Below are 72089 nucleotides of genomic sequence, written 5' to 3' on the forward strand. Positions count from 1 at the left end.
AGACCACCAGTTTCAAGAAAAAGGGTAAAGGGAAGAAGAAGGGGAACTTCAAGAAGAACAGCAAGCAAGTTGCTGCTCAAGAGAAGAAACCCAAATCTGGACCTAAGCCTGAGACTGAGTGCTTCTACTGCAATCAGACTGGACACTGGAAGCGGAACTGCCCCAAGTATTTGGCGGATAAGAAGGATGGCAAAGTGAACAAAGGTATATGTGATATACATGTTATTGATGTGTGCCTTACTAATGCTCGCAGTAGCACCTGGGTATTTGATACTGGTTCTGTTGCTAATATTTGCAACTCGAAATAGGGACTACGGATTAAGCGAAGATTGGCTAAGGATGAGGTGACGATGCGCGTGGGAAATGGTTCCAAAGTCGATGTGATCGCGGTCAGCACGCTACCTCTACATCTACCATCGGGATTAGTTTTAGACCTAAATAATTGTTATTTGGTGCTTGCGTTAAGCATGAACATTATATCTGGATCTTGCTTGATGCGAGACGGTTATTCATTTAAATATGAGAATAATGGTTGTTCTATTTATATGAGTAATATCTTTTATGGTCACACACCCTTGAAGAGTGGTCTATTTTTATTGAATCTCGATAGTAGTGATACACATATTCATAACGTTGAAGCCAAAAGAAGCAGAGTTGATAATGATAGTGCAACTTATTTGTGGCGCCGCCGTTTAGGTCATATCGGTGTAAAGCGCATGAAGAAACTCCATACTGATGGACTTCTGGAATCACTTGATTATGAATCACTTGGTACTTGTGAACCGTGACTCATGGGCAAGATGACTAAAAAGCTGTTCTCCGGAACTATGGAGCGAGCAACTGATTTATGGGAAATCATACATACTGATGTATGTGGTCCAATGAATATTGAAGCTCGCGGCGGGTATCGTTATTTTCTCACCTTCACATATGATTTGAGCAGATATGGGTATATCTACTTGATGAAACACAAGTCTGAAACATTTGAAAAGTTCAAAGAATTTCAGAGTGAAGTGGAAAATCATCGTAACAAGAAAATAAAATTTCTACGATCTGATCCTGGAGGAGAATATTTGAGTTACGAGTTTGGTTTACATTTGAAACAATGCAGAATAGTTTCGCAACTCACGCCACCCGGAACACCACAACAAAATGGTGTGTCCGAACATCGTAATTATACTTTACAAGATATGGTGTGATCTATGATGTCTCTTACTGATTTACCGCTATCATTTTGGGGTTATGCTTTAGAGACGGTCGCATTCACGTTAAATAGGGCATCATCAAAATCCGTTGAGACAACGCCTTATGAATTGTGGTTTGGCAAGAAACCAAAGTTGTCATTTCTTAAAGTTTGGGGTTGTGATGCTTATGTGAAGAAACTTCAACCAGATAAGCTCGAACCCAAATCGGAGAAATGTATCTTCATAGGATACCCAAAAGAGACTATTGGGTACACCTTCTATCACAGATCTGAGGGCAAGATTTTTGTTGCTAAATTCGGATCCTTTCTAGAGAAGGAGTTTCTCTCGAAAGAAGTGAGTGGGAGGAAAGTAGAACTTGATGAGGTAAATGTACCTGCTCCCTTGTTGGAAAGTAGTTTATCACAAGAACCGGTTCCTGTGACAACTACAACAATCAGTGAGGAAGCGATATTGATCATGAAACTTCAGATCAAGTTACTACTGAACCTCGTAGGTCTACCAAAGTAAGATCCGCACCAGAGTGGTACGGTAATCCTATTCTGGAAGTCATGTTACTTGACCATGGCGAACCTACAAACTATGAGAAAGCGATGATGAGCCCAGATTCCGCAAAATGGCTTGAAGCCATGAAATCTGAGATGGGATCCATGTATGAGAACAAAGTATGGACTTTGGTTGACTTGCCCGATGATCGGCAAGCCATCGAGAATAAATGGATCTTCAAGAAGAAGACTGACGCTGATGGTAATGTAACTGTCTACAAAGCTCGACTTGTTATGAAAGGTTTTCGACAAGTTCAAGTGTCACACCCTAGCTAGTCATGCATTAGAGTGTTGCATCATGTTTACTCTTTCATCAGAAACTTGAAATGGGGATCTGTGAAACCCTCAGAACCATTTTGAAAATGACCCAAATAAAAATTTCTCCAAAAGGGTCCAAGAAAATGCTCATGTTGCTCTCTGAAAATATTGGACAGAGATAAAAATCAAACCAATATTTTTAGTGGCTCATGGACATTTATTTTGGGCATTTGGAATTAATGCATAAATATTTACATTGGAAATATATTAATTATATATATTAATATATGCCCAAATATTATGCCAATTATAAAAGAGCTCTGGAATAATATAAATAGCTCCTGCAAAAATTGGCATAAGTTAAATAAATGATTTAATATATTATTTAAATCAAAACAAATGTCAGAAATTAAAAAACAGAAAAATATATAACAGGAGGAGCTTACCTGGGCTCCTCCACTGTGCGGCCCAGCCAGCTGGCCGGCCCAGCCAGCAGCCGGCCCAGCCCACCACTGCAGCCCTCCGTCGTCTTCCTCCCCTCGCCCCGAAGCTGCTGCGTGCTCGCGCGCGCACGGCCGCGCGGCCACCTCCTGCTTGCCGACGAGCTCCTGGCCGCATGGACGACTCCCGCAGGCCGTCCCGATCCCCCCCTGCTCTCTCTCACTCTCTCCCGACTCTTCCCTCCTCTCCCTCGCTCTCTCTCTCACACGGCCGAACACCACCGTCGCCGCCGTTCGCCACAGCAGTCGTCTCCGGCCACCTCTCGCTCCCCCGACTAGCTCAGAAGCTCCGCCACGACCCCCTCTTCCTCCCCCACCGCTCCACAGCTCCCCGGAAGCCCTGCATCGCCGCCACGTCGCCGTTCCCCCCCTTCGGGCTCCGATCATCGTCGCCGTCGAATTCGTCGTCTCCGGCGCGTCCCCGAGCCCGCTTCGACGCCCACTGCAACCGCGGTGAGCCCCCGGATCGTTTCCCCCTTCTCCCCTGGTCTCTTTCGACCTCTAGGCCCTAGCCCCACCCTGGCTGAGAGCTCCACGCCGCCGGCGATGTCGCCGTCGTGGCCACGGTCGCCGTAGCGCCCAACCGAGCACACCATCGTGCTCCACACCTCACCAGGAGCACGTAGCACGCACCAACACCTCTTCTAACGCCCTGCAACGCCGATTCCGACCGCACCCGAACTCCGGCCGCCGCAGCCGAGCTCGCCGCCGTCAACTCCGGCCACCCCGAGCCCAACCACCACCACCAATAGTCGCGGCTCAACCTCAGCAACACGTAGATGCCTTCCGCCGTCCATTTGGTTGCCGGAATGGCAAAAAGCACTTTCACCGCCGTCTCGGACCTCGCCGGCGTCATGTCGCCGGTGGGGTTTGACTTGTCCGACCTGGGGTTTGACCTCCCAGGGTCACTGACGCGTGGGCCCTGTCGGCCAGGTGGTTAGATTAGCGCTAAACTACTGTTAGTCAACCCCCCCTGACACTGACAGTGGGCCCCAGCGCCACTAATCCCTAATTAGGATTAATTTAATCCTGTTTAACCCCCCCTGTCACTGACGTGTGGGCCCCACACGTCAGGTTTGACCTCAGCCAGCCGCAGTTGACCACTGACGTCATGCTGACGTCATGCTGGCGCAATAATTATATTTCTGGATTTAATTTAAATCAGGAAATTCCAGAATATTATTTAAACTTCAAAAATTCATAACTTTTATTCTGTAACTCCAAATTGGACAAATTATATATGAAAAATGATCAGAAAAATCCAATCTACCCATCTGTACTATTTTCATGCATGATCAAACAAGTTAAATTGATGTTTTAAGCAGAACAAGGAAAAGCACTTTTAAAAGGCCATGTTTGAATTTGAAATTTGAATCTTTGATTCAAATTTGTTCAAACCCTTCTGGTTTTAGTTGCATTAGCCCAATACACTCATTTTGCCATGTCTCATGCATGCATCATATTGTTGCATACTGTTTGGTAATGTTTGTGTATCGGTGCTCTCTGCGGCAGGTTCTGTCTCCGAGGAATACCGTGATTACCCTAACGAAGAACCGTATCAGTGCATTGAACCATCAGGCAAGCAACCAACCATTTGATCATATCGATACAATCCCATGTTCTCGCTCCTGCTCTCCTTTACTGCATTAAGACAACGCGTTTCAAACTGCTGTGTGCTACGGTATTTGAACCCATTTCCTCTGCATGACCTGTCATTGCCACAGTAACTAGATGAAACCCACTAGCATGTGTAGGAGTTGATTGAGCCATATGTATGTGTTGTTCCTACCTTGCTATGCCTGCTATGCTTAGAGTCGTGTCAGGTCTGGTTCATCTGGGTGATGGGCTAGAGTGAAATGTTTATGTCGGTAATGAGAGTGGTGTGGTGAACACGATTTGGTAAAGGTATCAATGAGAGGCCATGTAGGAGTACATGGTGGGTTGTTTCATTGAAGCCGACCTTAAGCACTGAGATCTGTATGTGTGATTTAAGAATCAGCTACTACCATGCATTGGGCCCGAAACCAATGGACCCTCTCGGCTTCTTATTCACCCTAGTTCTCCGTCCAGGAGTTGCAAGTAGTTTCTGGTGTTTGTAGCCTACTAGAGGCCGTGGACAGCGCTGACCGTAGGGGTGGGCTGTGATGCGGTAGGTACGTGGCACGGTGTACCGAATACCCGTTAGGTATCTCGGGAACCCTGTTCACATCGTTCGGGGCCGTATGGGAAACCTCGGCCGGACTCCCTGCGGATGGAACCTGGATAGGCGATAAACCTGGACTAGAGACTTAGGTGTTTAGGTAGGTCGTGGTCTACACCCACGTCGGCTTTCGCTTGAAGTCTGCCGAGCACATGTCGTGTGCAGACGCTAAGTGGTGGAAACATGTATGAAGAAGTACACCCCTGCAGGGTTATCATGATCTATTCGAATAGCTGCGTCCGCGGTAAAGGACTACTTGGTTGCCTATACAGTTCATAGACAAGTAAATGGAAACTACTAAAAGCCTCAAGATAAGTGTGAGTGCCGAGGATGGCTCTTCCGTAGGAAGACGGAGGTGGATCCTCGGTAGTGTATTGAAGTGGTGAGTAGTGGACTCGTGTGCGCAAAACCATTTCAAGTTGGAGTATCGTAGGATAGCCTAGCCAAGAGTCAAAGCTGGCTTGCTGCAATAACTCCACCAACCCTTCTTGATACTATGCATGTATGTAGAATCTGATGTAAGTCTTGCTGAGTACCTTTGTACTCATGTTGCTATAATCTACATTTTTACAGAAGACGCTGCAACCCCTTCTGATGGGTTCTATGTAGACGTTGACATCAACGAGTAGGCTAAAGACCCAGGTGGTGACCCTGAGCTTGTGATGGACCACGTAGTATAGCTAGGCTTTCCAAGCCTCTTTTATTTTATTAGTTGTCTGTACTCAGACAAGTTACTTCCGCTGCTGGTTTGTATGACTGTATGACTTGTATGTGGGGTCGTGAGACCCGTACCTTTGTGTATGTTATGTATGGCTCACTGAGCCTTAAATAAAGTACTTGTGTCATAGAGTCATGTTGTGATGCTTCGTTGTATTTGCACATATCGAGCATATTGTGTGTATGATTGAAATGCTTGGTATGTGTGGGATCTGACTATCTAGTTGTTTATCTTTGGTAGCCTCTCTTACCGGGAAATGTCTCCTAGTGTTACCGCTGAGTCATGGTAGCTTGCTACTGCTCTGGAACACTTAGGCTGGCCGGCATGTGTCCTTCTTCGTTCCTGTGTCTGTCCCTTCGGGGAAATGTCACGCTTTGAGTACCGGAGTCCTGTTAGCCCGCTACAGCCCGGTTTACCGGAGTCCTGCTAGCCCAGTGCTACAGCCCGGACCCACTTGCTGATGACCGACACGTTCGAAGCTGGGTCATGGATGCCTGTCCCTGTAAGTCTGTGCCACTTTGGGTTTACGACTAGTCATGTCAGCCCGGGCTCTTTATCATATGGATGCTAGCGACACTATCATATACGTGAGCCAAAAGGCGCAAACGGTTCCGGGAAAAGGTAAGACGACACCCGTGGGGATACCGTGCGTGAGGCCGCAAAGTGATATGAGGTGTTACCAGCTAGATCGATGTGACATCGAGTCGGGGTCCTGACAGCGTTGGCATCAGAGCCGGACTGCCTGTAGGTTCTCCAAGCCAAACTGGTCGATGTTGAGTCTAGAAATTCTTTAGTTATATGTAGGGGAATTGTTTGTGGGTTGGAACGTAAGGCTCTTTTTACTCCTTATACCTTATGACTTTCTGATCTGAGTCAGTCCATTCTTCCACCGGGGGTTAAGGAATTAGGATCTGTTCTCTCTATCAGGATCACGAGTTACTAATCAGTAGTACCTTATAAGTTTGGTGGTTACAAGCCTAGTTCAGATCTACTACCACATTATGTTGCCAGAATGGTTTCAGAACTTTGATATGATGATGTTGAGTGTGTACGAAATCCTTTGTCAAATGTCTCAAAATCCTTTTTGAGCATTTACAGCTGTTATGCTGCCGAAATTTTGCTAGAAATTCTAATGCCTTTGCATTATGATTGTGCTTTCAGATGGCCACTCGCGACCTCAATCAAGTGGTTCGCCTGACTCGATGCCTAGATGTACCCGGCCATACTGCCAAGTTGGTCAGGGTAATGACTGAGGCTGGATACCGCTGGTATCCTGAGTACACGGTCGAAGAGCAATTCCGAGACTTTAATCAAAGCCAGTATCTCTGCACTGTCAGGATATTTCCATCTTATCCTGGATCCACCGAGCCTCTTCACTGCTCTTATGGACTCGGGGTTACCATTGAGATGGCTGTGCAGGACGCCGCCTACTCTATGATGACCATTATGCAGGTCAGATCTGGTTTATTTCGGGACTCTGACTTCCGGTATATGCCAGGATCACTTCCGGGAGCACAAGGGTATCTCCAGGCTATCTATGCTGACCCCACTCAGGAGGATTCACGGACTCGCACCACTGCTGAGATGCTCGAGGATAAGGACCGTGAAAATCGGGCCTTAAGGTTAGAGCTCTTCAATACCCGTGCTGATCACTGGGCTACTTTGACTCGGTTCGCACCGGCGATGCAAGCTGGATGTTCAGATATGCGCGATCTCTATCCTGTGAGATCTGCTCTGCCAGACGTGATGGTTTGGCGTGATGTAGGAGGCATCACCCCACCTCGCGGTCCCCGCAGGCCACCGTTTGTCGGTCCACGACCTCATCCTAGCCCCTATGGTCCACAAGCTCCGCGAGACCGTCTGTTTCCGGATGATCATGTTGAACTTCCAGGCTATGGAGGTGACTTTTACGAGGACTACTACGGATCGGTCTGAGTTACTGGTAGTATCACTAGTTTGCACTAGCTGTGTCGTCTATCGTCCTGCGTGACTCGTGGGATATGACCTAGTTGTACTCTTTCCAGAGATGTAGAAAAATAATGTATAGGAGCTTGGAATGTCTCCGATGAGATGTAATCCTCTTTTCACCGTAATAGTACTTTGTTTGGTCTTGTACTAAACCCTGTATGGTGTGTATGACGATGGAATAAAGAAGCAGTTTCTGTATCTACCATGTCATACGGATGATCATCTTGCATTTCGAGTCATTCCTTGCATTTTTATCCTATGTCGGAATTTTATCATCCTGACTAAATCATTGTCTTGTTTACCTAGGATGGTCAACACGCGCGCTAACCCTGCTTCTCAAGAGCAGGCCGAAGGCAGTGAAGCCAGGAATGACAATCTGCCTCATCCTCCTTCACTAGCAGAGGTTATGATGGAAGCTGAGAGAAACAAGCGGGAGACAAACCGTTTGTTGGAGCGTATTGAACAGAATACAGCACACCATCAGAGGGCTAACGTGGTGTCACTCAGTGATTTTATCAAATTGCATCCACCCACGTTCCACCACTCCGTCGAGCCTCTCGACGCTGATGATTGGCTTCGCAGTATCTCTCACAAGCTGCGTTCCGCGCTAGTAGCTGAGGTTGACAAGGTCACCTTTGCTGCATATCATCTTGAAGGCCCCGCCAGTCTATGGTGGGAGAATTATGGAGCTATGCGCCCAGCGGGCCATGTTACTACTTGGGCTGAGTTCAGCGAGGCTTTCCATGAACATCACATTCCGGAGGGTCTCATGGACCGTAAACGTGAAGAATTTTGCAGTTTCACCCAAGGCCGACTTTCTGTGGATGCCTATAGCAGGGAGTTTGGTAATCTCGCACGATATGCAACTGAGGAAGTGTCTACTGACGCCAAGAAGCAAGCAAGGTTCCGTAAGGGCCTTAGTCCTGAGCTTCGCCGCGACCTCCGTCTGCATGAGTGCACATCTTTTTCGAAACTTGTCAACAAAGCCATCAGTGCTGAAACTGGTCAGACTGACTATGACGCAACACGCAAGCATGGACGTGATATGGGTTCCTCATCCGGTGCTGGTCCTCAGAAGCGCCGCGTGTGGGTACCCAACACCGCCCTGCCACCCAGGTTCACACCGAGGCCATCTTTCCAGGCGCCTCGCCCCGTTCAACAGTCTGCACCGGCCAAGCCCTATGGAGGTCCAACCAATAATGCTCCTCCACGTACCAGTTCCGTGACTTGTTTCAAGTGTGGGGAATCTGGTCACTATATGCGTGAATGCCCCCAGACCAACCCCAGTCAATCTGCTAAAGCTGTTGGCCGTGGCAAGCCGACAGGGAAAGTGTTTCATGCTAAACCGGTCACCGCTTCACGTGGCCATGTCAACTGTATCTCTGCCGAAGAAGCTCAAGAGGATCCCAACGTCGTTCTCGGTACGCTTCTTGTTAATTGCCACCCGGCATCTGTTCTTTTCGATACAGGAGCCTCTCATTCTTTTATATCTGAAAATTATGCTCGCTTGCATAACATCGCATTCGGTGATATGCCAACCTCTATGGTAATCCAAACTCCGGGATCCAAATGGCAAACTTCTAGGGTAAGGCATGGAAACGAAATCCAAGTCGACAGACTTGTTTTCCTCGCATCTTTGATAGCCCTTAAATCTTCAGATATTAATATCATTCTGGGTATGGACTGGATGTCAGCTCATCATGCCCAAATTGATTGCTTCTCTGGGACTGTTCAACTCACCCATCCTTCGGGGAAGATAGTCAATATCTTGACCCGAATAGCCAAGCGACAATTATATTCTCTTAACGCCATCCCTTTGCCAGACCTTGAGGACGTTCCGGTAGTCCGTGACTTCCCGGATGTCTTTCCAGAGGAATTGCCAGGTGTTCCACCTGACAGGGATGTTGAGTTCGTAATAGACCTCATTCCAGGAACCGTTCCGATTGCTAGAAGACCCTATAAGATGGCACCCCTAGAACTAGCCGAGCTTAAGAAACAACTCGATGAATCCTTGAAAAAGGGTTTCATCCGCCCTAGTTCATCTCCGTGGGCTTGCCCCGTCCTATTCGTCAAGAAGAAGGATGGTACGGACCGGATGGTTGTAGATTATCGACCTGTCAATTTGGTCACAATCAAGAACAAATATCCGCTTCCCAGGATCAATGACCTGTACGATCAGCTCGCTGGATCCTCAGTCTTCTCCAAGATGGATTCGAGGTTGGGCTACCATCAAATCAAAATCAGAAACGGGGACATTCCTAAGACGGCCTTTGTTACTCGTTATGGCCAATACGAGTACACCGTCATGTCCTTCGGTTTAACCAACGCTCCAGCCACCTTTTCTCGGTTAATGAACTCAATCTTCATGGAGTATTTGGATAAATTCGTCGTGGTTTACCTCGATGATATACTCATCTACTCCAAGAACGAGGAAGAACATGCCGAACATCTAAGGCTAGTGTTGCAGAAACTTCGAGAGCATCGCCTTTATGCCAAATTTTCTAAATGTGAATTCTGGTTGTCAGAAGTAACCTATCTGGGTCATGTAATATCTGGTAAAGGTATTGCTGTTAACCCCGAGCGAGTTCAAGCCGTCCTTAACTGGACTCCACCCGAATCGGTCAAGCAAATTCGGAGTTTTCTAGGCTTAGCAAGCTATTGTCGTCGCTTTGTCGAGAACTTCTCCAAAGTTGCCAAACCTCTAACCGAACTCCTCAAGAAAGATAAGAAGTTCGAATGGACTCCACAATGTGAGCACAGCTTTCAGGAACTGAAAAGACGCCTGACTTCTGCTCCCGTACTGGTACCGCCAGACTTCTCCAAGGACTTTGTTATCTACTGCGACGCCTCGCGACAAGGACTAGGTTGCATTCTCATGCAAGATCGACACGTAATTGCCTACGCTTCACGGCAATTGCACCCACATGAGGAGAATTATCCTACTCATGATCTAGAGCTTGCAGCCGTAGTCTATGCACTTAAGACCTGGCGACATTACCTCCTCGGTAATCGTTGCGAAATATTCACTGATCACCAAAGTTTGAAGTATATTTTCACCCAACCGGATTTGAATCTCAGGCAGAGACGTTGGGTTGAATTGATCACCGACTTCGACTTAGGAATAACCTACACCCCAGGGAAAGCCAACGTCATGGCTGATGCGCTAAGTCGTAAATCTTATTGCAACAATCTGATGTTACAACAAAGTCAACCGCTTCTCCATGAGGAATTTCGGAAGCTTAACCTTCACATTGTTCCTCAAGGTTTTATCTCCACCTTGGTGGCAAAACCTACCCTTACGGATCAAATTATCAAAGCACAGAAGGTAGATCCGGGAATCTCCCGCATCAAGAGAAACATCCAGAAAGGAATTGCGAATTGCTTCCCCATTAATGATCAAGGGGTCGTATACTTCGGGAATCGACTAGTGGTTCCCAAAGTGCGAAACCTGAGGCGATTGATCCTTAAGGAAGCTCATGAATCTCCTCTCACCATTCATCCCGGTAGTACTAAAATGTATCAAGACCTACGCCAGAGGTTCTGGTGGACTAGGATGAAGAGAGAAATTGCTCAGTATATTGCAAATTGCGACGTCTGTCGTCGTGTAAAAGCAGAGCATCAACGGCCTGCTGGCACCCTTCAACCCTTAGCTATTCCTGAATGGAAATGGGATAAAATTGGTATGGATTTCATTACCGGTTTTCCCAGGACCAAGAGAGGGAATAATGCTATTTTCGTCGTGGTCGATCGTCTTTCCAAAGTAGCCCATTTCCTACCTGTTCGAGAGAGTATAACCGCTAGTCAACTGGCAGACTTATACATCTCCCGAATAGTGTCCCTCCATGGTGTTCCTTTGGAAATTAACTCGGATCGAGGAAGTCTTTTCACCTCTCGATTTTGGGAAAGTTTCCAAAATGCTATGGGAACCCGTCTCTCCTTTAGCACCGCTTTCCACCCTCAGTCGAGCGGTCAAGTGGAACGCGTCAACCAAATTCTAGAAGACATGCTTCGAGCCTCCGTTATCTCGTTCGGAATGGACTGGGAGAAGTGCCTTCCATTTGCCGAATTCTCTTACAACAACAGCTATCAATCTAGCTTGGGTAAAGCCCCTTTTGAAGTTCTCTATGGACGACGGTGTCGAACACCCCTTAACTGGTCAGAGACCGGGGAAAGACAATTCTTTGGCCCGGATATGATTCAGGAAGCAGAAGAGCAAGTTCGTATCGTTCGTGAAAAGTTGAAAACAGCCCAATCTCGTCAAAAGAGTCAATATGACCGAAAACATAAGGCTATGACTTTCGAGGTTGACGAGAAGGCTTATCTTCGGGTCACCCCTCTGAAGGGAACCCATCGTTTTGGTATCAAAGGCAAATTGGCTCCTCGTTACATTGGACCTTTTCGCATCCTTGCCAAACAAGGAGAAGTTGCCTACCAGTTGGAACTACCTCCGCACCTCTCCAGAGTTCACGATGTCTTCCACGTTTCTCAACTCAGGCGTTGCTTCTCGGATCCTATCCGTGAAGTGGACCACGAAACGCTTGATCTTCAAGATGATCTTACATATCGAGAGTACCCCATTTGTATCCTTGATCAAGCCGAACGTACCACCCGGCGTCATAATATCAAATTTCTCAAAGTTCAATGGTCGCACCATTCTGAGGATGAAGCAACCTGGGAAAGGGAGGATCGTCTTCGACTCGAGTATCCCGCCTTCTTCCCGGAGGAACCCAAATCTCGGGACGAGATTCTTTTGAGTGGGGGTGAGTTGTCACACCCTAGCTAGTCATGCATTAGAGTGTTGCATCATGTTTACTCTTTCATCAGAAACTTGAAATGGGGATCTGTGAAACCCTCAGAACCATTTTGAAAATGACCCAAATAAAAATTTCTCCAAAAGGGTCCAAGAAAATGCTCATGTTGCTCTCTGAAAATATTGGACAGAGATAAAAATCAAACCAATATTTTTAGTGGCTCATGGACATTTATTTTGGGCATTTGGAATTAATGCATAAATATTTACATTGGAAATATATTAATTATATATATTAATATATGCCCAAATATTATGCCAATTATAAAAGAGCTCTGGAATAATATAAATAGCTCCTGCAAAAATTGGCATAAGTTAAATAAATGATTTAATATATTATTTAAATCAAAACAAATGTCAGAAATTAAAAAACAGAAAAATATATAACAGGAGGAGCTTACCTGGGCTCCTCCACTGTGCGGCCCAGCCAGCTGGCCGGCCCAGCCAGCAGCCGGCCCAGCCCACCACTGCAGCCCTCCGTCGTCTTCCTCCCCTCGCCCCGAAGCTGCTGCGTGCTCGCGCGCGCACGGCCGCGCGGCCACCTCCTGCTTGCCGACGAGCTCCTGGCCGCGTGGACGACTCCCGCAGGCCGTCCCGATCCCCCCCTGCTCTCTCTCACTCTCTCCCGACTCCTCCCTCCTCTCCCTCGCTCTCTCTCTCACGCGGTCGAGCACCACCGTCGCCGCCGCTCGCCATAGCAGCCATCTCCGACCACCCCTCGCTCCCCCGACTAGCTCAGGAGCTCCGCCTCGACTCCCTCTTCCTCCCCACCGCTCCACAGCTCCCCGGAAGCCCTGCATCGCCGCCACGTCGCCGTTCCCCTCTTCGGGCTCCGATCATCGTCGCCGTCGAATTCGTCGTCTCCAGCGCGTCCCCGAGCCCGCTAACCACCTCTGCAGCCCCGCGGTGAGCCCCCGGATCGTTTCCCCCTTCTCCCCTGGTCTCTTTCGACCTCTAGGCCCTAGCCCCACCTTGGCCGAGAGCTCCACGCCGCCGGCGATGTCGCCGTCGTGGCCACGGTCACCGTAGCACCCAACCGAGCCCACCATCGTGCTCCACACCTCACTAGGAGCACGTAGCGCGCACTAACGCCTCCCCAAGCCCCCTGCAACGTCGATTCCGACCGCACCCGAACTCCGGCAGCCGCAGCCGAGCTCGCCGCCGTCAACTCCGGCCACCCCGAGCCCAACCACCACCACCAATAGTCGCGGCTCAACCTCAGCAACACGTAGATGCCTTCCGCCGTCCATTTGGTTGCCGGAATGGCAAAAAGCACTTTCGCCGCCGTCTCGGGCCTCGCCGGCGTCATGTCGCCGGTGGGGTTTGACCTGTCCGACCTGAGGTTTGACCTCCCAGGGTCACTGACGCGTGGGCCCTGTCGGCCAGGTGGTTAGATTAGCGCTAAACTACTGTTAGTCAACCCCCCCTGACACTGACAGTGGGCCCCAGCGCCACTAATCCCTAATTAGGATTAATTTAATCCTGTTTAACCCCCCCTGTCACTGACGTGTGGGCCCCACACGTCAGGTTTGACCTCAGCCAGCCGCAGTTGACCACTGACGTCATGCTGACGTCATGCTGGCGCAATAATTATATTTCTGGATTTAATTTAAATCAGGAAATTCCAGAATATTATTTAAACTTCAAAAATTCATAACTTTTATTCTGTAACTCCAAATTGGACAAATTATATATGAAAAATGATCAGAAAAATCCAATCTACCCATCTGTACTATTTTCATGCATGATCAAACAAGTTAAATTGATGTTTTAAGCAGAACAAGGAAAAGCACTTTTAAAAGGCCATGTTTGAATTTGAAATTTGAATCTTTGATTCAAATTTGTTCAAACCCTTCTGGTTTTAGTTGCATTAGCCCAATACACTCATTTTGCCATGTCTCATGCATGCATCATATTGTTGCATACTGTTTGGTAATGTTTGTGTATCGGTGCTCTCTGCGGCAGGTTCTGTCTCCGAGGAATACCGTGATTACCCTAACGAAGAACCGTATCAGTGCATCGAACCATCAGGCAAGCAACCAACCATTTGATCATATCGATACAATCCCATGTTCTCGCTCCTGCTCTCCTTTACTGCATTAAGACAACGCGTTTCAAACTGCTGTGTGCTACGGTAGTTGAACCCATTTCCTCTGCATGACCTGTCATTGCCATAGTAACTAGATGAAACCCACTAGCATGTGTAGGAGTTGATTGAGCCATATGTATGTGTTGTTCCTACCTTGCTATGCCTGCTATGCTTAGAGTCGTGTCAGGTCTGGTTCATCTGGGTGATGGGCTAGAGTGAAATGTTTATGTCGGTAATGAGAGTGGTGTGGTGAACACGATTTGGTAAAGGTATCGATGAGAGGCCATGTAGGAGTACATGGTGGGTTGTTTCATTGAAGCCGACCTTAAGCACTGAGATCTGTATGTGTGATTTAAGAATCAGCTACTACCATGCATTGGGCCCGAAACCAATGGACCCTCTCGGCTTCTTATTCACCCTAGTTCTCCGTCCAGGAGTTGCAAGTAGTTTCTGGTGTTTGTAGCCTACTGGAGGCCGTGGACAGCGCTGACCGTAGGGGTGGGCTGTGATGCGGTAGGTACGTGGCACGATGTACCGAATACCCGTTAGGTATCTCGGGAACCCTGTTCAAATCGTTCGGGGCCGTATGGGAAACCTCGGCCGGACTCCCTGCGGATGGAACCTGAATAGGCGATAAACCTGGACTGGAGGCTTAGGTGATTAGGTAGGTCGTGGCCGACACCCACGTTGGGCTTCCGCTTGAAGGTTGCCGAGTACATGTCGTGTAAACGACGGTAAGTGGTGAGAGCGTGTATGAAGAAGTACACCCCTGCAGGGTTAACATGATCTATTCGAATAGCCGCGTCCGCGGTAAAGGACTACTTGGTTGCCTATACAGTTCATAGACAAGTAAATGGAAACTGTTAAAAGCCTCAAGATAAGTGTGAGTGCCGAGGATGGCTCTTCCGTAGGAAGACGGAGGTGGATCCTCGGTAGTGTATTGAATTGGTGAGTAGTGGACTCGTGTGCGCAAAACCATTTCAAGTTGGAGTCTCGTAGGATAGTCTAGCCAAGAGTCAAAGCTGGCTTGCTGCAATAACTCCACCAACCCTTCTTGATACTATGCATGTATGTAGGATCTGATGTAAGTCTTGCTGAGTACCTTTGTACTCATGTTGCTATAATCTACATTTTTATAGAAGACGCTGCAACCCCTTCTGATGGGTTCTATGTAGACGTTGACATCAACGAGTAGGCTAAAGACCCAGGTGGTGACCCTGAGCTTGTGATGGACCACGTAGCATAGCTAGGCTTTCCAAGCCTCTTTTATTTTATTAGTTGTCTGTACTCAGACAAGTTACTTCCGCTGCTGGTTTGTATGACTGTATGACTTGTATGTGGGGTCGTGAGACCCGTACCTTTGTGTATGTTATGTATGGCTCACTGAGCCTTAAATAAAGTACTTGTGTCATAGAGTCATGTTGTGATGCTTCGTTGTATTTGCACATATCGAGCATATTGTGTGTATGATTGAAATGCTTGGTATGTGTGGGATCTGACTATCTAGTTGTTTATCTTTGGTAGCCTCTCTTACCGGGAAATGTCTCCTAGTGTTACCGCTGAGCCATGGTAGCTTGCTACTGCTCTGGAACACTTAGGCTGGCCGGCATGTGTCCTTCTTCGTTCCTGTGTCTGTCCCTTCGGGGAAATGTCACGCTTTGAGTACCGGAGTCCTGTTAGCCCGCTACAGCCCGGTTTACCAGAGTCCTGCTAGCCCAGTGCTACAGCCCGGACCCACTTGCTGATGACCGACACGTTCGAAGCTGGGTCATGGATGCCTGTCCCTGTAAGTCTGTGCCACTTTGGGTTTACGACTAGTCATGTCAGCCCGGGCTCTTTATCATATGGATGCTAGCGACACTATCATATACGTGAGCCAAAAGGCGCAAACGGTTCCGGGAAAAGGTAAGACGACACCCGTGGGGATACCGTGCGTGAGGCCGCAAAGTGATATGAGGTGTTACCAGCTAGATCGATGTGACATCGAGTCGGGGTCCTGACATCAAGGGGTTGTGATGTTGACCAAACCTCGATGGCGAGATCTGATCCGTTGTTGCGGCCCGACCTTTCACGACACTCCACCTTCAGCAGTAGTAGCCTCTCGCCCGCGCACGCGATGTACGCGAAGTAGAGGGATTGAACCTTACGGTCCAGCACGAGAAAACCAATCTCAACGACGGTACTCACGCACAAAACAATTTCCACGAAGAGAAATCGCAACACAGAGGTTTTCTAAAGCTTCCTCCAAAACATAGGGATTTTTAGACAGTTCCCCCAAAACTCGATACGGGTATTTACCCTAACAACACATCGTGTCTATTATAAAAATATATCCTCCCGTACATTGGCCATAGCCTGCCCTTTTTATAAGCAACCCACGAATAACAAAACCGACCTAACAACTCCAGATTGAAACGAACTCTCTCTCCTATTCAAACTAATCAAAGATTTAACTAATAAAGTATCCGGCGGCCTTGATCACCTAGTACCGTATAACAAACTTGGACTCCTTATTTTGGTTGGCACGACTTCTCCTGGGGAAGGTGGACCCCACCCGCATCCTCTCAAGCTTAGCATGTCTCTAATTCTGCTTGTACACCTCATGTAATTGATACACTTTAACTTGCGTGGGAGTGGAATAAACAGAAAGATATCCCTTCTTTTTATCTTGTTGACCGATGCAAACAAATCAAATCTTACATAATTCCTTCCATTAGCATAGGTAACCTTTTCTTCCAAGGAATTAATGCATGTTGGTATTTCCTTGCCAAACCGAGCCTTGTCAATATTGCATGTATATCTCCTGCCTTGAGTTAGTAATTTACCTCGCATGCAATTATCCCCCTTCAATACAGACACGTCCAGGGACTTCTTTTTCTTCTCGATGGCGTAAAGATCAAATGAAGCAACGTCTTGTTTTCTTGTAACAGAAAATAGTTTCTTTAACCCACTCCCATGCGGTACTATTTTGCGATCATCCACAACACTAACATTAGTCGTGGCCATATCATCCTCTCCTCCTTGAAACAAAACCGTCCTCGGTTTCGAATCAGTCTCTTCAATAATATTTTCATTTGCAGACTGAGGGGCGACCAAAAAAAATTCAGGAGCTTCAACCTTCTCCATTACTTCTGATGCAGCTTGAGCAATATCCCGCTTCTTACGATCAGCCATATACTTCTCCGATGTGTATGAATCAAGTGGTACATATTGTCCTCCACGAACAAAAGAAAATTCTCCAGCCAAATGATATGTCAATTGTCTTTTATCTGTCCATGGTTTTCCTAGCAGTACCGTACATGTATGCATGTGCACAGGAAGCACATCACACATGACTAGATCCTCATATCCACATAGAATGAACCGTACCTCGATGGGATGCATGATCTTGACAAACTTGTCCTTCCACCAAAGATCATATGGTTCTGGGTGTTCAAACAACGGCAGGTTCAAAGCATCAACCATAGTCTTACTCACCAAATTCATATTGGAATAGCAATTCATTAACGTTGCACAACTCGCTGGCCCTACACGAACACGCGTAAAACATTGGTACCACGGCAAAGCACGCAATGGATCCTTCTCCACCGCCATCATCATTTGCGAGCTACAATCTTTTCTCATGATAAAAAAACTTCAATAGTAACTCGAAGAAATATATTGTGTCGTGAACAACCTTTGCTCTGAATACCACCTGATGTTGACCAAACCTCGATGGCGAGATCTGATCTGTTGTTGCGGCCCGACCTTTCACGACACTCCACCTTCAGCAGTAGTAGCCTCTCGCCCGCGCACGCGATGTACGCGAAGTAGAGGGATTGAACCTTATGGTCCAGCACGAGAAAACCAATCTCGACGATGGTACTCACGCACAAAACAATTTCCACGAAGAGAAATCGCAACACAGAGGTTTTCTAAAGCTTCCTCCAAAACTTAGGGATTTTTAGACAGCTTCCCCCGAAACTCGATACGGGTATTTACCCTAACAACACATCGTGTCTATTATAAAAATATATCCTCCCGTACATTGGCCGTAGCCTGCCCTTTTTATAAGCAACCCACGAATAACAAAACCGACCTAACAACTCCAGATTGAAACGGACTCTCTCTCCTATTCAAACTAATCAAAGATTTAACTAATAAAGTATCCGGCGGCCTTGATCACCTAGTACCGTATAACAAACTTGGACTCCTTATTTTGGTTGGCACGACTTCTCCTGGGGAAGGTGGACCCCACCCGCATCCTCTCAAGCATAGCATGTCTCTAATTCTGCTTGTACACCTCATGCAATTGATACACTTTAACTTGCATGGGAGTGGAATAAACAGAAAGATATCCCTTCTTTTTATCTTGTTGACCGATGCAAACAAATCAAATCTTACATAATTCCTTCCATTAGCATAGGTGACCTTTTCTTCCAAGGAATTAATGCATGTTGGTATTTCCTTGCCAAACCGAGCCTTGTCAATATTGCATGTATATCTCCTGCCTTGAGTTAGTAATTTACCTCGCATGCAATTATCCCCCTTCAATACAGACACGTCCACGGACTTCTTTTTCTTCTTGATGGCGTAAAGATCAAATGAAGCAACGTCTTGTTTTCTTGTAACAGAAAATAGTTTCTTTAACCCATTCCCATGCGGTACTATTTTGCGATCATCCACAACACTAACATTAGTCGTGGCCATATCAGGTTGACTACGATGAGACTTTCTCACCTGTAGCGATGCTTAAGTCTGTCCGAATCATGTTAGCAATTGATGCATTTTATGATTATGAAATTTGGCAAATGGATGTCAAAACTGCATTCCTGGATGGATTTCTGGAAGAAGAGTTGTATATGATGCAACCGGAAGGTTTTGTTGATCCAAAAGGTGCTAACAAGGTGTGCAAGCTCTAGCAATCCATTTATGGACTGGTGCAAGCATCTTGGAGTTGGAATAAATGCTTTGATAGTGTGATCAAAGCATATGGTTTTATACAGACTTTTGGAGAAGCCTGTATTTACAAGAAAGTGAGTGGGAGCTCTGTAGCATTTCTGATATTATATGTAGATGACATATTGTTAATTGGAAATGATATAGAATTTCTGGATAGCATAAAGGGATACTTGAATAAAAGCTTTTCAATGAAAGACCTCGGTGAAGCTGCTTACATGTTGGGCATCAAGATCTATAGAGATAGATCAAGACGCTTAATTGGACTTTCACAAAGCACATACCTTGATAAAGTTTTCAAAAAGTTCAAAATGGATCAGGCAAAGAAAGGGTTCTTGCCTGTATTACAAGGTGTGAAGTTGAGTCAGACTCAATGCCCGACCACAGCAAAAGATAGAGAGAAAATGAAAGATGTTCCCTATGCTTCAGCCATAGGCTCTATCATGTATGCAATGCTGTGTACCAGACCTGATGTATGCTTAGCAATAAGTTTAGCAGGGAGGTACCAAAGTAATCCAGGAGTGGATCACTAGACAACGGTCAAGAATATCCTAAAATACCTGAAAAGGACTAAGGATATGTTTCTTGTTTATGGAGGTGACAAAGAGCTAGTCGTAAACGGTTACGTCGATGCAAGCTTTGACACTGATCCGGACGATTATAAATCGCAAACCGGATACGTGTTTGTATTGAACGGTGGAGCTGTCAGTTGGTGCAGTTCTAAACAAAGCGTCGTCGCGGGATCTACATGCGAAGCGGAGTACATAGTTGCTTCGGAAGCAGCAAATGAAGGAGTCTGGATGAAGGAGTTCATTTCCGATCTAGGTGTCATACCTAGTGCATCGGGACCAATGAAGATCTTCTGTGACAATACTGGTGCAATTGCCTTGGCAAAGGAATCCAGATTTCACAAGAGGACCAAGCATGTGTTGTCATTTCAAGAGACGCTTCAATTCCATCCGGGACCAAGTCCAGGTGGGAGACATAGAGATTTGCAAGATACATACGGATCTGAATGTTGCAGACCCATTGACTAAGCCTCTTCCACGAGCAAAACATGATCAGCACCAAGACTCCATAGGTGTTAGAATCATTACTATGTAGTCTAGATTATTGACTCTAGTGCAAGTGGGAGACTGAAGGAAATATGCCCTAGAGGCAATAATAAAGTTATTATTTATTTCCTCATATCATGATAAATGTTTATTATTCATGCTATAATTGTATTAACCGGAAACATGATACATCTGTGAATACATAGACAAACTTAATGTCACTAGTATGCGTCTACTTGACTAGCTCATTAATCAAAGATGGTTATGTTTCCTAGCCATAGACATGTGTTGTCATTTTATTAACGGAATCACATCATTAGGAGAATGATGTGATTGACTTGACCCATTCCGTTAGCTTAGCACTTGATCGTTTAGTATGTTGCTATTGCTTTCTTCATGACTTATACAAAGTTCCTATAACTATGAGATTATGCAACTCCCGTTTACCGGAGGAACACTTTGTGTGATACCAAACGTCACAACGTAACTGGGTGATTATAAAGGAGCTCTACAGGTGTCTCCAAAGGTACATGTTGAGTTGGCGTATTTCGAGATTAGGTTTTGTCACTCCGATTGTCGGAGAGGTATCTCTGGGCCCTCTCGGTAATGCACATCACTATAAGCCTTGCAAGCAATGTAGCTAATGAGTTAGTTACAAAATGATGCATTACATAACGAGTAAAGAGACTTGCCGGTAACGAGATTGAACTAGGTATTGGATACCGACGATCGAATCTCGGGCAAGTAACATACCGATGACAAAGGGAACAACGTATGTTGTTATGCGGTTTGACCGATAAAGATCTTCGTAGAATATGTAGGAGCCAATATGAGCATCCAGGTTCCGCTGTTGGTTATTGACCGGAAACAGTTCTAGGTCATGTCTACATAGTTCTCGAACCCGTAGGGTCCGCACGCTTAAGGTTTCGATGACAGTTATATTATGAGTTTATGAGTTTTGATGTACCGAAGTTTGTTTGGAGTCCCGAATGAGATTACGGACATAACGAGGAGTCTCGAAATGGTCGAGACATGAAGATTGATATATTGGAAGCCTATATTTGGATATCGCAAATGTTCCGGGTGAAATCGGGATTTTACCGGAGTACCAGGAGGTTACTGGAACCCCCCGGGGGGCTTAATGGGCCTACATGGGCCCTAGTGGAGAGGAAGAGAGGGGGCAAGGGCTGGCCGCCCCGCCCCCCCTAGTCCTAATAGGACAAGGAGAGGGGGGCGGCGCCCCCCCTTTCCTTCCTCTCTCCCTCCCCCCTCCCCCCTTCTCCTTCTCCAACTAGGAAAGAAGACTCCCGATGGGAGTAGGACTCCCCCTTGGCGCGCCCTCCTTGGCCGGCCGCCGCCTCCCCCTTGTCTCCTTTATATACGGGGGCAGGGGGCACCTCTAGACACACAAGTTGATCTTCGTGATCGTTCCTTAGCCGTGTGCGGTGCCGCCCTCCACCATAGTCCTCGATAATATTGTAGCGGTGCTTAGGCGAAGCCCTGCGACGGAAGAACATCAAGATCGTCACCACGCCGTTGTGCTGACGGAACTCTTCCCCGACACCCTACTGGATCGGAGTCCGGGGATCGTCATCGAGTTGAACTTGTGCTAGAACTCGGAGGTGCCGTAGTTTCGGTGCTTGATCGGTCGGGCCGTGAAGATGTACGACTACATCAACCGCGTTGTTCTAACGCTTCCGCTTATGGTCTACGAGGGTACATGGACAACACTCTCCCCTCTTGTTGCTATGCATCACCATGATCTTGCGTTTGCGTAGGAATTTTTTTAAAATTACTACGTTCCCCAACAATACCCTACTCCTGTGTGGTGGTGGTGGATTGCCTCTTGGGCTGATGATGAACAGTACAAGGGAAGAACAGCCTCCTGAGGAGAGGTGTTCTTGAGCTGGTGTGGTGTGAAGATGAACTCAATCTGTCCCCCTTCTACTGTGGTGGCTAGCCCTATTTATAGAGGCCCTGGTCCTCTCCCCAAATATTGAGCGGGAAGGGATCCAATAACGGCCAATTTAAAGGGGGACAACTAGACAAGCTATCCTAACTAAAGGTGGTCTTCGCCTGTCAAAGGCGCTGGTGGTGACGTCGTCTTGGGCTCCACGATAACCTCCGTCCTGCCGTACTGCTAGTCTTGATCTTGTTGCACCGATATGGAAACCTTTGCCTGATGTCTCGGTACTCCGCGCCTGCGCTTGCCCCCTTAGCACCAAAGGGGAAACAAGGACACTGCGCACGCTGGCGCCCGCCTGGCCTTGGTAGTCATGGCTTGCATCACGGGAACCTCGCGAGGTGCCCCTTGCCTTGATCTCTCCGCCCACTCGCGAGCCTGCCTGGTGAGACCGCTCCTGAGGAGGCCTTGTGTTGTCCGCCCCACGAGGCTTGGCCCCTCGTGAGGGTCTTGAGTGTTGGTTGATGAAGACAGGCCGTACTAGGCAACTGGTGGAGCCACGCCACGAGCCGCTGAAAGGATCGAGAAGAGGTGTCTAGAGGGGGGGGTCGGTGTCAAAACCGGCGGATCTCGGGTAGGGGGTCCCGAACTGTGCATCTAGGTGGATGGTAACAGGAGACGAGGGACACGATGTTTTACCCAGGTTCGGGCCCTCTTGATGGAGGTAAAACCCCTATGTCCTGCTTGATTAATATTGATGATGTGTGTTACAAGAGTAGATCTACCACGAGATCAAGGAGGCTAAACCCTAGAAGCTAGCCTATGGTATGATTGTTGTTCGTCCTATGGACTAAAGCCATCCGGTTTATATAGACACCGGAGAGGGCTAGGGTTACACAGAGTCGGTTACAATGGTAGGAGATCTACATATCCGTATTGCCAAGCTTGCCTTCCACGCCAAGGAAAGTCCCATCCGGACACGGGACGAAGTCTTCAATCTTGTATCTTCATAGTCTTGGAGTCCGGCTGATGATGATAGTTCGGCTATCCGGACACCCCCTAGTCTGGAACTCCCTCGGTAGCCCCTGAACCAGGCTTCAATGACGACGAGTCCGGCGCGCATGTTGTCTTCGGCATTGCAAGGCGGGTTCTCCCTCCGAATAATTCATAGAAGATTGTGAACACCAGGATAGTGTCCGGCTCTACAAAATAATTTCCACATACCACCGTAGAGAGAATAATATTTACACAAGTTCAATCTGCTGAAGTATTTGATGGCGTGACGTCACACCACTACCAAGCCTTTACTTAAATTGTTTGTATTATACCACCTCGGCGCGTTTAGCGAAGCGGTTTCCTTGGCACGTCTTTGTTGAAGCACAGATCGTGTTCCCCTTATTCCGGGATTCCCATTACTACGGACGTGGGTAACCCAACCGCGCCCGTTGCCACGCCCCCTCCATCGAAGGCGGGTTCCAAACGGTCACGAGGACGGCTCTCGGTATTCTTCCTCTTTATAATGAGACCAAGGCCAGTTCTTTTTCTTCAATCCTCAATCGAATCCGCCCCTTGCCCCCGAGTTCCAACACCCAGGGCTCCAGATTCGGGTACCTTCGACCTTCGACAATGTCCGGCTCCGACCCACGGGGCCGGTGGATGCCCTCCTCCGTCACGGAAGAAGACGTGTTAAAGCTGAGAGACGTCAGGTATTTGACCTATGAGATTTCGCATAGGTTGCCTGCCCGAGGGCAAGTTATTCCTACTCCCGAGCCCGGCGAGAGCGTTGTGTTCGTGTCTCACCTCCGTAGGGGCTTAGGCTTCCCGATGGACCCCTTCGTGAGGGGGCTCATGTTTTACTATGGGTTGGAATTCCATGACTTGGCTCCGGAGTCCATCCTCCACATCTCATCGTTCATTGTCGTTTGCGAGGCCTTCCTCCGCACTACCCCTCACTTCGGCTTGTGGCTCAAAACCTTCAATGTGGAGCCAAAGATGATCGAGGGGCGTCAGGCAGAGTGCGGAGGGGCGATTATAAGCAAGAGGGCCGATGCTCCATGGCCCGAGGGCTCTTTTCAAGAGGAGCTCGGCGTGTGGCAACAGGAGTGGTTCTATATCACCGCTCCCAGGGGCAGCAGGCAGAGGCCGCTGCCCGTCTTCCGCTCGGGCCCTCCACCACAGTTGACGTCATGGGTCAACAAGGGGCGTGACTGGGGGCCGCCTAAAGACGTACCCCTTTTGCAGGACCGGATTCGAGGCCTCCAAGAAAGGGAGATCAATCTGGTCGCAGTAGTACAGGTTATGCTGATCCGGCGCCTACTGCCCTGCAAACGTCGCCCCCTTTGCCTGTGGGAATTTAATCCGGAGGGGCCACGATCTCTTCAACACTTCATGGGTTTGACACCCATGGAGATGTACAAACTGTTCTTCGGATCGCAAGAGATGCATCCGGTCTTGACCGAGGACGCTGGCCTAAGCTGTAATCGCCCGGATACTCAAGTAAGTAGCCCTGTGTCTGGACACACCGTCCGTTTATTCATCGTGGGTTTTCCTTTTAACCAGCTATCCCTTGGATAGGAGTGGATAGCGCTAGCAAAACTGATACGGTGTCCGGCCCCCCTCCCTGAGACCACGCAGGATCCCATGCTAATTAAAATGTTGGAGGTTGCGCCCTCGGAGGAGAGTGAAGGGGGGCACGGGGGAACTACCACCTCTGCCAAGGAGGCTTCCAGTAAGGGAGTAATCAAGAGTCCCTCCTTCCAGGGGGAGAAGAGGACAGCTTCCGAAGACCCGGAGGCCAAGGCCTCGAAGCGGGGAAAGAAATCTGTACCGGAAGGTCCTGTGCCGAGAAGAGTCCCGGCCGCACTGTCTCCTCGGAGGAATCAGCCCTCCAGCAAGCCGTAAGTAGAAAAGGAGGAATTTTGTAATAGTGGATACCCCTGCTTAATTTTTAAGGGTAACTGAAGTTTTCATCTTGTAGTTCGGATCTCAGCCCGTCTCAGCACAGCTCATCTTCGGGAGACCTTCGTCCGAAGATGATGGAGAGTGAAACGCCTCCATCTGCCGCCCCATCGTGCGGGGCGGACAACCCTGAGGTGTCGTCGCGGAGGGTCTCCTCGAGTCCGGCGGGGCCAGAGAGTTCGGCACCCATTGGAATACGACCGGTGGAGCTGCGGGATCTACTTAAGAGGGCGTCCATCTCGGAAGATCACTGCACATTAATGAGTACGGTTATTGAAAGGATCTCGTCCACCGAGAGCGGGTTGTATGAGGCCGTCGGAAGCTTGCTGATGGGCTTTGAGGTATGCAAAAAATGACATACCTTTTGACAGTTTTGCACATGAAGTGCGCCCTGTATAGATAGTAGCCCCTGAGACTTGGTATGCTGTCGAAAGCGATAGCGTGCCAAGGATCATAATCTCAGTTATAAAATGTCGCCTTTCCTATGCAGGTGGCGGATCGTCCGGTGGCCAGCCGGACTGATGGATTTGCCGAGCTGAGAAGGCAAATCGACGTTGCGGATGCGGACATCTCGTTGGTCAATAAACGACTTGATGAGTCACAAGGTACGTGGTTGCTCCGCGGTCGCCTAGTAAGGGAGCTGACGCCCATGCCTTACAATTTGTATGCTTGATGCAGATGGTGCTGCTACTATGGAAGGCCTTCAAGCAGAACTTGCTCGGGCCAAGGAGCAAGCCAGAAAAAGCAAGGCGGCTGCCTCAAAGGCAGCGGAAGAGCTAGCAGCCGAGAAGGCTGCTCACTGCCGAAGCAGGGAGGAGATGGCCGGAATGGCCGCGAATTTAAAAGTTGCTACCGACCGCTAGGAGGTTCTTGAAAGAGAACGCCGAGCGGAGCAAGAGGACCTGAAGAAGGCCGACGCTGAAGCCAAGGATGCCCGTAGTGCGATGCGGGCTATGAAGGAGGAACTACGTCAGGTCCAAGACATTGTGGCTGGAAGGCCCTTTATGCTGCGCAGGAAGTTCACGGATCCGAAGTATGCTCAGCTGGGCCGATTGTATGGTGCGGAGGATCCTTATCTGGACTTGGCAGCGAGTGCGGCGGACGCAGTCGTGCACTTCCGAAGCCAGAAGGATCACGAAATGGAAGAGATTTTCTGGTCTCAATTCCATAGTCCGGAGCGCCAACTTCCGCTGAGTGATCGGCTGGTTGAGTGGGCTGAGCTAAATAGATTGTCCAGACTTGCCATGACGGATGTGGTCGCTCATCTGTGGCCGGGAAGGCCCAAGCCGAAGAGTTATTTTGGCTTGTTGCAGCAATTCCTTGGGGCGGTGCCGCGTATTGGGGCGATGAAGCGGTCGGCGTGTATAGAAGGTGCGCGGATGGCTCTCGCCCGTGGTAAGACATACTGGGCTGAGATGGATGCCACCGCTGTTGCATCCCGGGGTTCGGATAAAAGCCGGTTCCCCATCGAGCACTATTTTGAGGAAGTCCTGCAGGGCGCTCGTTTAATAGAGTCGCAGTGCTCAAAAAATGTTATGTTTGAATGACATGTATGATTTCTGAGATCATGTTTATAATACAATAGCTTTTTATACTTGTGCGTTCAAGTATTGAACTATCTCCTGTGCGGCCGTATGTTTATGTATAATCTGAAAGATGGCAGTCTTTGGCTTCAGCCCCCACGCACATGGTGCGGGGGTGTTTGCAAAAAGAAAAATGCTTTTTCACACTTAATCCAACGTCTTGGTCCTTTTAAGGAGGTGATAGTGTAGCAAACTAGGCAACCGGACTATAATGCTTTATCACTTTCACTCAGCCATAGGAGCTCGAATGTGGGGCTACTATATAGCCCCTGGCGGCACCGCTCATCTCCGAACTCGGGGTGCGTATGTGCCTGACCGGGAAGCGGTCCTTCGTCAAAGCGAAGGAATTCTAAACATTCCAATGGTCGATCGAGTGGTTGACCAGTCTCTCGCTACATCATGACAGTTAGTTTTCGGCTTTCTCTACTGAGGCGCTCGCCCGGCCGAACCGGGGCACAATCGCAGTAGTTCTCCTGGTGCCGCGTTAGTCGATGATACGGAACGTAAGGCAGCAAAACACAGGAGCCGGGCAAACCCAACATTTGACCAAAGACATGATTCGGAGCTGATGCATATAAGGCCTAACTCGAGACCCCGAACACTCCCTGAGGTGTTCGGTCTTTATGATACCGGGCAGAACAATGCCCTAAGCCCCTAGTGTCCAGGTACAGACGGGAACTTCTGATGTGGCCGATGCCAAAACGCCAGCCTCCTCCTCGGCTATGGTAGGAAACCAGGGGATGTGTATCAATAAGAGATAGTAAGAAAGGTTTACGCAGGGTCTTAATCTGAAAAGAATCCTTGCAACGGGTCCCTGCTGCACGTCTGCGCCTGTGTCTCCATTGTGCTGTGTCCTGGATGGGTGTAGCACGTGCTTCATCTGTAAAAGAGAAGGACTTAGTTTCTAAGAAGTATCGTGCAAAAGTTGTGTTAAAATAAAGTATACTTTGGTAGATAAAGAAAGTTGAGCTTTATTGGCTCTCATCGCTGAAACGCGCGGCCCCTTATAAAGGGGGTATGCGGCTGGGAAGCCCCTTGTTTATTTACGATGGACTCGCCTAACCATGTCCGGGGTCTGAATGACATGTGTTTAGGGGCCCCACGCTCTCCGTGGTCGAGGAACACTCGTATTTACTCTTTAATGAGATTATGCCGCGTGGACCGGGCATTGTAAGTATAGGAGACGTGTAGTGTGGTATGGCGTTGAAGCGGGCGAAAGCTTTGCATCCCAGTAGTGCTTGATGGCCACTGTATAATGGGGCGCGATGAAGAGTGAGCCTTTCACGACGGCGGTTGTCGGATGAACCGAACACAACCTCTAGTGGTACAGAGCCTGTATAATTGGCTTAAAGGCCTGGCGTTGCTCCTTTAAAGGGAGTGCTGTTATGGCGAATGTTGGTAGGGTCTATCCCATTCTGCGAACGGTGTCCTGATATGGCAGGAGCCGCGCTGTGTTGTCGTGTTATCACATGGAGTGAGTTCACTGTTTTGACTTCTAGTGGGAAAGTCTTCTGTTTTTCGGAGTGCTGCTTTTGGGGTTCGTCACTTTCGCTTGGTGTATCGAGCCCCTTGTGTTCGGCGTTAAGTCAGCTGGACTGCTTGAAGACCCAACAATCTCTGTGGGTATGGTTTGCAGGCTTTCCGGAGGTACCATGTATTTGACATAGCCTGTCTAGAATATTGTTTAGGTTGGATAGCTCGTCACTGTTGTCCTTGAGGGACAGCGTTTTGTTGTTCGGCCGCGAGTTTTTGAATCCGGCGTTGACCGCCATACTGTTTGGGCCATTTTCCTTATTTTAGCGCTGATCATTTCTGCGTCGAGATTTCCCATTTCCATCCCTGACTTCGGATGTACTCGGGTCGCTGGTGCTGCATCTAGCCAGCCAGCTGTCTTCCCCCGCGCAAAAGCGGGTCATGAGGCTTGTTAGTGTGGCCATTGTTCTTGGTTTTTCCTGGCCGAGGTGTCTGGCGAGCCATTCGTCCCGGACGTTGTGTTTAAAGGCTGCTAAGGCTTCAGCGTCCGGACAGTCGAGTATTTGGTTCTTTTTAGTGAGGAACCTGTTCCAGAATTTGCGTGCTGACTCTCCGGGCTGTTGAGTTATGTGACTTAAATCGTCTGCATCCGGAGGGCGGACATAAGTCCCTTGAAAATTTGCTCGAAACGCATCTTCAAGCTCTTCCCAACTTCTAATGGTATTTTCTGGGAGGCTTTTAAGCCAATGCCGAGCTGGCCCTTTGAGCTTGAGGGGTAGGTTTTTTATGGCATGGAGATTGTCTTCTCTGGCCATATGTATGTGTAGGATATAATCCTCAATCCAGACTCCGGGGTCTGTCGTTCCGTCATATGCTTCTATGTTTACGGGTTTGAATCCCGCTGGAAATCCATGATCCAGTACCTCGTCGGTGAAACATAGTGGGTGTGCGGCGCCCCTGTATTTGGGTGTGCCGTTGTCTTCAGATGCTCTGCGGGTTATGTTGCTTCCTGGAGTCTTCTTTTTTGGCCCATAAATTGATCTGACTAGGTCGTCCTTTTTTCGAGGATCTTTATGCTGATCGTGTGCCGGTTTGTGTGCGGCGCCCCTTGTTGCTCTTGGCCTGTCATCTGGTCGTCTATCTGGCCAGGCGGCTTCTTTCTTTTTTGACTGCGGGGGCTCTAAGGCCTCCTCGTCAAATTTGGGCAACAGCTTGCGCTTCGGGTAGCTCTTTGTCTGGTGACTAGCGCCATGTTTATCTGCGTTGTTGAGTACTTTGCTCCATCTCATTCTGAGTGCGTCCTCCGCTGTTTTGAGCTTCCGCTTTTGCTTCTTCAAACTTCTTGCCGTGGCGATGAGCCTTTTATGAAGATTCGTATGCTCTGGTGATGTGAGATCATCTTTGACAGGGATGGGTTGCCTGCCTAGTTCATCATGTTCAGATGGCTGCTCGGTGGCATGTGCGTCGTCCACTGCTTCGCCCTGCTCTAAGGCCGGGTCCGTATGGGTGCCGTTTTTATCGAGGCCGGTCTTCGGGCGGCGCTTGCGGCGCCGTTTTGGTTGTTTGTTGGGGGAGTTGTCCTTCGCCACGTCCCGTTTTTCCTCATTATCGCTTCCGTTTGGTGTATCCACCATGTATACGTCGTGAGTTGGGGTGGCTTTCCCGTGCCCGGTAGGCGCTGGTTCTTGGTCGTCTCCGGCATCGTTGTCCATACCGTCGATGTCTTCGGAGTCGTAGTTTAGCATGTCGGTTAGATCATTGACAGTGGCTATTGAGTGGGTGGTGGGTGGGCTTTGAATTTCTTCGTCATCCGCATCCCAACCGTCCTGACCGCAATCCGGCCAGGGCTCTCCTGATAACGAGAGGCACTTTAGCGAACTCAAGATGTCGCCGAAAGGTGAGTGTTGAAAGATGTCCGAGGCAGTAAACTCTATGATCGACGCCCAACCGGATTCGATTGGTGAGGGCGCGGGAGGTTCGGAGTCCGGCAAGGAGTCCGACACCTCGGAGTCATGAGCTATGTGAGGGACAAGATCAGTGTTTGGCTCTATCGCCGTAGAGGTTGCAGCCCCCGAGGCGATGTCTAGCCATCCGTCCTCGATCTGTGCAGCCGGCTCCGAATTGAAGATCGGAGCGGGCTCGAGCACGGCCTCTGGGGTACTGTCTGGCAGCAGAGCTAAATCATGCCCATCGTGACAGTGCGGCACGCTTGGTTGTGGCTCGAATCCATCGAGGATCAAGTCCCCACGGATGTCGGCCGTGAAGTTCAAACTTCCAAATCTGACCTGACGGCCAGGGGCGTAGCTTCCGATCTGCGCTAGATGGCCAAGCGAATTGGCCCGCAGTGCAAAGCCGCCGAATACAAAGATCTGCCCGGGGAGGAAGGTCTCACCCGGGACTGCATCGTTGATGACGATCGAAGAAGCCATCGAGCCTATTGGCGACGACACAGAGGAACTCTCAATGAAAGCACCAATGTCAGTGTCAAAACCGGCGGATCTCGGGTAGGGGGTCCCGAACTGTGCGTCTAGGCGGATGGTAACAGGAGACGAGGGACACGATGTTTTACCCAGGTTCGGGCCCTCTTGATGGAGGTAAAACCCTACGTCCTGCTTTATTAATATTGATGATGTGTGTTACAAGAGTAGATCTACCACGAGATCAAGGAGGCTAAACCCTAGAAGCTAGCCTATGGTATGATTGTTGTTCGTCCTACGGACTAAAGCCATCCGGTTTATATAGACACCGAAGAGGGCTAGGGTTACACAGAGTCGGTTACAATGGTAGGAGATCTACATATCCGTATCGCCAAGCTTGCCTTCCACGCCAAGGAAAGTCCCATCCGGACACGGGACGAAGTCTTCAATCTTTTATCTTCATAGTCTTGGAGTCCGGCCGATGATGATAGTTCGGCTATCTGGACACCCCCTAGTCCGGAACTCCCTCAGGGGGTGATTAGACACTAAGTACCAAAGGTTGCAGTTTTTAACTTCTTTAAGTTGGAGTGGAGTTTAGGCACAAGTTTAACACTCATAATACATATCAAGCAAGCATGCAAAGAGTATATGAGCAGCGGAAAGTAAAGCATGCAACTTGCAAGAATGTAAAGGGAAGGGTTTGGAGAATTCAAACGCAATTTGGAGACATGGTGATTTTTGAGTCGTGGTTCCGATAGGTGGTGCTATCGTACATCCACGTTGATGGAGACTTCAAGCCACGAAGGGTAACGGTTGAGCGAGTCCATGAAGGGTCCACGAAGAAGCAACCTTGTCTATCCCACCATGGCCGTCGCCCACGAAGAACTTGCCTCACTAGCGGTAGATCTTCACGAAGTAGGCGATCTCCTTGCCCTTACAAACTCCTTGGTTCAACTCCACAATCTTGTCGGAGGTTCCCAAGTGACACCTAGCCAATCTAGGAGACACCACTCTCCAAGAAGTAACAAATGGTGTGTTGATGATGAACTCCTTGCTCTTGTGCTTCAAATGATAGTCTCCCCAACACTCAACTCTCTCCCATAGGATTTGGATTTGGTGGAAAGAAGATTTGAGTGGAAAGCAACTTGGGGAAGGCTAGAGATCAAGATTCATATGGTAGGAATGGAATATCTTGGCCTCAACACATGAGTAGGTGGTTCTCTCTCAGAAGCAGCAAGTTGGAAGTGTAGGTTCGTTCTGATGGCTCTCTCCATGAATGAAGAGGAGGTGGAGGGGTATATATAGCCTCCACACAAAATCTAACCGTTACACACAACTTGCCAAACTCGGTGGGACCGAATTGATAAACTCAGTCGGACCGATTCAGCAAATCTAGTGACCGTTAGGACTTTCGGTGGGACCGACATGCAACTCGGTAGGACCGATATGGTTAGGGTTAGGGCATAACGTAATCTCGGTGAGACCGATTACACAAACTCGGTGGGACCGATTTTGGTAATAAGCTAACCAGAGAGTTGGTCAGGCAAACTCGGTTTGACCGATTACACAAACTCGGTAGGACCGATTTTGGCAATAAGTTAACCAGAGAGCTTGCATTGTAATCTCGGTAGTACCGATTACACAAACTCGGTGGGACCGATTTTGGTAATGGACATACACAGAGAGATTACAATCCCATCTCGGTGAGACCGAGATCCCTATCGGTGAGACCGATTTGCCTAGGGTTTGTGGCAGTGGCTAAGACATCTGAACTCAGTGGCGCCGGATAGAAAGAATTGGTGGGGCCAAGTTAGACTTTTGGTTTGGGACATATGTGGATGTGAGAAAGTAGTTGAAGGCTTTGGAGCATATCACTAAGCACTTTGAGCAAGCAAGCCATTAAGCAACACCTCATCCCCTCTTGATAGTATTGGCTTTTCCTATAGACTCAATGTGATCTTGGATCACTAAAATGGAAAATGTAGAGTCTTGTTCTTGGAGCTTGAGCCAATCCTTTGTCCTTAGCATCTTGAAGGGGTTCCACATCCTCTAGTCCATGCCACTCCATTGTTGAACTTGTCTGAAACATACTGGGTAAAAGTGTTAGTCCAACAAGAGATATGTTGACATTAATTACCAAAATCACCCAGGGAGCACTTGTGCTTTCAGCCGCAGGCAGGCAAGTCTGGGACCCCTGTTCCCAAAACACTGACACATTCTACAATTAATATAGACTAACCAATATCCAAGCTCAAAATATATAAGTGAAGCACACGAAGCATTCTATAAAACCATACTCAAAAGATTTAAGTGAAGCACAAAGAGCAATTCTATAAGATCATACTCAAAAGATATAAGTGAAACACATGAAGCATTCTATAAATCAATGAAGGGCTATCTCATACTAGCATGGTTCTTAAAGAAAAAAGAAAAACACAAAGGACACAAATCATGTGAACAAAACAAAAACTGAGGTATACCCATAATTGTTGAAGAAGAAAGATGGGATGCCAACCGGGGCATCCCCAAGCTTAGATGCTTGAGTATCCTTGAAATATTTACTTGGGGTGCCTTGGGCATCCCCAAGCTTGAACTCTTGCCTCTCTTTATTCTTCTCGGATCGGTAACTCCTCGTTCTTCGAACACTTCATCCACACAAAACTTAACAAAAACTTGATGAGATCCGTTAGTATAATAAAGCAAATCACTACCTTTAGTTATTGTTGTAAAGTCATTCCAATTTCATATTATCACTATATCTACTGTATTCCAACTTCATCATGGTTCATACCCCCCGATACTACCCATAGATTCATCAAAATAAACGAACAACACATAGAAAACAGAATCTATCAAAAACAGGACAATCTGTAGTAATCTGGAAATTTCTTATACTTCTGTAAGTCCAAAAATCTAAAAAAATATGATAATTTAAACAAATTGTACAAAAGTAATGTGCAAAAAGTTTCAGACCCATTTGACTTTCCAGTAAAAAAATGTAAATTCACGTGCTACAGCTAAAGTTTCTATTTTGCACTTCACAAAGTAAACAAGCAATCTAATCATCCTAAAATCAAAGCTTGGCACATTATTTTTATAATACAATGGATATATACAAGGGTATAATTATTTTCATAGAATCTTCCATGAAAAATTCTACATTGTTTCCATGAGCATGAACACAAGTGTTCAAGGTCGACCCTCACTTCTCCAATGTATAACTTTCCAATCACTTCTCTTTTCGAAAAAACTTTTTAGGCATATGAGGCAAGTGAATCTTTTTGTATTTTCATTATTTAAAAAAATGTATGTTTTACCCACAACTAAACATAAATAAAAAGGGAAAACGAAATCTACTTAGTGATGAAAGCAAACAAGCACACACGAGAATATCAACCCCACGCTATTGCTCCTCGGCAACGGCGCAAGAAAAGAGCTTGATAATCCCCAAGTGCAGGGAATCATCATAGAAATTTCCAAAGTTGGAAGTGATAAGTATGGAGTGTCGGACCCACAAGGAGCTAAAGCCAAGATCAATATTCTCTCAAGTCCTATTTGTCACTGAAACAACTTTACGTACACCGAACGTTTGGTCCCAACTAGAAACGAGAAATAAAACAATGTTGTGGGTATGAAGAGGATAACTTTGCATGATATCGGAGAGCTAAAATATAAAATTAGGTGTTGTTATCATAAAGTTAGAATATATTACTAAATATTACAAATAGCGAGTGTGGAATAATGATGGGTCGGTGTGCGGAATTATCCTAGGCAACTGTTAACAAGACCGGTAATCACTATTGCAATTTCATATGAGGGAGAGGCATAAGCTAACATACTTTCTCTTCTTGGGTCATATGCACTTATGATTGGAACTCTAGCCAGCATCCGCAACTACTAAAGATCATTAAGGTAAAACCTAACCATGGCATTAACATATCAAGTCCCCTTTATCCCATACACAACAACCCCCTTACTCGGGTTTATGCTTTTCTCACTCAAGCAACCCACTATAAGCAAATCATGAACGTATTGCAACACCCTACAGCGGGAATCCCTCACTCTTGCGCAACACGGAGGGCACAATAGGACAGCACCAAAAAAACATACAACTCATACCAATATAGATCATCAATCAACCCAAAGACAAAGGATATCTACTCAAAACATCATAGGATGGAGACACATCATTGGATCATAATATGTGGCATAAAGCACCATGTTCAAGTAGGGATTACAGCGGGGTGCGGGAGAGTGGACCGGGTAAAAGAGATGAGGATGGTGATGATGATGGTGATGTTGATGAAGACGATCACCGCGGCGATGATTCCCCTCCCGATGGCACTCCGGCGCCACCGAGAGAGAGGAGGAGAGGTTCTCCCCACTGTGCTTCCTCCTCCATGGCCTCCCCCTGGATGGGGAGAGGTTCCCCCTCTGGTCCTTGGCCTTCATGGTGATGATGGCCCCTCCAGGATCCTTCCCCATGGCCAAAGAAGGCCTAGATTGATTTCTCGTGGCTATAGAGGCTTGCGGCGGCGGAACTTCCATTCTAGGTTAAGTTCTCGAGGTTTGGGTATTTATAGGAGAGATTGGCATTGAGAACAAGTCAGGGGGGCCACGGAGAGTCCACGAGGCAGGGGGCGCGCCCTCCACCCTCATGGGGCCCACGGGACTCCCCTCCAGTAACTCTTTGTTCCAGTATTTTTTATATTTTCCACAAAAATTCTCCATTGATTTTCATCGCATTGTGAGAAATTTTATTTCTGCACAAAAAACAACACCACGGTAGTTCTGCTAAAAACAGCATCAGTCCGGGTTAGTTCTAATCAAATCATACAAAAATCATATAAAATTATTGTAAACATGGCATGAATACTTCATAAATTATAGATACGTTGGAGATGTATCAAGACTCGTGTTGGGCCTCCAAGCGCAGAGTTTTGTAGGACAGTAGCAAATTTTCCTCAAGGATGACCTAAGGTTTATCAATCCGTGGGAGGCGTAGGATGAAGATGGTCTTTATCAAACAACCCTGCAACCAAATAACAAAGAGTCTCTTGTGTCCCCAACACAACCCAATACAATGGTAAATTGTATAGGTGGACTAGTTCGGCGAAGAGATGGTGATAAGTGTAATATGGATGGTAGATATAGGTTTTTGTAATCTGAAAATATAAAAACAGCAAGGTAGCAAGTAGTAAAAGTGAGCGAAAACGGTATTGCAATGCTTGGAAACAAGGCCTAGTGTTCATACTTTCACTAGTGCAAGTTCTCTCAACAATGATAATATAATTAGATCATATGGCAATCCCTCAACGTGCGACAAAAGTCACACCAAAGTTCTTATCGCGGAGAACATAAGATGAAATTGCTTGTAGGGTACGAAACCACCTCAAAGTTATTCTTTCCGATCAATCCATTGAGCTATTCCTATAAGTGTCACAAAACAGCCCTAGAGTTCATAGTAAAATAACACCATATGACACACACCAATCAACCCTAATGTCACCTAGGTACTCCAATTTCACCACAAGAATCCGTGGGTCAATTATACGTTATGCATCAAACAACTTCAGATTCATAATATTCAATCCAACATAAAGAACCTCAATGAGTGCCCCAAGATTTCTACCGGAGAAACAAGGATGAAAACATGCATCAACCCCTATGCATAGATTACCCCAATGTCACCTCGGGAATCCGCGAGTTGAGTGACAAAACATACATCAAGTGAATCAATAGAGCACCCCATTGTCACCACGGGTATCCCACGCAAGACATACATCAAGTGTTCTCAAATCCAATAATAGTGAAACCTCAAAGGTAAAACTCAATTCATCACAAGAAGGTAGAGGGGGAGAAACACCGTATGATTCAACTATAGTAACAAAGCTCACGGTACATCAAGATCATGCCAAATCAAGAACACGAGGGAGAGAGAGAGAGAGAGAGAGATCAAACACATAGCTACCGGTACATACCCTCAGCCCGAGGGTGAACTACTCCCTCCTCGTCATGGAGAGCGCCGGGATGATGAAGATGGCCACCGGTGATGGTTTCCCCCTCCGGCAGGGTGCCGGAACGGGCTCCCAATTGGTTGTTTGTGGCTATAGAGGCTTGCGGTGGCGGAACTCCCAATCTAGGTTTCTTTCTGGGGGTTTCTGGATTTATAGGAATTTTTGTCATCGGTTTCACGTCAGGAGGGTCCACAAGTTAGCGAGAAGGCAGGGGCGCGCCCTAGGGGGTGGGCGCGCCCTCCACCCTTGTCGTTGACTCAGGACTCTTCTGGCCCAACTCTTTTGCTTCGGGGGCTTCTTCTGGTCCATAAAAATCACCGTGAATTTTCAGCTCATTTGGACTCCGCTTGATATTCCTTTTCTGCGAAACTCAAAAACAAGAAAAAAAAATAGAAACTGGCACTGGGCCCTAGGTTAATAGGTTAGTCCCAAAAATAATATAAAATAGCATATTGATGCATATAAAACATCCAATGGATAATATAATAGCGTGGAACAATCAAAAATTATAGATACGTTGGAGACGTATCATACGGCACCCACAAAAAATCTCTTATTACCGGCCTATACCTCTATGCCATGTTTTATATAAAATTGTTGTCAATGATATGGCTGACAGGGTTCGAGTTATTCTTGATGAGGTTATAGGGGAAGAACAAAGGGCTTTTGTACTGGGTCGTTTGAGCATGAATAATGTGCTTGTAGCCTATGAGAGTGTTCATGCTACTAAGAGGCGGAAGAAAGGCAAAAATGCTTGTTGTGCCATTAAATTGGATATGATCAAAGCCTATGATAGGGTCGAGTGGCATTATCTTGAGGTTATCATGTACAAATTAGGCTTCAATGATTGTTTGCCAGATTGGTGATGAAATGTATGACCTCGGTGAGGTTCACTATAAAGATGAACAATGATTTCTTACCATATTTCACTCCACCCAGATGACTCCGTCAAGGGGACCCCATGTCACCGTATATATTCCTTCTTTGTGCTCAAGGCCTTAGTTCATTACTGAATCATTTTGGTGGAGCACGTATTGAATAGAGGCATACGTCCATGCACCTTGGGTTAATCATTTGTTATTTATTGATGACAGATTGATCTTTCTCAACGCTAAGGCAAAAAGTGCATACAAACTCAATGAGATTATCTAGGTCTATGCTAAGTGTTCAAGGCAGGCAATTACCGGGAGAACTCTATCTTTTTTGGTGGAAACACTTTGCAACCATTCCGGGAGTCCTTGAAACATACACTTGGTATTTCTGTTGAAGCATTTTCACAACACTATCTAGGACTTCCGACATCGGTTGGCAGAATTACTAGTGGTACTTTTCATCACATAAATGAGAGAAGTCACAGCAAAATGCAGGGATGGTCGAGCAAGAATCTAGCATGTGAGGCTAGAGAGGTTCTTACTAAATCAATTATTCATGTCAGCCCAACTTACAAGTATGAGTGTATTAACTAAGAAGCTATCCAAAGGTTTAACATCATGCATCGAAAAATATTGTTGAGCGAACTCTGTGGATAAAAGATCCCTACGTTGGATATCATGGGAGAAGCTTGTTGAACAAAAAATCAAGGGCCGGATGGGATTCACGGACTTCCATTGTCTTAACTTAGCAATGGTGAGTAAACATGGTTGGCGCTTGTTGACTACTTCGGAGTTCCTTTATGTTAGAGTGTTGCAGGGTAAATATTTCCCCCACTCGAATTTTCTTCATGCCACAACTCCACCGCATGCGTCGGCAACTTGGACGACCATCAAGGCTGGAAAGAAGGCAACGTAGACTAGTCTAATCCATCAGGTTGGTGATGGTATAACGACCTCGACATGGATAGACCCTTTGCTTATGAACAATGCTACTTTGAAGCCAATAGGGCAAACGGGTGTTACCCCCACTTAACAATGTTCCGTACCTGATTGACGACTATATGGAAAATTAGAACTTGGAAGTTTTTTGCGAAAACTTTTTCAACCCAGGCGCCGAAGCTAATCTTAATACCCCTCTCAATCCATCTGGTTGTGAAGACTCATTAGCATGGACTTTTGCAAAATATGGTCATCCTCTAGTGACTCGCAACGATCTTACTTCTCCGGAGGAAGGGGGGATTACAGAAACCTCACATCGATGGACTGTGGTTTGGAAGCTTCGTGTTGTACCTAAAGTCCGGGTCATTTGGTGGAGGGTGCTCTGAGGTATTCTCCCAGACAAAGAACTCATATTAGTTCTTGAGGCATGATTTTTTGTTAAAACTTCAGTACAGTAGTCTTGTACTCCAACAGTTCCCATTCTGAAATCACTTTATATAACCTGAATACAAGAAACTGAAGTTGTTAATGCTGAAATACCAAAATACTGTGATTTCTTGACCAAGTAGTGTGCAAATCTTATGTTGCTTAGATTTACAAAATTAGCAAAACAAGAAGAAATACTGTGTCGTTCTAAAGGCAACCATTGGTGCCAGAACAGGTCAAGTTCTGTATGCCGGACGCGTTAACCAAAAAAAAAAATCCTTTTCTTTACAGGTTTTTTATTTTATTTTCTTGTAACTTGGGATAAAATAACTTTTCATGCCACCACCTGAGCTTGCAGCAGGAATTGTCTCGGAGATGTTGCCTATTACAGAGTAAATGCTTTCATAGCGTCAGAGTACAGTTCCAGTAGCAGCTATGAGCATACTCAAGAGAAAATCACACTGCAATTTAGTTTCAGAAATTCATATTACAATCTAGAGATGCAAAAAACGCAAATGGTAAACAAATCCAGATGACAAATTTGCCAAGTTAGATTTGCAGGACCGAATGAAAAGAATTTCACAAACTCAAACGGTGTCAAATCAGAAGCAATGACTGAACTGACGATATTGAACAGAGAAACAAATCCAGGTAGCACTTCCTCACAACAAGCATTAAATTAAACCACAGGCACAAGCATTCGCGGAGCAGCGACCTGGTAGACACACTGAAGCCTAGCTAGCTATCCCCTAACCGCCGAAGCCGTACAGGGTGCGGCCCTGGCGCTTGAGCGCGTACACGACGTCCATGGCGGTGACGGTCTTGCGGCGCGCGTGCTCGGTGTAGGTGACGGCGTCGCGGATGACGTTCTCGAGGAAGATCTTGAGCACGCCGCGGGTCTCCTCATAGATGAGCCCGGAGATGCGCTTCACGCCGCCCCTCCGCGCCAGCCGCCGGATCGCCGGCTTGGTGATCCCCTGGATGTTGTCCCGCAGCACCTTCCTGTGCCGCTTCGCCCCGCCCTTGCCCAGCCCCTTGCCGCCCTTGCCGCGCCCGGACATCTTCTCGTTGTCTGCTCTGCTGTGTGCGTCCGCGAAGAGGAAGACGAAGGAATTGGGGATTTTTCTGTGGGAGGGATGGAGCCGAATTGGTTTGGGTTGCTGCGAGGCTGGTGGAGGGGGTTATATAGAGCTGGGTACTGGGAGGGAGAGAGGGGGGATGCGCGGGCCGTCGGATTGGGGACTGATCCGCGTGAAGTGTGCGAGCGATGGGTTGAGCCGTTGGATGGGGAGAGGTTGGCTGCTATTGGTTGATCAGAGGAAGCGCGGATCGGCGGGGTGCGGTTTGGAGGGCGTGGCAGCGGAAAATAGCGCGGGAATCTTTCCGCCCATCCATTTTAGCGAGCAGGGAAGGGCTCTTCGCCCACAGCGCCCACATGGGCCGGGCGCAGTAGCGTATATCTTTTTCTTTCTTATTACGTTTTTGTTTTTCTCTCTACTTTTTCATTTTGTTTTCCCCTTTTGTATATTCCAACGGTCTAAAACATGTTAGATCATTTAAAAATTTCCATGCAGTTCAAACAGTGTTCACATAATGTATAGAAATTTATATAACTCAAAAAATTTAACAAATTTTAGAAATGTAAAATAAATGTTCACGGGTTCAAAAAAAATTATATAGTTTTAGAAGTGTTTGCGCATTTATAGAAAATGTTCAGGTACTTTAAGATTTATGTAGTTTACATAAAAATATTCATGTAACTAACAAAGTTGTCCGTGTGTTTCAAACAAAACGTTCATATAATTTAAAATTATTCACATATTATATATGAAAAATGTGTGTGCAACATTAGAAATTGATCATGCATTCTAGAAAACATCCATGTGAAAAAAACTTGTGCATTAAAAACATAAAATGAAAAGGTAAAAAATAAAAATAAGCAACATAAGAAGAAAAAAAGGATAGAACAGGCCCCATGAAAACCCACAAGAAACCCATATGAAGAAATGGGGCAAAAAGTGAAGAAGAAAAAAGTTGTGTTGAACACAATCATCTAAGGCAGATCCACGTGTGGGGGGTGTCCCGCAGCTGAGCAGCTGATTTTACTCCGTACGGACGATACATGGGATTTGACCTTTTATGTTGAGTTGTGTGGCAAGGATGGGTCATAATGGATCTAGACGAAGGTTTTGGTTGTGCCCTGCTTTGGTCATCTTTTTATAAAGAGTCCAAGGTCTTCTTTGGTTCATAGGATAGAAATGTCATAGGAATAGGAAAATCATAGGAAGTAAGATGAAATGCATCTCAATTCCTATAGGGAAATGATATCCATCTGATGCATATGATAAGATTTTTTCCATTGAATGCAGGCTAATGTTTTTTTTCCTTTGAAATATGAATCTCATTCTCATAAACCAAAGGGCTCCAAAGGAACTTTTGATTTGAAATCCCATCCTATGAAATCCCTACAAAATTCCTTCGAACCAAAGGCGACCCAATGTTTACTGGGAGCAACTAGTTAAAGCATGCCTCGGGTGGGGCTATTCATGGGGTAGTGGTCGGGCACGTCTGGCAAGCACTCTGGCGCCACCACGTGTTGCGTGTTGGACGCTGCCCCCATAAAAAAATGGTTGTTTTTGTTTTTTGCTTGTGGTTTTACAACTCTGTTCGGTTTTTAAGTTTTTTTCTTGGTATTTTCGGTTTTGAATTTTTATCTTGTTTTTAGTTTTCAAATTTTCTAGTGTGTGGCTATAACATGTAATGTAGCACTAGATAAAAGGGAAACATGTAGTGCACTATTGCACAATGCGGGAAGCACAAATGCAATATAGCAGGGGCACATAGCGCATTACAGGGGGAGTGCAAAAAATACACTTAGACGAAGAGACATAATGCATCAGGCGGTGAGCACAAGTGCACTCCAGTGGGGAGTACAGAGCGTACTAGGAACACAAAGTGCACTACATAATGGGATGCACAAAATGCACTACATAAGGAGCACAAGTGAGTGTAGGAGCAGTACATAGTGCACAGAGCGGGGAGCACGAGCGTACCACGGAAAAAGAAAGCACAAGTTTACCTCACAAAAGGCACAAATGTGGTACAGTCGGAGCACCAGTGTAGTATAGATGGGAGCACAAGTTACGGTAAAAAATCATTGAGACCTACCAACATGGTATAACTAAGTTCAAACATTTTCGTTAAAAAAAAACAAATGATAAGTGCCACACATGTGGCCTGAGGCACTCTACCCTGACTTTTTACAACTAAAGTTACCATCCAAAAAGAAAAGAAAAATAAACTGAAACTTGCCGTCCGAAAAAAAAGTTGTCATGCTTGACAACTACAATTGACATCCCCTGATGGGATGGGGATGTCAAAGTCCCTCTAACCATCCAACCACATGCATTTATTTCTGGATTTATTTCAAGATTTTTGGTGATACGCATTCAGTGGGAGGAGACGTTCTCGTCGACGACAAGGTGCCTACGGTGAATTCGTACATTTCAAGATGATATGTCGGCTTAGTGTTTCGGAGGTGCTCATAGGGGAGGGTGTGCGTGTGTGCATTCATAAGGGTGAGTGTATGCACGTGTATATGAACGCTTGCATCTGTATTGTGTTAAAAAAAACTACAATTGACATCCTCACGTCACTACACTTGTCATAAAAAACGTGCGGCCCCGTCTTATTTTATCTTTTTTGAACATATCAATGAGAGCAACATACCGGTAAAAAAATCACAATTTGGATGTCGTACCGTGAGTTTGTTCGAGTCGTGGATTGGGCGGGGCGTCGACATGTGACTGCCCTATTAGGTTGATCTCCTCCAGATCGAGCCCAATGGTTCGACGGGCCCTTGACTCGCGCCCTGATCGGGGGTGCCCAACTGAACTCTGATTGGTGGGCCCCTATCGACGCGCTACATAAAGAGGAGGGGTGGACGCACATAGTATGAGGTTCACCATTCGCCTCAGCTCCCCGCCGGTATCCCTACCGATCTAGGGTTAGCGTAGGCCGACGGGGAGCACCGCCGCCACTGCTGCCCACGCACACACACTCCCACGCCGTCACCCCTCCATCATGGCCACCAGCTCAGGCTCCTGGAGCCAAGGAGAAGGTAGCCTGCTGTTAATCTCTAACCTGCCCTGTCAGGACCCCGATCCTAAGTCACACCGATCTAGCATGTAACACATCATATTACTTTGCGGCCTCACGCACGGTATTCCCACGGGTGCCACCTTACCTGGCCCGGGACCGTTTGCGCATTTTGGCTCACGTATATGATAGTGCCGCTAGCATCCATATGACAAAGAACCCGGGCTAGTCGTGAACCCAAAGTGGCACTAACTTACAGGGACAGGCATACATGACCCAACAACGAACGTGTCGGTCATCAGCGAGTGAATCCGGGCTGTAGCAACTGGGCTAGCAGGACTCCGGTAAACCGGGCTGTAGCAGGCTAACAGGACTCCGGTAGACACCGTGTGACATTTCCCTGAAGGGACAGACACAGAAACGAAGAAGGACACATGCCGGCCAGCCAAAGTGTTCCGAAGCAGTAGCAAGCTACCATGGCTCAGTGGAAGCACTAGGAGACATTTCCCGATAAGAGAGGCTACCAAGGATAAACAACTAGGTAGACAGATCCCACACATACCAAGCATTTCAATAACATACACACAATATGCTCGATATGTGCAAATACAACATGGCATCACAACATGACTCTATGACTCAAGTATTTTATTCAATAGGCTTCGAGCGAGATATTACAATCATGGGTCTCATGACCCAACAATCAGAGCTTACAAGTCAAAGCACATGCGGAAGCTTAACATGTCTGAGTACAGACATCTACAAATGAAAAAGGCTGAGAAGCCTGACTATCTACCAGATCCTGCCGAGGGCAAAAGATCGTAGCTGAGGTAACAAGCTAAACGCCGAAGTCCACGTGGAACTACTAGCGAGACTGAAGTCTCTCTGCAAAAATATAAATTAAGCAACGTGAGTACAAATGTACCCAGCAAGACTTACATCAGATCTAACTACATATGCATCATTATCAATAAGGGGATGGTGGGGTTTAACTGCAGCAAGCCAGCTTTGACTCAGTGACTATTCTGAACTACGACTGCAAGTAACTCTTTTGAGGTGGCGCACACGAGTCCACATATTCACCATATCAATACACCACTATGGATTCGCCACCGTCTCCCTACGAGAACACCATCCATAGCACTCACACTTATCTTTCGTATTTTAGAGTATCCACTTTCACTTGTCTATGAACTGTATAGGCAACCCAGAAGTCCTTTACCGCGGACACGGCTATTTGAATAGATCATATTAACCCTACAGGGGTGTACTTCTTCACACACGCTCTCACCACTTACCGCCGTTTACACGACATGTACTCGGCAACCTTCAAGCAGAAGCCCAGCGAGGGTCTCGGCCACGACCTGACTAACCACACAAGTCTCTCGTCCAGGTTTATCGCCTATTCGGGTTCCATCCGCAAGGAGATCTGGCCGGGGTGTCGCTCACGGCCCCAAACGATGTGAGCAGGGTTCCCAAGCCCACCATCCGGGTGCCACTTGGTACACCGTGCCACTGTGCCTAGTCTTGTTGGGGAACGTAGCAGAAATTCAAAAAATTTCCTACGTAACACCAAGATCTATCTATGGAGAGACCAGCAACGAGTAGAAAGGAGAGTGCATCTACATACCCTTGTAGATCGCTAAGCGGAAGCGTTCAAGTGAACGGGGTTGATGGAGTCGTACTCGTCGTGATTCAGATCACCGATGATCAAGTGCCGAACGGACGGCACCTCCGCGTTCAACACACGTACAACCCGGTGACGTCTCCCACGCCTTGATCCAGCAAGGAGAGAGGGAGAGGTTGAGGAAGACTCCATCCAGCAGCAGCACAACGGCGTGGTGGTGGTGGAGGAGCGTGGCAATCCCGCAGGGCTTCGCCAAGCACCACGGGTGAGGAGAGTAACTTGGGAGAGAGGGAGGGGCTGCACCAAAGGCATAAGGTGTGTTTGGGAGGCCCTCCTACCCCACTATATATAGGGATCCCAAGGGGGGGGTGCGCCAGCCGCTAGGAGATCCAATCTCTAAGGGGGCGGCGGCCAGGGGAGGAGTCCTCCCCCCCCAAGGCACCTAGGAGGTGCCTTCCCCTGCTGGGACTCTTCCTTTAGGGATTCCCCAGGCGCATGGGCCTCTTGGGGCTGGTGCCCTTGGCCCATGTAGGCCAAGGCGCACCCCCTACAGCCCATGTGGCCCCCCGGGGCAGGTGGCCCCACCCGGTGGGCCCCCGGGACCCTTTCGGTGGTCCCGGTACAATACCGATGACCCCGAAACTTGTCCCGATGGCCGAAATAGGACTTACTATATATAAATCTTTACCTCCGGACCATTCCGGAACTCCTCGTGACGTCCGGGATATCATCCGGGACTCCGAACAACATTCGGTAACCACATACAAGCTTCCTTTATAACCCTAGCGTCATCGAACCTTAAGTGTGTAGACCCTACGGGTTCGGGAGACATGTAGACATGACCGAGACGTTCTTCGGTCAATAACCAACAGCGGGATCTGGATACCCATGTTGGCTCCCACATGTTCCACGATGATCTCATCGGATGAACCACGATGTCAAGGACTTAATCAATCCCGTATTCAATTCCCTTTGTCTATCGGTATTTTACTTGCCCGAGATTCGATCGTCGGTATCCAATACCTTGTTCAATCTCGTTACCGGCAAGTCACTTTACTCGTTCCGTAACACATCATCCCGTGATCAACTTCTTGGTCACATTGCGCATATGATGATGTCCTACCGAGTGGGCCCAGAGATACCTCTCCGTTTACACGGAGTGACAAATCCCAGTCTCGATCCGCATAAAACAATAGATACTTTCGGAGATACCTGTAGTGCACCTTTATAGTCACCCAGTTACGTTGTGATGTTTGATACACCCAAAGCACTCCTACGGTATCCAGGAGTTACATGATCTCATGGTCAAAGGAAGAGATACTTGACATTGGCAAAGCTCTAGCAAACGAACTACACGATCTTTGTGCTATGCTTAGGATTGGGTCTTGTCCATCTCATCATTCTCCTAATGATGTGATCCCGTTATCAACGACATCTAATGTCCATAGCCAGGAAACCATGACTATCTGTTGATCACAACGAGCTAGTCAACTAGAGGCTCACTAGGGACATATTGTGGTCTATGTATTCACACGTGTATTATGATTTCCGGATAATACAGTTATAGCATGAATAAAAGACTATTATCATGAACAAAGAAATATAATAATAACTTATTTATTATTGCCTCTAGGGCATATTTCCAACAGTCTCCCACTTGCACTAGAGTCAATAATCTAGTTCACATCGCCATGTGATTAACACTCATAGGTCACATCGCCATGTGACTAATACCCAAGAGTTTACTAGAGTCAGTAGTCCAGTTCACATCACTATGTGATTAACACTCAAATGAGTTTTATGTTTGATCATGTTGCTTGTGAGAGAGGTTTTAGTCAACGGTCTGAACCTTTCAGATCCGTGTGTGTTTTACAAATCTCTATGTCATCTCCTAGATGCAGCTACCACGCTCTATTTGGAGCTAATCCAAATAACTGCTCTACTTGGAGCTATTCTAAATTGTTGCTCCATTATATGTATCCGGTATCTCTACTCAGAGCTATCCGGATAGGTGTCAAGCTTGCATCGACGTAACCCTTTACGATGAACTCTTTTACCACCTCCATAATCGAGAAAAATTCCTTAGTCCACTAATTTCTAAGGATAACTTTGACCACTGTCCTGTGATCCATTCTTGGATCACTCTTGTACCCCTTGACTGACTCATGGCAAGGCACACTTCAGGTGCGGTACTCAGCATGGCATATTGTAGAGCCTATGTCTTAAGCATAGGGGACGACCTTCGTCCTTTCTCTCTATTCTGCCGAGGTCGAGCTTTAAGTCTTAACTTCGTACCTTACAACTCAGGCAAGAACTCCTTCTTTGACTGGTCCATCTTGAACACCTTCAAGATCATGTCAAGGTATGTGCTCATTTGAAAGTATTATTAAGCATTTTGATCTATCCTTATAGATCTTGATGCTCAATGTTCAAGTAGCTTAATCCAGGTTTTCTATTGAAAAACACCTTTCAAATAACCCTATATGCTTTCTAGAAATTCTACATCATCTCTGATCATCAATATGTCAACAACATATACTCATCAGAAATTCTATAGTGCTCCCACTCACTTCTTTGGAAATACAAGTTTCTCACAAACTTTGTACAAACCCAAAATCTTTGATCATCTCATCAAAGTGTACATCCCAACTCCGAGATGCTTACTCCAGTCCATTGAAGGATCGCTGGAGCTAGCATACCTTTTAGCATCCTTAGGATCGACAAAAACTTTCTGATTGTATTACATACAACCTTTCCTTACGAAAACTAGTAAGGAAACTTGTTTTGATATCCATCTGCCAGATTTCATAAATGCGGCTAGTGCTAACATGAATCCGACGGACTTAAGCATCGCTACGAGTGAGAAAATCTCATCGTAGTCAACTCCTTGAACTTGTCGGAAAACACTTCGCCACAAGTCGAGCTTCATAGATGGTGACATTACCATCCACGTCCGTCTTCTTCTTAAAAGATCCATTTATCTCAATGGATTGCCGATCATCGGGCAAGTCCATCAAAGTCCATGCTTTGTTCTGATATATGGATACTATCTCGGATTTCATGGCTTCTAACCATTTGTCGGAATTCGGGCCTGCCATCGCTTCTCCATAGCTCGTAGGTTCATTGTTGTCTAGCAACATGACCTTCAAGACAGGATTACTGTACCACTCTGAAGTAGTACGTATCCATGTCACCCTACAAGGTACGGTAGTGACTTGATCCGAAACTTCATGATCACTATCATAAGCTTCTACTTCAATTGGTGTAGGTGCCACAGGAACAACTTCCTGTGCCCTGCTACACACTTGTTGAAGTGATGGTTCAATAACCTCATCAAGTCTCCACCATCCTCCCACTCAACTCTTTCGAGAGAAATCTTTCCTCGAGAAAGGACCCGATTCAAGAAACAATCCATATTGCTTTCGGATCTGAATTAGGAGGTATACCCAACTGTTTTGGGTGTCCTATGAAGATGCATTTTATCCGCTTTGGGTTCGAGCTTATCAATCCTGAAATTTTTTTCACATAAGCATCGCAGCCCCAAACCTTTAAGAAACGACAACTTAGGTTTCTCTAAACCATAATTCATACGGTGTCATCTAACCGGAATTACGTGGTGCCCTATTTAAAGTGAATGTGGTTGTCTCTAATGCCTAACCCATGAACGATAGTGGTAACTCGATAAGAGACATCATGGTATGCATCATATCCAATAGGGTGCAGTTATGATGTTCGGACACACCATCACACTATGGTGTTCCAGGCGGTATTAATTGCGAAACAATTTCCACAATGTCTTAATTGTGTGCCAAAACTTGTAACTCAGATATTCATCTCTATGATCATATCATAGACATTTTATCCTCCTGTCACAATGATCTTCTACTTCACTCTGAAATTACTTGAACCATTCAATAATTCAGACTTGTGTTTCATCAAGTAAATATTCTCAACAACTACTCGAATCATCTGTGAAGTAAGAACATAACGATATCCACTACATGCCTCAGCACTTATTGGATTGCATACATCAAAATGTATTTCTTCCCACAAGTTGCTTTCTAGTTCCATTTTACTAAAATCGAGGATTTCAGTCATCTTGCCCATGTGGTATGATTTGCATGTCTCAAGTGATTCAAGATCAAGTGAGTTCAAACGGTCCATTCGCATGGAGTTTCTTCATGCATATACACCAATAGACATGGTTCGCATGTCTCAAACTTTTCAAAAACGTGTGAGTCCAAAGATCCATCAACATGGAGCTTCTTCATGCGTTTTACACCAATATGACTTACATGGCAGTGCCACAAGTAAGTGGTACTATCATTACTATCTTATATCTTTTGTAATGAAAATGTGTATCACTACGATCGAGATTCAATAAACCATTCAGGTTCAATACTAATCTTGATGGTAGAGGGAGCGTGCGATGTTTGATCACATCAAACTTGGAAACACTTCCAACATATATCGTCAACTCACCTTTAGCTAGTCTCCGTTTATTCCGTAGCCTTTTATTTCGAGTTACTAACACTTAGCAACCGAACCGGTATCTTAATACCCTGGTGCTACTAGGAGTACTAGTAAAGTACACATTAACATAATGTATATCCAATATACTTATATCGACTTTGCCAGCCTTCTCATTTACCAAGTATCTAGGGTAATTCTGCTCCAGTGGTTGTTCCCCTTATTACAGAAGCACTTAGTCTCGGGTTTGGGTTCAACCTTGGGTTTCTTCACTAGAGCAGCAGCTGAATTGCCGTTTCATGAAGTATCCCTTCTTGCCCTTGCCCTTCTTGAAACTAGTGGTTTCACCAACCATCAACAATTGATGCTCTTCTTGATTTCTACTTTCGTGGCGTCAAACATCGCGAATATCTCAAGGATCATCATATATGTCCCTGATATATCATAGTTCATCACGAAGCTCTAGCAGCTTGGTGGTAATGACTTCGGAGAACCATCACTATTTCATCTGGAAGATCAACTCCCACTCGATTCAAGCGATTGTTGTACTCAGACAATCTGAGCACAAGCACAACAATTGAGCTTTTCTCCTTAGTCTGCAGGCTAAGAAAATCGTCGGAGGTCTTATACCTCTTGACGTGGGCACGAGCCTGAAATCCCAATTTCAGCCCTCGAAACATCTCATATGTTCCGCGATGTCTCGAAAACGTCTTTGGTGCCTCAACTCTAAACCGTTTAACTGAACTATCACGTAGTTATCAAAACGTGTATGTCCGATGTTCACAACATCCACAGACGAGGTTTGGGGTTCAGCACACTGAGCGGTGCATTAAGGACATAAGCTTTCTACTGTCCGCATAATCGCTACTGTCAACTTTCAACTATATTTTCTCTAGGAACATATCTAAAACAGTAGAACTATAGCGTGAGCTACGACATAATTTGCAAAAGGTCTTTTGACTATGTTCAGGATAATTGAGTTCATCTTCTGAACTCCCACTCAGATAGACATCCCTCTGGTCATCTAAGTGATCACATGATCCGAGTCAACTAGGCCGTGTCCGATCATCACGTGAGACGGACTAGTCATCATCGGTGAACATCTTCATGTTGATCGTATCTGCTATACGACTCATGCTCGACCTTTCGGTCTCCGTGTTCCGAGGCCATGTCTGCACATGCTAGGCTCGTCAAGTTAACCCTAAGTGTTTTCGCTGTGTAAAACTGTCTTACACCCGTTGTATGTGAACGTAAGAATCCATCACACCCGATCATCACGTGGTGCTTAGAAGCGACGAACTGTAGCAACGGTGCACAGTTAGGGGAGAACACTTCTTGAAATTTTGTAAGGGATCATCTTATTTACTACCATCGTCCTAAGTAAACAAGATGCATAAACATGATAAACATCACATGCAATCAAATAGTGACATGATATGGCCAATATCATTTTGCTCCTTTTGATCTTCATCTTCGGGGCTCCATGATCATCTTGTCACCGGCATGACACCATGATCTCCATCATCATGATCTCCATCATCGTGTCTTCATGAAGTTGTCACGCCAACGACTACTTCTACTTCTATGACTAACGCGTTTAGCAATAAAGTAAAGTAGTTTACATGGCGTTCTTCAATGACACGCAGGTCATACAATAATAAAGACAACTCCTATGGCTCCTGCCGGTTGTCATACTCATCGACATGCAAGTCGTGAATCCTATTACAAGAACATGATCAATCTCATACATCACATATATCATTCATCGCATCATTTTGGCCATATCACATCACATAGCATACCCTGCAAAAACAAGTTAGACGTCCTCTAATTGTTGTTTGCATGTTTTACGTGGCTGCTATGGGTTTCTAGCAAGAACGTTTCTTACCTACGCAAAACCACAACGTGATATGCCAATTGCTATTTACCCTTCATAAGGACCCTTTTCATCGAATCCGTTCCGACTAAAGTGGGAGAGACTGGCACCCGCTAGCCACCTTATGCACCAAGTGCATGTCAATCGGTGGAACCTGTCTCACGTAAGAGTACGTGTAAGGTCGGTCCGGGCCGCTTCATCCCACAATACCGTCGAAACAAGATTGGACTAGTAACGGTAAGCATATTGAACAACATCAACGCCCACAACTACTTTGTGTTCTACTCGTGCAAAGAATCTATGCAATAGACCTAGCTCATGATGCCACTGTTGGGGAACGTAGCAGAAATTCAAAAAATTTCCTACGTAACACCAAGATCTATCTATGGAGAGACCAGCAACGAGTAGAAAGGAGAGTGCATCTACATACCCTTGTAGATCGCTAAGCGGAAGCGTTCAAGTGAACGGGGTTGATGGAGTCGTACTCGTCGTGATTCAAATCACCGATGATCAAGTGCCGAACGGACGACACCTCCGCGTTCAACACACGTACAGCCCGGTGACGTCTCCCACGCCTTGATCCAGCAAGGAGAGAGGGAGAGGTTGAGGAAGACTCCATCCAGCAGCAGCACAACGGCGTGGTGGTGGTGGAGGAGCGTGGCAATCCCGCAGGGCTTCGCCAAGCACCACGGGTGAGGAGAGTAACTTGGGAGAGAGGGAGGGGCTGCACCAAAGGCATAAGGTGTGTTTGGGAGGCCTTCCTACCCCACTATATATAGGGATCCCAAGGGGGGGTGCGCCAGCCCCTAGGAGATCCAATCTCTAAGGGGGCGGCGGCCAGGGGAGGAGTCCTCCCCCCCCCAAGGCACCTAGGAGGTGCCTTCCCCTGCTGGGACTCTTCCTTTAGGGTTTCCCCAGGCGCATGGGCCTCTTGGGGCTGGTGCCCTTGGCCCATGTAGGCCAAGGCGCACCCCCTACAGCCCATGTGGCCCCCGGGGGCAGGTGGCCCCACCCGGTGGGCCCCCGGGACCCTTCCGGTGGTCCCGATACAATACCGATGACCCCGAAACTTGTCCCGATGGCCGAAACAGGACTTCCTATATATATATATCTTTACCTATGGACCATTCCGGAACTCCTCGTGATGTCCGGGATCTCATCCGGGACTCCGAACAACATTCAGTAACCACATACAAGCTTCCTTTATAACCCTAGCGTCATCGAACCTTAAGTGTGTAGACCCTACGGGTTCGGGAGACATGTAGACATGACCGAGACGTTCTTCGGTCAATAACCAACAGCGGGATCTGGATACCCATGTTGGCTCCCACATGTTCCACGATGATCTCATCGGATGAACCACGATGTCAAGGACTTAATCAATCCCGTATTCAATTCCCTTTGTCTATCGGTATTTTACTTGCCCGAGATTCGATCGTCGGTATCCAATACCTTGTTCAATCTCGTTACCGGCAAGTCACTTTACTCGTTCCGTAACACATCATCCCGTGATCAACTTCTTGGTCACATTGCGCATATGATGATGTCCTACCGAGTGGGCCCAGAGATACCTCTCCGTTTACACGGAGTGACAAATCCCAGTCTCGATCCGCATAAAACAATAGATACTTTCGGAGATACCTGCAGTGCACCTTTATAGTCACCCAGTTACGTTGTGACATTTGATACACCCAAAGCACTCCTACGGTATCCAGGAGTTACACGATCTCATGGTCAAAGGAAGAGATACTTGACACTGGCAAAGCTCTAGCAAACGAACTACACGATCTTTGTGCTATGCTTAGGATTGGGTCTTGTCCATCTCATCATTCTCCTAATGATGTGATCCCGTTATCAACGACATCTAATGTCCATAGCCAGGAAACCATGACTATCTGTTGATCACAACGAGCTAGTCAACTAGAGGCTCACTAGGGACATATTGTGGTCTATGTATTCACACGTGTATTACGATTTCCGGATAATACAGTTATAGCATGAATAAAAGACTATTATCATGAACAAAGAAATATAATAATAACTTATTTATTATTGCCTCTAGGGCATATTTCCAACAAGTCTGTCCCAAGCCCACCTGTACCGGGTGCCACTTGGTAGACTACTAACACTACCTACAAACACCAGAAACTAGTTGCAACTCCTGGACAGAGATCAGTTGATTAATAAGTCGAGAGAGCTTGGAGCGCCCGGAGCCCAATGTGTGGTAGTAACTGTTCATGGATCACAAACACAGAACTCAGTTCCTGAGGACGGCTTCAATGAGACAACCCACCATGTACTCCTACATGGCCTCTCATCGCTACCTTTACCAAATCGTGTTCACACACTTAGCTCACACACAGTAGGACATGTTCACACGCCTCTGATTCATCCCCGATGAATCAGACCTGACTCAACTCTAAGCAGTAGCAGGCATGACAAACAAGCATGAATGAGTAGGCACAACAGGGCTCAAACAACTCCTACTCATGCTAGTGGGTTTCATCTATTTACTATGGCAATGACAGGTCATGCAGAGGATAAAGGGGTTCAGCTACCACAGCAAGTAACAGATGAATCGTTGTTGTCCTAATGTAGTAAAAGAGAGCAGGAACGAGAGAGTAGGATTGTATCGGAATGAACAAGGGGGTTTTGCTTGCCTGGCACTTCTGAAGATAGTATAACTCTTCATCGGTGTCATCGAACTCATCATCGGTACGTCGCTACTAAGAGGGGACAAACACTGGCAACAAAGAAGGAACACAATCAATGCAATGCAACAATATGATGCATGAGTGTGACATGGTAATATGCTTTGGTTTGAGCTAATGCAACTAGCAACCAGATTAAATGAAGTTGGTTCGAATCCAAGATTCAAATTCAAACTCCATATGTGGATATTTAAATGCCATTAATATGATTTGTGCTAAACAGCAGCTATAAGTTGTTCCAACATGCATGAAAATGGTACAGATGGATAGATTGGATTTTTCTGATCATTTTTCATATATAAATTATTTCATTGTGAGTTACGGTTGAATTTATATGAAGTTTTGAAGTTTTGGATATATTCTGGAATTTTCTGAATTATTTATAAATCCAGAAAATGATTAACTGCATCAGCATTGCATCACTATGACATCAGCAGGTCAATTGCAGCTGACTAGGTCAAACCTGACCAGTGGGGTCCACTGGTCAGTGACTCAGAGTCATCTACAAAGGCTGACATGTGGGACCCGGTCAAAGCTGATGTGGCCAAGTCAAAGTTGACAGGCGGGGCCCACTGTGATTAGTGCTAATCTAACATAGAAATTAAACTAACTAGTTTAGGCACTGGGGCCCACATGGCAGTGGCTCTAGGGGTGGTTAGCTAGGTCATTAGCGCTAATTAACCGGCGCCACGTCAGCACGTGACGCCGGCGACCACAGCAGCGGCGGGATCTCGCCGGAGTTGGTCGGGGCAGCGCTACAGGCCGCGGCTGGTCGCGCTGAGGGCACCAGGAGGGAGCCCATGCTCCCGTGCATCTAGGGGCGCACGCAGCTGGGCACAGGGAGGCCGGGGTCGACGGCGGTGACCACTTAGGCGGCGGCCGAGCTCGGGTGCTCGCGGTTTTGGTTCTACGGCCTGCGTTCGAGCAAGTAGCAGGTTGAAGAGGCTCTATGCGGCGCTGTGAGTGCAACGGGCACACGCACGTGACCAAATGGTCACCGGAATGTGGCCGGCGACGAGCTCGTGCGGCGGCGCGGTTCAGTATTCAAGGGGGCGACGACTACGGCAAGAAATTGAGGCGGGGAAGAGGGGGATTCGGTGCGGAAGCTCACAACGGTCACGCAGAGAAGCTCAGACGGCTCGAGAAGGCGTCGGGGACGGCGTACGGTCGCCGGCGATCTCGGTGCAGAGGCGGCGGGGTCGAGCTCGATGGCGAGGCTCCACTGCTTCCAGCGATGCGTGGCTCATCGAGGAGGAAGAGGGGGACGAGGCGGAGCTTCTTGGCGCGTAGGCGAGGCATGGGGTGGCCGGTGGCTACGGCAACGACGAGCGGCGGTGACGGTTGCCCTCGGGCGCGAGAGGGAGAGAGAGCAGAGGAGGGGAGAAGCACGGGAGAGAGTGAGAGAGAGGTCCAGGGGGTGGCGTGGCGCTGCGAGAGGCGTCCAGGGGGAGGAGGAGGCAGCCAGGCAGGGAGGAGGTGGCTGGCGTGTGGCTACGAGTGCCGGGCACGTGCCCCTGCCTACTGGCGCGAGGAGGAAGGCGACAAAGAGGCTGCGGTGGTGGGCTGGGCCGGCTTTGGTGGGCTGCACAGGTACGTGGCCAGGTAAGTGTTCTCTCTCTCTTTTCTAAATTGTTTCTGTTTTCTATTTTCTGTAATTGTGTTTGGCTTTAATAAAAATGCCAGGGCATTTCCAAAAATCATGAAACTGCTCAATGTCACTGTTTGGAATATTTCCAACAGGAAACATTTCAGTTTGTGATTATTTGAGCATTTAAAATATTATTTAGCAATTAAATGCCCAAATGCAAATACCATATGAGTTAATTAAAAATCCAGAATGGCCTGGAAAAATGTGCACCATTTTTGGGAGAGGTTCTAGACCAATCCAAAAATAATGAACTTTTCTAAAGAGCATTTTGGGTTCATTGAGAATATTTTTATTTGAACCTAGTTGATTGATCTGGTGCGAGGGTTTGAGCAATCCCCATTTCAACTTAAATAAAATTTAAACATGATGCACACATGAAGGGCTAGTCTAGTGCATACCAGAACTAGGGATGTGACATGCCCGGTCCATATGATCTACCAATGGTATCAGCTAGAGTTGGCTTAGGTTTTTCGGTGGCAAAGAAATCAAAGAGTTCTTTTCCCCTCCTGAAAAACCCTAATCACAAGGCAAAGAAATCCTCACCGCGGAAGGGCCTTGGGGCTCGCCGGAAAAGCTGCGCCATCAATGAGGCCGCACTGTTCCTCTTGATCTCGACCCGCATCAGCAAGCCGAGGCGTCGGAAGAAGAATACGGGCAGTGGAGGCACCACGCCTTCGCCACCGCCAAAAAGAGGTACCCCAAAGGGGCAAAGGGCACCGCCGTTGTGCCGCTTGACAACGGCACGCTCTCCTTCGGGAGGTCGCGCACGCCGGCAAGGGGAACAAGGGGGCGCCGCCGCATCCCACGCGGGCCAGGGGAGCAGAGGGGGGCTCTGCTTGCATCTCTCTCTAGCCCGGGCGATGTTAGCGGGAGAAAAGGAGGGGAAAGGAAAAGAGAAGGCGGTGCTGCGCCGTGGCATTCGCCGCTGTCTCCTGCGGCCGAGGCGAAGCCCCTCTCTCTGTTGTCTGTGGGGAGGAAACGAAGAGGGCGAGAGAAGAATGAAATGAACTACGATTTGCCCCGAGCCTCGGGGTGGGATGGTTTTGTTTGGGTGAGATGAACGGGTGACCGTCGGATATTATCAGACGGCCAAGATCAACACCCTAACGTAGTCGCGGGCCGTTGGGCCGAAAGTGGAGGCGGGCGCAGCCGTGAGCGCTGGGCCGAGGCTGGTTGGGCTGCTGTTTTTTTCTTTTTGTTGCGCGCGCTGGGCCGAGGCGGCTGGGCTGGTGTTTTTCCTTTACGCGTGCTGTGCGGAGGCTAGGCTGAGCTGCCATTTTATTTGTTTGTGTTCTCCAGTTTTTGGGCAAATTACACACAGTTTTTTTCTATTCAAAATTATCCAGCAAAAATTTGTTTTAGAAACTAGAAAAGTAAACCAAATGTTTCTGTAAAGTATAAAGTTCATGAATTTTATTCATGTTTTCCGCTGCAAAAAGTTAAAAGTGATTGTTTAAAGGCAAAAAGAACTAGAGTAAGAATTAAAATTTCAAAAGCATGTTAAAGTGATTATGATTATGTTGTTTTATGACCAACGTTGTTAACAACATGATCATGATTTGTTATTGTTATTAAAGGTGCATTTATTTCTACTTTTTCCCAACGGTGATACAGATTTAATTGCATAAACAATTGTATGTTTAATTTTGACCAACGTTGGATTAATGCATGCAATTGTTGTTATGATCTCACTTCATTGTGGTTTCAGGAGGGTACCACTTGATGAGTTGCCTCAAGGATGTTCCAACCCTCAGAGGTGACAACTACACTGAATGGAGAAAGAAGGTTGACTTGGCTTTTGCTTATGCTGAGGTCGACTGGGTTGTGGACACTCGACAGCCGATCAAACCAACAGAGCCAGTCAGGGGTTAAAAGATGATGATGCTGCTTGGGAGAAAAAGAAGATGGATCATGCTCCAGTGGAGATATCATATTCCATCGAAAACCAAAAGTGGCTCAACGCCAATAAAAAGTGCGTGGCTTTCATAAAGAACACAATTGAGAATGCTATTGTGGGCTCAATTGCAGAGCGTACTTCCGTATGGGAGCTTCTTGAAAAGATAAAGTGTCAGTTCACTGGTTCTTCAAAGATATATGCTACCCAGTTGCTAAAGCAGCTGGTGGCAGAAAAGTACACAGGCGGTGGACATGGCATAAGAGAGCACATCCTCAAGATGAGCAACATGGCAGCTAAGCTTAAACCCATGGATGCAGATTTGGAGCTCAAGCCTACACTCCTTGTTCACCTGGTTGTGGCTTCACTGCTAAAAGAGTTTGACACTTTTGTTGTCAACTACAACATGTCGCCTGAAAAATGGGACATTGAAAAGACTATAGCCATGTGTGTGCAAGAAGAGGAAAGACTTAAAACCTCATATGGTGGGTTCTCTGAGGATGATAAGAAAAAGAACTACAATCAAAATGGCAAAGGTTCCCCTTCAAAGCCACATGTAAAAGCTCACTCGCACTATCAGCATCAGCAAAAGTCTTCCAATGGACAAATATACATGTCTCCAATGTAAGCAGACTGGGCACTACAAGAAAGATTGCCATGTTTGGCTAAAGTCAATAATGGCAAAGAGAGGTAACAACATTGTTTCCTATGTAAATGAATCATTGTATACATAAATTTTGAAATCTACTTGGTGGATTGACTCGGGTGCAACCGTCCATGTTGCAAATTCATTACAGGGATTCCATTCAACGCGGACTACGCAAAGAAGCGAAAGATGCATTGAAGTTGCAAATGGAGTTCAAGCAGAAGTTGAAGCTGTCAGCGACATCTCCTGGAGTTAGCTGATGAATTCAAGCTTCTGCTTACAGATGTTCTATATTTTCCTTCATAACACATAAACTTGATTAGTGTTTCATGTTTGGGTAAAGATCATTATGAATGTCATTTTGGACATGGAAAGTGTGCCATATGGTTTAATAATACTCATGTGGGTGTTGCTTTCCTACACGATGAGCTTTATTTATTATCACTACGTGAAAAAGTGTATTTTGTGTGTAATGTGAATGAGCATGTTTCCACGTCGGATAAATAACAAAAGAAAAGAAAGAGAACTCATGAATCATCGAAATTATGGCACTGTCGCTTGGGCCATATTTCGAAGGGGATAATAGAAAGACTAGTTAAAAATGAAATTCTTCCTTCATTAGAGTTCTCAAAATTAGAACAAGGCATAGATTGCACTAAAGGAAAGTATGTAAAAACAAATCAAAAATGGTGCAAACCGTAGCACAGGAACACTAGAAATCATTCAACTGACATTTGTGGACCATTTCATGTGAAAAGTGTGGATGGCCATGACTCATTCATAACATTCATAGATGATTACTCCCGATATGGTTATATTTATCCAACCAAAGAAAGATCTGAAGCGTTGGATAAATTTAAGATATTCAAAGCTGAAGTTAAAAATCAACATGATAAAAGAATAAAGATAGTAAGATCTGACCACGGGGGGAGTACTACGGTCGGCACACTCCATATGGCCAAGTCCCTGGACCTTTTGCAAAGTTCTTACAGGAGACTGGCATAGTGGCCTAGTATTCAATGTTGGGCGAGCCTCAGCAAAATGGAGTAGCTAAAATGCGTAACCGTACATTGATGGGTATGGTGCGTAGCATGATGAGTTACTCCACCTTGCCATTGGGATTATGGATGGAGGTGCTAATCAAGTCGGTGTCCAAAACACCATACGAGTTGTGGTCAGGAAGAGTGCCCTTCCTACAACACTTAAGGGTGTGGGGGAGCCCAGCTGAGGCCAAAGTGTTTAATCCAAATATTGCAAAGTTAGATCCCAAAACAGTCAGTTGCCACTTCATTGGCTATCTTGATAGATCAAAAGGTTTTCATTTCTACTATCCGAAGAGATACACAAAGTTTATAGAAACAAGACATGCAGTCTTCTCAGAGGACGAAATGATGAGGGGGAGCATTGGTAGCTCAGAAAATTGATCTTGAGGAGAAGAGGGTGCATGCACCTACTCGGATAATCCAGGAGCCATTTTTCTCACTACCTATTGTACCTGCACTGACAATCCCTGAGGTTGCGGTGCAAGCACCTGTTGTAAATCCACCCATGACAACTATGGGAGAAGATCTGAAACCTGTCCGTCAGGAGCCGACTGAATGCGTTGTTGAGCATGAAGGGGAGGTGCAGCAGCCACTTTTAGAAGATGTGTCGTAAGGGGAGGCACAGAATGATCCTAGGAGTGAGGCCCTTAGAAGGTCTACAAGACCCCAAAAGTCAGCTATTTCTACTGATTATAAAGTTTATAACACAGAAATAGTTCATATGGAAGCTGATGAAGTCATGTACCTAGGGTAGGGTCATGAACCTGTCCAAGGTACCCTCCCTAAGGACATCTTTTAGAAGAAGCCGTCTTCCAGTCGACCAAGAGGAACTCCACTCGACGGACTAGAAGACACTCGACGAACATGAAGACACTCGACCATGAAGACTCACTCGACCACCAAGAGTTCAAGATCTACTCTAAATCCAAACGGTCTGTAATTAAGTAGTATTTATGGTCATGATGACACTTTATGTAAGGCGTTACCAGTAACGCCAGACCTTAATGTACCTTAACCCTCCGCTACGTGGGCTGGCTGGGGTCCTGGCGTCCTCTATATAAGCCACCCCCTCCACTAGTAGAAGGGTTCGCACCCCTGTAACTCTCACACATATAATCCAGTCGACCGCCTCCGGGCTCCGAGACGTAGGGCCGTTAATTCCTCTGAGAAGGGCCTGAACTCGTAAAACACTTGTGTGCACAACTGCTCTATAGCTAGGATCTTGCCTCTTCATACCTACCCCCTATTCCACTGTCAGACTTAGAACCACGACAGTTGGCGCCCACCTTGGGGCAGGTGTCTTAGCGACCTAGTGGAGAAGTTGCAATTCTTTCCGATTCCCATCATCATGGTTTCAGGTGGAGTTTTGGTTGAGGACCGCGAGATCCATCTCGGCGCGCTCACATTCGTCGTCGATGACTCTCCCTGGCTGCAGGAGGCTCCGCTCGACGTGGATGCGCTCTCGGTCCGTGGAGCTACGCACTTTCGAGCATGCGTCCGCAGCGTCCTTTTGCGGCAACCGTCGACTCAGTATCGCCGGTTTTCGTGTCATCCTCCCTCCCAGCTTCCCGCCGGCGTAAGCGCTCCGGTCGGTCGAGGCTTCAGCGGTGGATGAGGCACGCAGTGGCTCGCCAGTCGACCACTGCCCAAGTCGCGGCAATCGAGCCCGACGAATCTCTCTACGGCCGGTTCGACCTGTCGACTGGCTCCGCAGAGACAGCATCTGAGTGCGACAACAGTGATCCGGCGGCGGAGGTCCTGATGGTCAATGGGCCGCACGGTCCCCCTGGCTTTCGTGGCACTGAGGGAGGCAACGGCGGAGGCGATTCGTCGCACGGCCATGAGGAGTACCGCCCCGAGCCCCTCAACTCGCAGCAGAGGGAAGAGCTTCGCCGCCAGAACATGGATGCGCTTCATACTCCGATCGTTGGAGAAACCCCTAAGGCCCGCGCCTTAGAGGACGCGCGCTTGGCCAACCTGGCTGAGCGCATTCGACTGGAGAACCTCCAGCGGGCACTCGACGAGCGCGCGCGGCAATGGATTCCAGACTCCAGTCGACGCCAACTCTTTAAACCTTTGACTCAGGTATACTGCACTCCGATCTAGAATTTGGCAGCTGCAACCCGTATAGCAGAGTCGATTCAGCCTTCCCAGTCAAAGGCTGGCAGAGGCTTGATGCAGATCAGGGATTTGCTCCAGGCAGCAGGAGATCAGAATTCGGCTGTGTCGCAGTCGCGGAACAGGATTCATAGTAGATCCGTGGCGGCGAATACGGTCCAGTCGGCTCATAGCCCTAGATCGCCCCCGAGGCGTGAAGGGCATGACGACCGGCACAATCAGTACAGGAATCATGAGCAGTATGATCACCGATTCGATCGCAACGATCGACGTCGAGTGCCCACTCCTCCCCCGAGGGGTGGATCATATATGCCTCGACGGCAGGATGACAGACGCCAGCACAGTGGCGGGCAAAGGATTCCAGTCGACCCCAGGGAACCAGGCTTTGATGCGAGATCCATCATCGTTCAAGGTCTGGTTGACCAGAACAGAGCCCACAGAGAGGGTAATGACAGAGATGTACCCACCAGCAGCCGAGTGCATGTCTCCGGACCAGAGTGTTTCAGCAGAGCCATCAGAGCCGCAGTGATTCCTCCCAACTTCAGGTTGGCGACTGGAGTTAGCAAGTTCAATGGTGAGTCCAAGCCTGATACTTGGCTTGAGGACTACTGAGTGGCTGTTCAGATCGGTGGCGGAAATGACGAGGTGGCCATGAAGCATCTGCCTCTCATGTTGGAAGGGTCAGCCAGGGCATGGTTGAATCAGTTGACACCCAGCAGCATCTACACGTGGGAGGACCTCTCCCGAGTGTTTGTCAGGACGTTCAAAGGAACGTGCAAGCGACCGGCGGGACTGACAGAGCTGCAATCTTGTGTGCAGAAGTCGAATGAGACTCTGAGGGATTACATCCAGAGATGGATCACACTGCATCACACAGTAGAGAATGTATCTGATCACCAGGCAGTTTGCGCCTTCAAGGAGGGCGTAAAATATAGAGAGCTAAGTCCGAAATTCGGTCGAACCGGAGACATGTCTCTGAGTCGAATGATGGAAATAGCCACCAAATATGCCAATGGTGAGGAAGAGGATCGGCTCCGGAGCGGCAAGCATAAGTCACTCGCCCAGGACACCGGAGGCGGAAATTCCAGTCGGAAGCAAAAGCGTAAAGCCGAGCCAGCCGCTCCTGGAGAAGCCTTGGCCCTGAATCAAGGAAAGTTCAAAGGGAAACCCAAGGGGCCTTGGAACCCCAAGAAAGTAAAGGATAAGGAAGGAAACGACGTGATGGATTTGCCATGTTACATCCACACCAAGAAAGATGAAGAGGGTAACTTCATTTACCCTAAGCATACCACTCGACAGTGTCGACTCCTCATACAGCAATTCCAAGGGAAGCAGTCCAAGGACAAAGAAAAAGAGTCGGACAAGGTTGAGGACAAGGAGGACAGTGACGAGGAATATCCGCAGGTCAATTCCACCCTGATGATTTTTGCTGATGTTGAAAGCAAAAACCGACTGAAAGTTATAAACCGAGAGGTGAATATGGCTCCTCCGTCAACACCCAATTACCTAAAGTGGTCTCAGACTGCCATTACGTTCGACCAATCTGATCACCCCACGCACATAGCCACCTGTCACAGCCCTAGGTTAGCCTTTGCTTGTCCTTGCATGATCATCATGTCATCATGTCTAAATTTCATTTAACTATGAAATGGGGATTCTCAAACCCTAGCACCAAATGAATTCGGCTAGGGTCAAAATAAAATCTTTTTCATTGAACTCAAAATGCCCTTTAAAAATGTTCAACATTTCTGGTTTGAGGTGGAAGCATCTACCAAAGATGGTTTACATTTTTTCAGGACATATTTGGGCTTTGAATTTATTCAAACATATTTGAATTGGAGCTATTTAAATGCTATATATATTTTAGGTGCTCCAAAAATGTTGGAAATTGTTATGGGTCACTGGAATAATTCAGACAACACCCCTAATTATTTCCAGGATTTTATAAAATGGTTTAGTATTTTACTAAATCAAAACAAAATAGAATAAATAGAAAATAGAAACAATTTAAATTAGAAAACAGAGAGAGAGAGTTACCTGGGCCGGCCTACCTGTTCTAGCACTGTAGCGGCCCAGCCCACCGAGGGCAGAGCCGTCTTCTTCCTCCTGCCAGTAGGCAGAGGGGAAGCGTGGCGCACGTGCGTGCGTTCCCGGCCACCTCCTGCTTGCCGATGATCCCCTGGACGTGTGGACGACTTTCCCGTGTCGTCCCTATCCCGCTGACCCCCTCTCTCACTCTCTCTCGTTCCTTCCCCTCCTCTTCCTCGCTCTCTCTCACCGCGCTCGAGCGCTGCCCTCGCTGCCGCACACCGTTGCCGCGCCCACCGCCACTACCTCGCCTCGCCAATGCTCTCAGAGGCTCCACCTCGACCCCCTCTTCCTCCTCACCGAGCCCTGCCCTGCGGGAGCCCCTACAACGCCGCCATCGGCTCCGTCTTCTTCCTCGGACTCCGGTGATCGCCGTCGTCGCTCCGTCGTCTGCAGGCCTTCCCCGAGCCCGACGAGTACTTCAATCGATGCGCTGTGAGCCTCCGGTCATTTCCCCCCTAACGCCTCGTCCTTTTGCACACCGTAGCCGTTGTGTTCATCGAGGCCGAAGCTCACCTCCGCCCGAGCTCGTCGCCGGCGTCAGTCCGGTGACCCTTTGGTCATGCTAGCACTGTTGGAAATATGCCCTAGAGGCAATAATAAAAGTATTATTATTATATTTCCTTGTTCATGATAATTGTCTTTTATTCATGCTATAACTGTATTATCCGGAAATCGTAATACACGTGTGAATACATAGACCACAATATGTCCCTAGTGAGCCTCTAGTTAACTAGCTCGTTGTGATCAACAGATAGTCATGGTTTCCTGGCTATGGACATTGGATGTCGTTGATAACGGGATCACATCATTAGGAGAATGATGTGATGGACAAGACCCAATCCTAAGACTAGCACAAAAGATCGTGTAGTTCATTTGCTAGAGCTTTGCCAATGTCAAGTATCTCTTCCTTCGACCATGAGAGCGTGTAACTCCTGGATACCATAGGAGTGCTTTGGGTGTATCAAACGTCACAACGTAACTGGGTGACTATAAAGGTGCACTACAGGTATCTTCGAAAGTATCTATTGTTTTATGCGGATCGAGACTGGGATTTGTCACTCCGTGTAAACGGAGAGGTATCTCTGGGCCCACTCGGTAGGACATCATCATATGCGCAATGTGACCAAGGAGTTGATCACGGGATGATGTGTTACGGAATGAGTAAAGTGACTTGCCGGTAACGAGATTGAACAAGGTATTGGATACCGACGATCGAATCTCGGGCAAGTAACATACCGATAGACAAAGGGAATTGAATACGGGATTGATTAAGTCCTTGACATCGTGGTTCACCCGATGAGATCATCGTGGACCATGTGGGATCCATCATGGGTATCCAGATCCCGCTGTTGGTTATTGAACGGAGAACGTCTCGGTCATGTCTACATGTCTCCCGAACCCGTAGGGTCTACACACTTAAGGTTCGATGACGCTAGGGTTATAAAGGAAGTTTGTATGTGGTTACCGAATGTTGTTCGGAGTCCCGGATGAGATCCCGGACGTCACGAGGAGTTCCGGAATGGTCCGGAGGTAAAGATTTATATATGGGAAGTCCTATTTTGGCCACCGGAAAATGTTCGGGATTTTTCGGTATTGTACCGGGAAGGTTCTAGAAGGTTCCGGAGTGGGGCCCACCTGCATGGGGGGACCCACATGGACGTGGGTAGTGGGGGCAAGGCCCCACACCCCTGGTCAAGGCGCACCAAGATCCCCCCTTAGAAGGAATAAGATCATATCCCGAAGGGATAAGACCAAGATCCCTAAAAAGGGGGGATAACAATCGGTGGGGAAGGAAATAATGAGATTTCTTTCCTCCCACCTTGGCCAACGCCCCAATGGACTTGGAGGGCAAGAAACCAGCCCCTCCACCCCTATATATAGTGGGGAGGCGCATGGGAGCTATACACGAAGTTCTGGCGCAACCCTACCTCTCTCCCTACTCCTCCTCTCCCATGGTGCTTGGCGAAGCCCTGCTGGATTGCCACGCTCCTCCATCACCACCACGCCGTTGTGCTGCTGTTGGATGGAGTCTTCCTCAACCTCTCCCTCTCTCCTTGCTGGATCAAGGCGTGGGAGACGTCACCGGGCTGTACGTGTGTTGAACGCGGAGGTGCCGTGCGTTCGGCACTTGATCATCGGTGATTTGAATCACGACGAGTACGACTTCATCAACCCCGTTCACTTGAACGCTTCCGCTTAGCGATCTACAAGGGTATGTAGATGCACTCTCCTTCCCCTCGTTGCTGGTTTCTCCATAGATAGATCTTGGTGACACGTAGGAAAATTTTGAATTTCTGCTACGTTCCCCAACAGTGGTATCAGAGCTAGGTCTATTGCGTAGATTCTTTGCACGAGTAGAACACAAAGTAGTTGTGGGCGTTGATGTTGTTCAATATGCTTACCGTTACTAGTCCAATCATGTTTCGACGGTATTGTGGGATGAAGCGGCCCGGACCGACCTTACACGTACTCTTACGTGAGACAGGTTCCACCGATTGACATGCACTTGGTGCATAAGGTGGCTAGCGGGTGCCAGTCTCTCCCACTTTAGTCGAAACGGATTCGATGAAAAGGGTCCTTATGAAGGGTAAATAGCAATTGGCATATCACGTTGTGGTCTTGCGTAGGTAAGAAACGTTCTTGCTAGAAACCCATAGCAGCCACGTAAAACATGCAACAACAATTAGAGGACGTCTAACTTGTTTTTGCAGGGTATGCTATGTGATGTGATATGGCCAAGAAGAATGTGATGAATGATATGTGATGTATGAGATTGATCATGTTCTTGTAATAGGATTCACGACTTGCATGTCGATGAGTATGACAACCGGCAGGAGCCATAGGAGTTGTCTTTATTTATTGTATGACGTGCGTGTCATTGAAGAACGCCATGTAAACTACTTTACTTTATTGCTAAACGCGTTAGTCATAGAAGTAGAAGTAGTCGTTGGCGTGACAACTTCATGAAGACACGATGATGGAGATCATGATGATGGAGATCATGGTGTCGTGCCGGTGACGATGATGATCATGGAGCCCCGAAGATGAAGATCAAAAGGAGCAAAATGATATTGGCCATATCATGTCACTATTTGATTGCATGTGATGTTTATCATGTTTATGCATCTTGTTTGCTTAGGACGACGGTAGTAAATAAGATGATCCCTTACAAAATTTCAAGAAGTGTTCTCCCCTAACTGTGCACCGTTGCTACAGTTCGTCGCTTCTAAGCACCACGTGATGATCGGGTGTGATGGATTCTTACGTTCACATACAACGGGTGTAAGACAGTTTTACACAGCGAAAACACTTAGGGTTAACTTGACGAGCCTAGCATGTGCAGACATGGCCTCGGAACACGGAGACCGAAAGGTCAAGCATGAGTCGTATAGCAGATACGATCAACATGAAGATGTTCACCGATGATGACTAGTCCGTCTCACGTGATGATCGGACACGGCCTAGTTAACTCGGATCATGTAATCACTTAGATGACCAGAGGGATGTCTATCTGAGTGGGAGTTCATAAGATGAACTTAATTATCTTGAACATAGTCAAAAGACCTTTTGCAAATTATGTCGTAGCTCGCGCTTTAGTTCTACTGTTTTAGATATGTTCCTAGAGAAAATATAGTTGAAAGTTGATAGTAGCAATTATGCGGACAGTAGAAAGCTTATGTCCTTAATGCATTGCTCAGTGTGCTGAACCCCAAACGTTGTTTGTGGATGTTACGAACATCGGACATACACGTTTTGATAACTACGTGATAGTTCAGTTAAATGGTTTAGAGTTGAGGCACTAAAGACGTTTTCGAAACGTCGCGGAACATATGAGATCTTTCAAGGGCTGAAATTGGGATTTCAGGCTCGTGCCCACGTCAAGAGGTATGAGACCTCCGACGATTTTCTTAGCCTGCAAACTAAGGGAGAAAAGCTCAATCGTTGAGCTTGTGCTCAGATTGTCTGAGTGCAACAATCACTTGAATCGAGTGGGAGTTGATCTTCCAGATAAGATAGTGATGTTTCTCCAAAGTCATTGCCACCAAGCTGCTAGAGCTTCGTGATGAACTATAACATATCAGGGATAGATATGATGATCCTTGAGGTATTCACGATGTTTGACACCGCGAAAGTAGAAATCAAGAAGGAGCATCAATTGTTGATGGTTGGTGAAACCACTAGTTTCAAGAAGGGCAAGGGCAAGAAGGGATACTTCATGAAACGGCAAATCAGCTGCTGCTCTAGTGAAGAGACCCAAGGTTGAACCCAAACCCGAGACTAAGTGCTTCTGTAATAAAGGGAACAGCCACTGGAGCAGAATTACCCTAGATACTTGGTAGATGAGAAGGCTGGCAAGGTCGATAGAAGTATATTGGATATACATTGTGTTGATGTGTACTTTACTAGTACTCCTAGTAGCACCAGGGTATTAGATACCGGTTCGGTTGCTAAGTGTTAGTAACTCGAAATAAAAGGCTATGGAATAAACGGAGACTAGCTAAAGGAGAGCTGACGATATGTGTTGGAAGTGTTTCCAAGTTTGATGTAATCAAACATCGCACGCTCCCTCTACCATCAAGATTAGTATTAAACCTGAATAATTGTCATTTGGTGTTTGCGTTGAGCATAGACATGATTGGATTATGTCTATCGCGATACGGTTATTCATTTAAGGAGAATAATGGTTACTCTGTTTATGTGAATAATACCTTCAGTGGTCTTGCACCTAATGGAATGGTTTATTGAATCTCGATCGTAGTGATACACGTGTTCATGCCAAAAGATAGTAATGATAGTACCACCTACTTATGGCACTGCTACTTAAGTCATATCGGTATAAAACGCATGAAGAAGCTCCATGTTGATGGATCTTTGGACTCACTCGTTTTTGAAAGGTTTGAGACATGCGAACCATGTCTATTGGTGTATATGCATGAAGAAACTCCATGCAGATGGACCGTTTGGACTCACTTGATTTTGAATCACTTGAGATATGCAAATCATACCACATGGGCAAAATGACTGAAAAGCCTCGGTTTCAGTAAGATGGAACAAGATAGCAACTTGTTGGAAGTAACACATTTTGATGTGTCCAGTCCAATGAGTGCTGAGGCATGCAGTGAATATCGTTATGTTCTTACTTCACAGATGATTCGAGTAGATGTTGAGAATATTTACTTGATGAAACACAAGTCTGAATTATTGAATGGTTCAAGTAATTTCAGAGTGAAGTAGCAGATCATTGTGACAAGAGGATAAAATGTCTATGATATGATCATAGAGATGAATATCTGAGTTACGAGTTTTGGCACACAATTAAGACATTGTGGAAATTGTTTCGCAATTAATACCGCCTGGAACACCATAATGTGATGGTGTGTCCGAACATCATAGTTGCACCCTATTGGATATGGTGCGTACCATGATGTCTCTTATCGAATTACCACTATCGTTCATGGGTTAGGCATTAGAGACAACCACATTCACTTTAAATAGGGCATCACGTAATTCCGATGAGATGACACCGTATGAATTATGGTTTAGAGAAACCTAAGTTGTCGTTTCTTAAAAGTTTGGGGCTGCGACGCTTATATGAAAAAGTTTCAGGTTGATAAGCTCGAACCCAAAGCGGATAAAATGCATCTTCATAGGAAACCCAAAACAGTTGGGTATACCTCCTAATTCAGATCCGAAAGCAATATGGATTGTTTCTAGAATCGGGTCCTTTCTCGAGGAAAAGTTTCTCTTGAAAGAATTGAGTGGGAGGATGGTGGAGACTTGATGAGGTTATTGAACCGTCTCTTCAACTAGTGTGTGACAGGGCACAGGGAGTTGTTCCTGTGGCACCTACACCAATTGAAGTGGAAGCTTATGATATTGATCATGAAACTTCGGATCAAGTCACTCCCAAACCTCGTAGGATGACAAGGATGCATACTACTTCAGAGTGGTACGTAATCCTGTCTTGAAGGTCATGTTGCTAGACAACAATGAACCTACGAGCTATGGAGAAGCGATGGTGGGCTCGGATTCCGATAAATGGCTTGAGGCCATAAAATCCGAGAGAGGATCCATGTATGAAAACAAAGTGAAGACTTTGGCAGAACGGCTCGATGGTCGTAAGGCAAATGAGTACGGATGGATTTTAAAAGGAAGACAGACAATGATGGTAAGAATTACCATTAAGAAAGCTCGACTTGTCGTTAAGATGTTTTCCGACAAGTTCAAGGAGTTGATTACGGTGAGGTTTTCTCACTCGTAGCGATGCTAAGAGTCTGTTGGAATTGGATTAGCAGTTAGTGCATTATTTATGAAATCTTGCAGATAGGATGTCAAAACATTGTTTCCTCGATGATTTTCTTGAGGAAAGGTTGTATGTGATACAACCGGAAGGTTTTGTCAATCCCGAAAGATGCTAATAAGTATGCAAAGCTCCAGCAATCCTTCTAAGGACTGGAGTGAGCATCTCGGAGTTGGAATGTATGCTTTGATGATGATCAAAGATTTTGGGTTTGTACAAAGTTTATGAGAAACTTATATTTCCAAAGAAGTGAGTGGGAGCACTATAGAATTTCTGATGAGTATATGTTGTTGACATATTGTTGATCAGAAATGACGTAGAATTTCTGGAAAGCATATAGGGTTATTTTGAAAGTGTTTTTCAATGGAAAGCCTGGATTAAGCTACTTGAACATTGAGCATCAAGATCTATAAGGATAGATCAAAATGCTTAACAATACTTTCAAATGAGCACATACCTTGACATGATCTTGAAGGTGTTCAAGATGGACCAGTCAAAGAAGGAGTTCTTGCCTGAGTTGTAAGGTACGAAGTTAAGACTTAAAGCTCGACTACGGCAGAATAGAGAGAAAGGACGAAGGTCGTCCCCTATGCTTAAGACGTAGGCTCTTCAGTATGCTATGCTGTGTACCGCACCTGAAGTGTGCCTTGCCATGAGTCAGTCAAGGGGTACAAGAGTGATCCAAGAATGGCTCACAGGACAGCGGTCAAAGTTATCCTTAGTAACTAGTGGACTAAGGAATTTTCTCGATTATGGAGGTGGTAAAAGAGTTCGTCGTAAAGGTTACGACGATGCAAGCTTGACACCTATCCGGATAGCTCGGAGTAGAGAGACCGGATACATATAATGGAGCAATAATTTAGAATAGCTCCAAGTAGAACAGTTGTTTGGAATAGCTCCAAATAGAGCGTGGTAGCTGCATCTAGGAGATGACATAGAGATTTGTAAAGCACACACGGATCTGAAAGGTTTAGACCCGTTGACTAAAACCTCTCTCACAAGCAACATGATCAGACATAAAACTCATTGAGTGTTAATCACATAGTGATGTGAACTAGACTACTGACTCTAGTAAACTCTTGGGTATTAGTCACATGGCGATGTGACCTATGAGTGTTAATCACATGGCGAAGTGAACTAGATTATTGACTCTAGTGCAAGTGGGAGACTGTTGGAAATATGCCCTAGAGGCAATAATAAAAGTATTATTATTATATTTCCTTGTTCATGATAATTGTCTTTTATTCATGCTATAACTGTATTATCCGGAAATCGTAATACACGTGTGAATACATAGACCACAATATGTCCCTAGTGAGCCTCTAGTTGACTAGCTCGTTGTGATCAACAGATAGTCATGGTTTCCTGGCTATGGACATTGGATGTCGTTGATAACGGGATCACATCATTAGGAGAATGATGTGATGGACAAGACCCAATCCTAAGACTAGCACAAAAGATCGTGTAGTTCATTTGCTAGAGCTTTGCCAATGTCAAGTATCTCTTCCTTCGACCATGAGAGCGTGTAACTCCTGGATACCGTAGGAGTGCTTTGGGTGTATCAAACGTCACAACATAACTGGGTGACTATAAAGGTGCACTACAGGTATCTTCGAAAGTATCTATTGTTTTATGTGGATCGAGACTGGGATTTGTCACTCCGTGTAAACGGAGAGGTATCTCTGGGCCCACTCGGTAGGACATCATCATATGCGCAATGTGACCAAGGAGTTGATCACGGGATGATGTGTTACGGAACGAGTAAAGTGACTTGCCGGTAACGAGATTGAACAAGGTATTGGATACCGACGATCGAATCTCGGGCAAGTAACATACCGATAGACAAAGGGAATTGAATACGGGATTGATTAAGTCCTTGACATCATGGTTCATCCGATGAGATCATCGTGGAACATGTGGGAGCCATCATGGGTATCCAGATCCCGCTGTTGGTTATTGAACGGAGAACGTCTCGGTCATGTCTACATGTCTCCCGAACCCGTAGGGTCTACACACTTAAGGTTCGATGACGTTAGGGTTATAAAGGAAGTTTGTATGTGGTTACCGAATGTTGTTCGGAGTCCCGGATGAGATCCCGGACGTCACGAGGAGTTCCGGAATGGTCCGGAGGTAAAGATTTATATATGGGAAGTCCTATTTTGGCCACCGGAAAATGTTCGGGATTTTTCGGTATTGTACCGGGAAGGTTCTAGAAGGTTCCGGAGTGGGGCCCACCTGCATGGGGGGACCCACATGGACGTGGGTAGTGGGGGCAAGGCCCCACACCCCTGGTCAAGGCGCACCAAGATCCCCCCTTAGAAGGAATAAGATCATATCCCGAAGGGATAAGATCAAGATCCCTAAAAAGGGGGGATAACAATCGGTGGGGAAGGAAATAATGAGATTTCTTTCCTCCCACCTTGGCCAACGCCCCAATGGACTTGGAGGGCAAGAAACCAGCCCCTACACCCCTATATATAGTGGGGAGGCGCATGGGAGCTATACACGAAGTTCTGGCGCAACCCTACCTCTCTCCCTACTCCTCCTCTCCCATGGTGCTTGGCGAAGCCCTGCTGGATTGCCACGCTCCTCCACCACCAGCACGCCGTTGTGCTGCTGTTGGATGGAGTCTTCCTCAACCTCTCCCTCTCTCCTTGCTGGATCAAGGCGTGGGAGACGTCACCGGGCTGTACGT

At 46.8% G+C, this 72089-nt stretch overlaps 1 protein-coding gene across 1 annotated transcript; it reads right to left on the reverse strand.

The window, feature by feature from the left end:
- Positions 1–39322: 39322 nt before the first annotated feature.
- On the reverse strand, positions 39323–40019 carry LOC119309529 (histone H4). The gene has a single exon (XM_037585513.1). The coding sequence runs from the start codon at positions 39930–39932 to the stop codon at positions 39621–39623; it is 312 nt and encodes a 103-aa protein (XP_037441410.1). The 5' UTR covers positions 39933–40019; the 3' UTR covers positions 39323–39620.
- Between the last annotated feature and the right edge of the window lie 32070 nt (positions 40020–72089).

Source organism: Triticum dicoccoides, chromosome 5B, assembly GCF_002162155.2.
Source record: "Triticum dicoccoides isolate Atlit2015 ecotype Zavitan chromosome 5B, WEW_v2.0, whole genome shotgun sequence".
NCBI lineage: Eukaryota > Viridiplantae > Streptophyta > Magnoliopsida > Poales > Poaceae > Triticum > Triticum dicoccoides.

Excerpts from the sequence above, each read along its gene's own strand:
- LOC119309529 (XM_037585513.1), bottom strand. The coding sequence starts at position 39,932 with ATGTCCGGGCGCGGCAAGGGCGGCAAGGGGCTGGGCAAGGGCGGGGCG.